The sequence below is a fragment of the Oncorhynchus gorbuscha genome, linkage group LG26, assembly GCF_021184085.1.
Source record: "Oncorhynchus gorbuscha isolate QuinsamMale2020 ecotype Even-year linkage group LG26, OgorEven_v1.0, whole genome shotgun sequence".
In the NCBI taxonomy this organism is placed as follows: Eukaryota; Metazoa; Chordata; class Actinopteri; order Salmoniformes; family Salmonidae; genus Oncorhynchus; species Oncorhynchus gorbuscha.
Window position 1 is genome coordinate 17971320 of NC_060198.1, and position 72089 is coordinate 18043408.

The 72089-nt window shown below is 43.3% G+C and overlaps 2 protein-coding genes, 1 long non-coding RNA gene and 1 other non-coding gene across 5 annotated transcripts in view; 1 reads left to right on the forward strand and 3 right to left on the reverse strand.

Annotated features, from left to right (window-relative positions):
• The first annotated feature begins 1572 nt into the window (after positions 1-1572).
• Positions 1573-11858, forward strand: LOC124015804 (zinc finger protein 239-like). 2 transcript variants are annotated; one of them, XM_046331286.1, is made up of 3 exons: positions 1573-2096; positions 9149-9704; positions 9789-11858. In XM_046331286.1, exons 1-3 carry the CDS (start codon positions 1793-1795, stop codon positions 10024-10026), a joined length of 1098 nt encoding a protein of 365 aa, XP_046187242.1. In that variant the 5' UTR covers positions 1573-1792; the 3' UTR covers positions 10027-11858. The 2 variants fall into 2 exon arrangements, with proteins under 2 accessions (XP_046187242.1, XP_046187241.1); XM_046331285.1 differs by having other exon boundaries at positions 9149-11858.
• On the reverse strand, positions 2602-2674 carry trnak-uuu. The gene has a single exon. It is a non-coding gene; the product is annotated as a tRNA-Lys (tRNA).
• Positions 11859-16733: 4875 nt separating the features above from the next.
• LOC124015846 lies at positions 16734-38066 on the reverse strand. The gene is made up of 3 exons (XR_006835236.1): positions 37551-38066; positions 17698-17789; positions 16734-17243 (listed from the first exon to the last, which is right to left on the reverse strand). It is a non-coding gene; the product is annotated as an uncharacterized LOC124015846 (long non-coding RNA).
• Positions 38067-70068: 32002 nt separating this feature from the next.
• Positions 70069-72089, reverse strand: part of LOC124015785 (zinc finger protein 2-like) — a 12914-nt gene continuing 10893 nt past the window's right edge. Inside the window, exon 2 of the mRNA XM_046331249.1 lies at positions 70069-72089. This exon is cut by the window's right edge and continues 563 nt beyond it. Within this exon, the coding sequence (XP_046187205.1) occupies positions 71430-72089 (660 nt within the window). The 3' untranslated portion in view covers positions 70069-71429.

Consider the following 72089-nt stretch of genomic DNA (forward strand, 5'->3'; position numbering starts at 1 on the left):
GCCGGCCGTCACAAGACGCGAGATTTCATCTGGAGAGAGAGGGGAGAAAGAGGTCAGAGCACAGGGTAGGGCAGTGTGAGTAGAACCAGCGGTGTTGTTTGACTTAGCAAACGAGGATCGGATGTCGTCGATCTTCTTTTCAAAATGGTTGACGAAGTCATCTGCAGAGAGGGAGGAGGGGGGGGGGGAGGAGGATTCAGGAGGGAGGAGAATGTGGCAAAGAGCTTCCTAGGGTTAGAGGCAGATGCTTGGAATTTAGAGTGGTAGAAAGTGGCTTTAGCAGCAGAGACAGAGGAGGAAAATGTAGAGAGGAGGGAGTGAAAGGATGCCAGGTCCGCAGGGAGGCGAGTTTTCCTCCATTTCCGCTCGGCCTTCCGGAGCCCTGTTCTGTGAGCTCGCATTGAGTCGTCAAGCCATGGTTACCTGTGGGACCATATTTCGACAGGTGTGTGCCTTTCCAAATCATCTCCAATCAATTGAATTTACCACAGGTGGACTCCAATCAAGTTGTAGAAACATCTCAAGGATGATCAATGGAATCTGGGTGCATCTGAGCTCAATTTCGAGTCTCATAGCAAAGGGTCTGAATACGTGCATAAATGTAAAAAAAATGGTTTTGCTTTTTCATGATGTGGTATTGTGATGTCATTATGAGGTATTGTGATGTCATTATGGGGTATTGTGTGTAGATTGATGAGGGAAAAAAATCTTCCATTTTAGAATAAGGCTGTAACGTAACAAAATGTGGAAAAAGTGAAGGGGTCTGAATACATTACGAATGCACTGTATACTCCTGGTAGACTTTTCTACCACTGGCAGAGGTTTCTACCATTGGCAGATTTGTACACAGTCATGTGACACGTGGTATAGAAAATCCAATCTTAGGAGAGTACATGGGAGGCACTATACTGTGTGTCTGTAGGTGTCTATCTGGTCAAAACCACTGATACAGGTGCCCCGCCACCCTCTGGGTGTGTATTGGGTATATGTTGTTAAATTGTTAGATATTACTGCACTGTCGGAGCTAGAAACACAAGTATTTCACAACACCCGCAATAACTTCTGCTAAACACGTGTATGTGACTAATAAAATGTGATTTTGATTTGAATTAAACATCCTATTTATCAAAGGTGCTTTTGCCTGGGGTGAAAATGACTCCAAAGGATTTTAATTTGTTAAAAGTCCATATTGATACAGAAACACTAACCCATATTTAGATTTATTAAGAACAAGTTGATTGACAAAGTCATGAAAAATTGGAAGATATGAATAAACCACATTTTGGCTATGATAAATGATATATATGCCTCTGAGGTCAAAATGATCCATGTCAGAATTATGGTTCAATGCAAATGTGTAGTGGATGTAAAGTTTGTTTTAAATTCTCACTCATTAAACACGAATAAATCAGCACATGCTTCTCTTTGAACGACGTAATATAATATTAAACTTTTATGAAATAAATGAAAAATTAAAGTTTGGTTCCTCAACTGCGTTGCCCACTCCAGTCAGCAGATGGCGATGTGCGTATAATCTCGTGGACGGGACGCTCCTTAAACAACAACAGCTAGTCAGACACCTAGGTAGCTTTTTAGCAAACATAGCTACAACATTCACACTCTTTACACTGTTTTTGGTGTATATTAGTCGCTGTGTATTAAACACACTTCTGTCGTATGCACTTTTTGGCCCATTTCATTATATATTTACGTTGTTTGTCAGCTAGCTGGTTTGCTAAATTAGCTTAGAACTAGGATAGTCGCTAATGATAGCTAGCTAACATCCCCGACCATGAGTTCACTAAGCTTCTGTCCTGATAAAGAAGAGGAGGTCTGCTGGACGGAGGAAGAAGCTCTCGTCAAAGAGGAGGAGGAAGAGGAGGCTGTTACAATACAAAAACAAGTAGAGGGTGAGGCTGTTACAGTGAAAGAAGAAGAGAAAGACGTTTCAGTGAAAGAAGAAGACTCGTTCAGAGTGAAAGAGGAGGAGGATGTTACAGTAAAAGAAGAGGATGCAGTTTTTGTAGTGAAAGAGGAGGGGAAGATGACTGTCACATTGAAGGAAGAAGAGGAAGTTGAAGATGAGTTTAACACCAGTAAGTACCGTCTCTGCAGTCGTTGAACCAATATGCAGTAAAGGGGTTCTACACTTTAATGTTGTTCTGTAGGAATGGCTGAAACTACACTGTAACGTGTAGAGTGGACCAACAACAAAACGTTAACAATTGATGAAATGCATCCAATGACAATGCCTGAAATACTGTAGTCCTCAATATCTCATATTAGATTAGCCCAAGATGTAGTCTTAGAGGGGCAATCAGCAGTTGTTACATCCATTTTGGGACTTATACATTAATGTGTGGCGTGCAGTAGCAGAGAAAACAGAAAACAGTCTATAACTTGGGTGACAGGAGTCTCTGACAATTTTGTCAAGGTGGGTTGATAGTGGAACGCCTGCGCCAGAAAGGTTAAACCTGGAGGTTCAGATTAAAAATCCTAAACTGTTTTGGCTCTGGGAGTGTGTAGTCTACAGGTGAACATGTCATTTAAAGTTAAAGTATAGAAAGACTGCCTTAAGAAGGAAGGTGAACAGAAAAGCAACACCCGAACAGGGACTTGAACCCTGGACCCTCAGATTAAAAGTCTGATGCTCTTCCAACTGAGCTATCCGGGCTCTGCATTTACTAATTTTCATACATCTAACCTGCCGGGCAGAGGCACAGACTGACGAGGGGGCATTGTCAGATGGTACATTTCCCCAGAGAACCAGGCCTCCGTTTCAAATGATACAGTCAACGAAATCTGAATTAGACATCCCCCTCCAAAGATGCAATTTGTCCAAGACCTCGTGGCGCCTTGGTTGCACTGCTGACTCCACATCAGAAGGTTGCGTGTTCAAATCACGTTGTGATCAGGGTTTTTATGTGTTTAATCTCTGCCTTCTTTACACAGCGAAGTCAATTAATCAGCACAAGTACAAATCTCGCACTCAAACAACCAAACCAATGCTGCTTTAGATGACAATTGTCTCTCACAAAAGCCTGGCTCACTGCAAATTCCTAAATCAGATGATGCTGTGTGATTTACGTCTGTCAATCAGTCTTCGAACAGGGAGTTTAAATTAGTTTTTTAAAACTTTAATTTAGCTAATTTATTTGGCACGCCTGCATTTGTGGAGTTTCTCCCATCCTTCTCTGCAGATCCTCTCTAGCTCTGTCAAGTTGGATGGGGAACATCACTGCACAGCTATTTTCAGGTCTCTCCAGAGATGTTAGATTGGGCTCAAGTCCGGGCTTTGGCTGGGCCACTCAAGGACATTCAGAGACTTGTCCCGAAGCCACTTCTGTGTTGTCTTGGTTGTGTGCTTAAGGTCGTTGTGCTGTTGGATGGTGAACTTTCACCCCCAGTCTGAGGTCCTGTGCACTCTGGAGTAGGTATTTCATCAAGGATCTCTCTGCACCTTGCTCTGTAAATATTTCCCTCGATCCTGACTAGTCTCTCAGTCCCTGCTGCTGAAAAACACCCCCACAGCATGATGCTACCATGACCATGCTCCACCGTAGGGATGGTCCCAGGTTTCCTCCAGACGTGAATCTTGGCATTCTGGCCAATCTTGTTTCTCATGGTCTGAGAGTACTTGAGGTCCCTTTTGGCAAACTCCGAGCAGGCTGTCATGTGCCTTTTACTGAGGAGTGGTTTCCATCTGGCCACTCTATCATCAAGATCTGATTGGTGGAGTGCTGCAGAGATGGTTGTCCTTCTGGAAGGTTCTCCTATCTCCATAGAGTAACTTTGGAGCTCTTAGTTGCTCTAAACTTCTTCCATTTAAGAATGATGGAGGCCATTGTGTTCCTGGGGACCTTCAATGCTGCAGACATTTTTTGGTACCCTTCCCCATATTTGTGCCTCGACACAATCCTGTCTTGGAGCTCTACGGACAATTAGTTTGACCTCAGCTTGGTTTTTGCTCCAACATGCACTGTCAACTGTGGCACCTTAGACAGGTGTGTGCCTTCCAAATAATGTCCAATCAATTGAATTTACCACAGGTGGACTCTGAACAAGTTGTAGATACATCTCAAGGATGATTAATGGAAACAGGATTCACCTGAAGTCTCATAGGGTTTGAATACTAAACAAGGTATTTGGTTTTAATTTTTAATAAATAAGCAAACATTTCTAAAAACCTGTTTCAATTTTTGGCTATTTTGTGTAGATTAATGAGGATTTATTTTAATTGTAATAATTATTAGAATACGACTACCAAAACAATGTGGAAAAGGGGAAGGGGTCTGAACTGGTTGATTCGAACCAGGGTGTCTGTAGTGATGCCACAAGCTCTGAGCTGCAGTGCCTTAAACCGCACCTAAAATATATCTTGGTCAACCAAGAGTCGTCTGTCCATTCTTCCAAACGATTGGTTGAAATGTTATAACGTGTATTTTTCCATATGTAGACACACACCATGTGTTTAATAAAATCAACTATCTAAATGGAAATTATACAAATCTAAAGGTCATTTTGTATTGTAAACATAAATAAAGCAAATAAAAACATTGCAGCCTGCAGTTAAATATCCCGTTAAAAATAAATGTCCTTTATAAATCACATTATTGGATGCACATGGCCTGTCTACAACCAACTTGAAACATTGTATCAACTGGGTCTCCAAAACTAGCAATAGCAAGCTTGCAACATTGTATAAAATATTCTGGGCCCTCAAGTTTCCCGCACCAGTGAGTTTTGTACAGACACAGCTGTCGGCTATTTGTGCAAAGAATAAAAAGTAATCAGGGATTTTATGACATTTCCACTGGATCAGAGCATTTCCTTTTCAATGCCGAGTGGTTATCGAGAGTTGGAAATATTTTTCAAATACTTTGAGCAACTATTGTCATTCGTAATTGATTCTAATAGGACTTCGTTTACTTGCTGTTTGAGGTGAAGAACAAATTACTTTGAGAAATCCTAAATAATTTCAGTTTGCTCAATGGTTTTAACCGAGAGTCACCTTAACTTTATAGACAATGCCCAAATGGATACTGTCATTAACGCGGTTCTTCAATAATTACACATCATTCTTAATACTGTAGCTGTTCAGTTAGTCACATGTTCAACTATCCTCAGCTGATCCAGGAAATCATTTTCTGAATGACAAACATCACGACATGCAACAACAACCGAAGTGTTTCTTAATTTATTACTCTGGTAAAGACAGTTATGCCGTGCTCCGCGTTGGATCCAACATCCCTAACAAATTGATGTTTATAATGTGTTATTGTCTGCTTGATTTACAGTAGGGTCTCGTTAGTCTGTTTGGACACATAAGATACTTATCTCATAATGTGTAGAGAACTGTTCCTTGATGGACAGGCTATTAGACAACACACAGCTATTTTCCTTAATTCATGATATTTAGAATGACAACACATTACAGAGTAGCCTAGTGGGATTATTCACAAAATTCTCTGGTGATCAAGTATTGAAATGTCATGACAAACATTTTAGTTTCCATATTTCACCAGAAATATTAACTGATTTATAGTCTGAGGTCTATGTTATTGTTAGGTGAAGTTATGGGTCCTACAGTAGGTCTATGTTGTTGTTAGGTGAAGTTATGGGTCCTACAGTAGGTCTATGTTGTTGTTAGGTGAAGTTATGGGCCAATTTGCGTACACTTAGTTTACAAACGCTCATTGACAGACTCGTAGCAAAGCTAGCCAACGAGCATTTTACTGGTGGAAGTGTTTTCTTGAGTATAAAGCAGTTGATTTGCGACAACATATTATATAAAGCAGGACATTCAAAGGAGCCTAACAATTATAATCCAAAGTAGTGTGAAATATAAGCAACCTGGAAATGAAGACTATTCTTGCTGTCAGCCTATGAGAAATCCCCTGAGTTTCCCCCACGGTGGTGAATTAGTGAATAGACACAGAGCTTAATGTGAGTTTCCTTGAGTAGCACTCCTGATCTTGCACTGTAATATTCAGAATACCTTGTGAAAAACCAAAATCTTTGCTCTCCATTTTTGCTCCAGGCAGATATACTACATTCATAACTAGTGGTTTCCTCATTACCAGATATACTACATCCATAACTAGTGGTTTCCTCATTACCAGATATACTACATCCATAACTAGTGGTTTCCTCATTACCAGATATACTACATCCATAACTAGTGGTTTCCTCACTAGCAGATATACTACATCCATAACTAGTGGTTTCCTCATTTGCAGATATACTACATCCATAACTAGTGGTTTCCTCATTACCAGATATACTACATCCATAACTAGTGGTTTCCTCATTACCAGATATACTACATCCATAACTAGTGGTTTCCTCTTTATCCGATATACAACATCCATAACTAGTGGTTTCCTCATTAGCAGATATACTACATTTATAACTAGTGGTTTCCTCATTACCAAATATACTACATCCATAACTAGTGGTTTCCTCATTTGCAGATATAATACATCCATAACTAGTGGTTTCCTCATTAGCAGATATACTACATCCATAACTAGTGGTTTCCTCATTACCAAATATACTACATCCATAACTAGTGGTTTCCTCATTTGCAGATATAATACATCCATAACTAGTGGTTTCCTCATTTGCAGATATACTACATCCATAACTAGTGGTTTCCTCATTTGCAGATATAATACATCCATAACTAGTGGTTTCCTCATTACCAAATATACTACATCCATAACTAGTGGTTTCCTCATTTGCAGATATAATACATCCATAACTAGTGGTTTCCTCATTAGCAGATATATTACATTTATAACTAGTGGTTTCCTCATTACCAAATATACTACATCCATAACTAGTGGTTTCCTCATTTGCAGATATAATACATCCATAACTAGTGGTTTCCTCATTACCAGATATACTACATCCATAACTAGTGGTTTCCTCATTAGCATGGAGGAGTTTATACAACCAGATACAATGCTTTGCGGAAGTATTCACTCCCTTGGCATTTTTCCTATTTTGTTGCATTATAAACTGTAATTTAAATAGATTTTTAGTTGGATTTCATTTAAAAAATGAAAAAGTGGTGCGTGCGTATGTATTCACCCCCTTTGCTATGAAGCCCCTAAATAATATCTGGTGCAACCAATTATTTTCAGAAGTCACATAATTAGTTAAATAAAGTTCACCTGTGTGCAATCTAAGTGTCACATAATCTCAGTATATATACACCTGTTCTGAAAGGGCCCAGTCTGCAACACCACTTTGCAAGGGGCACTACCAAACAAGTATCACCATGAAGACCAAGGAGCTCTCCAAACTGGTCAGGGACAAAGTTGTGGAGAAGTACAGATCAGGGTTGGGTTATAAAAAAATGTCAGAAACTTCCCACGGAGCACCATTCAATTCATTATTAAAAAATGGAAAGAATATGGCACCAAAACAAACTTGCCAAGAGAGGGCCACCCACCAAAACCCACGGACGGCAAGGAGGGCATTGATCAGAAAGGCAACAAAGAGACCAGAGATAACCCTGAAGGAGCTGCAAAGCTCCATAGCGGAGATTGGAGTATCTGTCCTTAGGACCACTTTAAGCCGTACACTCCACAGAGCTGGTCTTTACGGAAGAGTTGCCAAACAAAGCCCCTGCTCAAAGAAAAAAATAAGCAAACACGTTTGTTGTTCGCCAAAAGGCACGTGGGAGACTACCAAAACATATGGAAGAAGCTACTCTGGTCAGATGAGACTAAAATTTAGCTTTTTGGCCATAAAGGAAAATGCTATGTCTGGCGCAAACCCAACACTTCACCTCACCCCCAGAACACCATCCCCACAGTGAAGCATGGTGGTAGAAGCATCATGCTGTGGGGATGTTTTTCATCTGCAGGTACTGGGAAACTGGTCAGAATTGAATGAATGATGGGTGGCGCTAAATAAAGGGAAATTCTTGAGGGAAACCCGTTTCAGTCTTCCAGAGATTTGAGACTGGGATGAAGGTTCACCTTCCAGCAGGACAATGACCCTAAGCATACTGCTAAAGCAACACTTGTGTGGTTTAACGTCATTGGGATAGGGGGCAGTATTTTCACCTCCGGATGGAAAGCGTGTCCAAAGTAAACTGCCTGCAACTCAGGCCCAGAACCTACGAATAGCATATTATGCTTTCGCCGTAAAGCCTTTTTGAAATCTGACATGCTGGCTGGATTCACAACAAGTGTAGCTTTAATTTGGTGTATTTTATGTGTGATATCAATAAGTTTAATTTTTGTAGTAATTTATTTGAATTTGGCGCTCTGCATTTTCAATGGATGTTTGCCGTTTCCGCCCCACCTATCCCAGAGAGATTAAGGGGAAACATTTAAATGTCTTGGAATGGCCTAGTCAAAGCCCAGACCTCAATCTAAATGAGAATCTGTGGTATGACTTAAAGATTGCTGTACACCAGCTGATCCCATCTAACTTGAAGGAGCTGGAGCAGTTTTGCCTTGAGGAATGGGCAAAAATCCCAGTGGCTAGATGTGCCAAGCTTATAGAGACACATCCCAAGAGACTTGCAGATGTAATTGCTGCAAAAGGTGGCTTTACAAAGTATTGACTTTGGGGGGGTGAATAGTTATGTTTTTTTTCTTATTGTTTTTCAGAATAAAACATATTTTGCATCTTCAAAGTGGTAGGCATGTTGTGTAAATCAAATGATACAAATCCCCCAAAATGTAATTTTAATTCCAGGGTGTAAGGCAACAAAATTGGAAAAATGCCACGGGGGGTGAATACTTTTGCAAGCCACTGTATACTACATCCATAACTAGTGGTTTCCTCATTCTCATTTCTCATTTCCTCATTCTGCATCTAAATTGTGTGTGGCAATTTTAGCAAACACAGAAAGGGGCCTATATTGGTGACCAAAAGTTGCCTGGCACACTGCTTAGGGGTTCAGCAACTGTAATAACCTTTTTCTAGTCTAAAATCATCGATGTAACTACTAATGTGAAAAAAAATACAAAATATTGTTGCTCACTTGACTGCCGTAAGACAAATGTAACATTCATTACAGACGTCAATTGTTTACAACATCATGGCTACACTGTTGGCATCACCTTTTATAGTGGATTTCTGCTGTTGTAGGCCTTTAACCATCTGTCGGACTTTGTTCACACAGGAGAGAGAAGTGACTATCGAGGATCTTCTGGGGAGCCTCAACAACCTCATGATGCTGACGAGGCAAAGAAAAGTCTCTCCAGATCAAAACACCTCAAGAAACACCAGCAGAGACCCACAAGGAAGAAAACTCATCGCTGCTCTGACTGTGGGGAGAGTTTTGTTTCTTCAGGACATTTAAAATCACACCAGAGAACACACATGGGAGTAAAACCTTATAGCTGTGCTCAATGTGGGAAGAGATGCACTCAGTCAACAGACCTTAAAAAACATGAGAGAATACATACAGGAGAGAAACCTTATAGCTGCTCTGACTGTGGAAAGAGTTTTGTTTTTTCAGGGCAGTTAAAATCGCACCAGAGAACACACACTGGAGAGAAACCTTATAGCTGTGCTCAATGTGGGAAAAGATTCACTCAGTCAACAGACCTTAAAAAACATGAGAGAATACATACAGGAGAGAAATCTTATAGCTGCTCTGACTGTGGACAGAGTTTTGCTTATTCAGGACAGTTAAGATTACACCAGAGAGCACACACGGGAGAGAATCCTTATAGGTGCGCTCAATGTGGAAGGAGTTTTACTCAGTCAAGCAGCTTGATAGTACACCAGAGAACACACACCGGGGAGAAACCTCATAGCTGTGATCAATGTGGGAAGCGTTTTGTTACATCTAGCACTCTGACTACACACCAGAGAACACACACGGGAGAGAAACCTTATAGCTGTAATCAATGTGGGAAGAGTTTTTCTCAGCCAAACGGCCTGATAGTTCACCAACGAGTACACACAGGAGAGAAACCTCATAGCTGTGATCAATGTGACAAGAGATACTCTGATAAAAGATCTCTGATCAAACATGGGAAAATACATACATGAAGGAGTTGTTTCATGATATCAATGAATTAATGTCACATATGTAGAATGTAAATTTAAATGCATCACTCCCAGATGTAGCTGACTGTCTTCTGCAGGTTGTCCTCTAATCAGTGAGGTAGAATATATCTCTCATTTCCATGTTTTTTAAAAGTTGTGTTAGTTTCAATAGCACATACAACCGGATTTCCCCCCTAATTGATATCAGTGATTTATTGTGACTTATGCAGCCAACTGACAATTTTTTGGTACAATTATATTAACATTGTTGCCCTGACTTTAGAATATCAGGTTCATGTATCAGGTTCATTCTTAGACGTGCCAACCCAAATGTACAAGAGCATGACATTGGGGACTGGGCCCCGATCCAACAACATGTCTATCGAGTGAACCCTGAAAAGAGAGAGAAGCTCTGCAGTTAGGTGGAAAGTTACTGCGGATATTGCAGGAGTTTCCTCTTGAAATCATACATGTTCGTGGTAAGGACAACTCGATTGCTGATCGTCTCAAGGGTGGGCAGTCAAAAATATTTGTATTTTATGTTCCAAGGGGACAAGATTTCTGGAAGCTAGTGGTGAAAAAATTATAGTTTTTTCTTGTTTTTAATTGTTGGCAGCCAGTAGACACCATGTTTATATTGATGAAGCATTGTTGTTGATTTGTGAAATGGAAGTTGTTTTCTGTTGGTGGTGAGCAAACTTGTCCAACAGAAATATAGGATATATTTGTTCTCTTAAATTGTTCTCTTTTTCCATTTATGTTTTGAGGTTGGACGTCAGTACGTAGGAATGGGGGATACATAGTCTGTTGTACAACTGAAATGTGTCTTCGGTGCACTGATTGGTGTCACCTTGTTAGTCAGTATTACCTTGTTAGTCAGTGTTACACCTGTGCTGGCTTGTCCACCTCTTTAGTGGGAAGGTGTTTCACCTGAGCTGGTCCAGGTTCTATTTAAGAGTGTCTGGCCCAGTGCTCCAGTTGTCTTGATAGATGTGGAGAGTCAACACCTTTAGTTGCTCCACCTTTTTCTATTAAAGATGTTTTTAATTTCAGGTTGAAGCTTCTTTCTGAAGAGAGCTTATTTTTTTTAAATGAATCAATACAAGCAAACAAGATCGTTTCCGGGGATTGGTATGGCAAATACCTTACGATTTGCCTGGACTGAAAAGGAGATGGAGCCGTGGAGTAGAGACATTTGGAAGGACCATTTTGATGGGATGCCTCAGGATAGAGGTGAAGGAAGTGCTCTGCCTTCAAGGGAACCCGAATGAGAAGGCTTTCGATGTGACGTTTCACAAAGAAGAAAAACATGACGAAGTAATGAAGATGGCAAAGGAAGCGGAGAAAACGGGACCCCTGTGCCATTATGCGGTGACCAGCCTGGCGAAGAACAACGTCAGGGTGGTCACCGTAACCATGTACAATCCGCATGTGAAAGATGAAGAGGTGAGGGCCTTTCTGGGGAGGTACATGGACAATGTCTCCTCAGCGAGGTACCTCAGGGACTCTCTGGGTTTCTGGAACGGAAAGAGAGGTTTCCAGGCGTTACTCAGGGAGTCCCCGAAGAGTGTGGATGGCTACCTCCATCCTCCGGCGATGTTCTCCCTGGGGGCTGACAGGGGAACACTATACTATGCACGTCAGCCCCCGTTCTGCAGGCGTTGTATGGCCTATGGCCATATCCTGGACTCGTGCAGCGCCAAGAGGTGTCGATTTTGTGGGTCGGAAGAGCACGAGGCCAAAGAATGTGACGAGCCCAAGGCTTGCCACGGGTGTGGCTCAAGAGCACACCTGTGGCGTGAATTCCCGGCTCGTCACAGGTCATATGCGTCTGCAGCTGGGGGGGGAGCGGGGGATGGGGGGAGGAAAGAGAGGACGCATGTGGATTGTACGGATGGCACAGGGGAAAGGACGGAGAAGGACGAAGAAGGGAAGAAGAGGCGAAAAGAAAGAGAGAAGATGGAAAGAAGGAAAAAGAAGGAGAGATTAAAAAGAAGGTGGAAGAACGTGGAGGAGCAGAGAAGAGGGAGAAGGGGACAGTGGTACGAGAAGGAGTGGAAGAGGGAACGGGGACAGTGACGAGGGAGGAGTGGAGGTGGGAGGGAGGGGAGGGGGTGGGAGGGGGAGATGGGGGGAAGGAGTGGGGGACAGCCTGCCAGGCTTCCTCGAGGTCAAAATGAGGGATTTGGTGGAGGAGTTAGCGGGGATGGGACGTTGTGTCTCCCCGCTACCTCCTTCACCAAAGAAGAAAGGGATGAAGAGGGGGAGCTTGGCAGGAAGTGAGAGGGAGGGGGGGAGGACCCAACACACTGCCTGGGTCATGGGTTGGGATGGAGGACGGGGGGGCGTCAGGAGAGGAGAGGACGTCCCCACCGGTGGAGATGGACCAGGGGAGCATCGGGTGAGTCTCCTGTTTTTTCTTTGGTTTTGGGGGTTTTATTTGTTGTAAATAATTAAATGAATAGTTCTGTTTCTTTTTTAGTCTAAATGTTAGGGGGTTAAGGGATAATGTTAAAAGGAGGGCGGTTTTTTGTTATTTAGAGGGTGTGGGGTTTGATTTCTGTTTTTTACAGGAGGTTCACCTGAGGGATGGTGGGGATGTGTGTAGATTTAGGAGGGAGTGGGATAAGGGGGAATCTTTTTGGGGCATAGGAGGGGTGCACTCAACAGGAGTAGGGATTCTGTGTGGGAATAGAGAGGTTAAGGTAGAGAGCACTTTGTTAAAATGCAGGGTAGAGTATTGGGGATAGATGTCAAGTATAGAGAAGCTAGATATAGGTTAATTGGGGTGTAGACAGGAGGGAGATGGTGGACTGTCTGGCGCCCCTGTGTGTTACAAACAGGCACTTGGTGATAGGAGGGGATTTTAATATAGATTTAGGGGTAGGTGGTGATAGCAGTGCAGGTGCCATCTCTGGGCTAATGGCTTGCCATGGTCTGGTTGATGGTGGCCTGCACACTACTCCGGCAATGGTCAGTCCTACATGGCGCAACTCCAGAGGGGTTGTGCGGAGGCTCGACTACATTTTTGTACCCAGGTCTTTGGGTCAGTTGTTTGGGCGGCTGGTGCCTGTTTTCTTCACGGATCACGACGGGGTGTTCCTGCAGGTAGGGTCGCCAGTCTGCCTCTTCGGTAGGGGGAACTGGAAGTTAGATCGGGATATACTGGAGGAGCAGGCTTTCGTTGACGCATTTTTTTGTTTCTTTCGGAGGCTTGGCGGCCTCCGGTCCATGTGCGAGGGGGTGTTAGAGTGGTGGGATTTAGTTAAGGTGAGGATTAGGGTTTTTATAATAGGATATTGTAGAAAGAAAAAAAGGGAGGAAAGGAAGGAGGTGGATCGTATCCAAAGGTTAATTGAACTCGAGTACGAGGCAGGCAACCTCGGCGGGTCGATTGACTGGGAGAGATCCGCAACCCTAAAGGCGCAGCTCAGGGAGCTGCAGGAGCAGAAGGCTCGAGCTTTCCTGGAGCGTGCGCATAGTGGCTTTCTAGAACATAATGAGACTTGTTCCGCTGTGTTCTTTAAGTCGGTTAGGGCCAGGCAGAGTAGGAAGGTAATGCATGGAGTTAGGGAAGAAAATGGTAGTATAGTAAGTAAACCAGAGGAAATTGTCAGGGTGACAACTGATCATTTCCAAGGTTTATTTAAGGAAAGGGAAATAGATGTAGAGCAGGGAAACATGTTTTTAGAACACTTGTCCCGGCGGTTGCCAGAGGACATTAGAGATGTGATGGAGGCCCAGATCTCACTAGAAGAGGTTGAGAGCGCTCTTAGGAGGATGGGAAAAGGGAAGGTGCCTGGGATGGATGGGCTGCCGGCTGAGTTTTACCTCAGGTTTTGGGGTATACTTGGACCAGTGGTTCTCGAAGTCTTGAAGGCCATCCTTGAGACGGAGGTCCCGGGGGGATCAATGGCTGTTGGTGTGCTGTCACTTCTTTATAAGAAGGGGGAAGCAACTGACCTTGGCAACATGCGGCCATTGACCATGCTGTGCGTAGATTACAAGATTCTTGCAAAGGTTTTAGCAGACCGGTTGTGCACAGCCCTTCCCTACGTCGTCCACGAGGATCAGACGTGCGGGGTAGAGGGCCGCTCTATAAGATGGAATCTACAGTTGATCAGGGATTCCATCGCTTGGGTTGAAGATAGAGGGCTGCCTTTAATGGTAGCAGCGCTAGATCAGGCGAAAGCTTTTGATCGCGTGAATAGATATTTTCTATTCAGGGTGTTAGGTAGATTAGGATTTGGGGAGAAGTTTATAGGATGGATTCGTACATTATATGTCGGAGCGGGGTGTCGAGTTAGTGTAAATAGTCACTTAGGTGACGTTTTTGACCTCTCGTCTGGGGTCAGGCAGGGATGCCCACTCTCGGCTCTCCTCTTTGTTCTGTACATGGAGCCTCTGGGGGCTGCCATTAGGGCAGACACAGGGGTGGAAGGCTTGTTGATCCCTGGAAGTGGTGGGCTGCGTGTTAAGATGACGCAGTACGCCGACGACACTTCCTTGCTGTTGTGCAAGGACTCGTGCCTGACAAAGTCCCTTGCCATCTTTGGGGATTTCACCCGAGCGTCGGGAGCAGTTCTGAACCATGCAAAGTTTTTCGGAAGATGGCGCGGTAGAACGGATGTGCCTGGGGGGGGGTTATCTCTCTGTGAAGGGGCCCTGAGGATTCTCGGGGTTCATTTTGAGACCTCCGGCTCAGCGACGCTAAACTGGAACATGCGTATCGCAGTGGTACAGAGGAAGCTAGCAATGTGGAAGGCTAGGTATTTGTCTTTTATGGGCAAAGTCCTGGTCCTAAAGGTGAACGTGTTGCCCTCTCTTTTGTATTTGGCGTACATCTACCCATTGCCGGCTTGTCTGAGGAGGCCTCTAGTGAGGCTTGTGTTTCAGTTTATGTGGAGTGGCAGGTGCGAGTGGGTCGCCAGGGCACGCATGATCTGTCCCATCGGGGAGGGAGGTAGGGGGGGTACCACATTTCCCCCTCAAGCTGGACTTTTGTTTCTTTCTTGTTAGCGGAGCTTGCTCAGCTAGTGATACACCCGTCCGGTTACCTCCTGTGGGTGTTTTTCTCGTATCAGGCGAGAAGCATAATGGTGTGGTCTAACATGGGTCTTCGGGCGGAACAGCTGCCGTGGCACTTTGGTCATGCGGCCAAGTGGCTGCGTGCGCACCCTGAGGTTGAAGTTGCCCGAGTAGGTTTAGATCACAGGCACCTGTACGAGGAGGTCAGAAAGGCAGGGAGTCCTGCGCCCGTAGCGGGCATCTCGTCAGTGGTCTGGGAGGGAGTGCAGGCGCGGGGCCTGAATTGGTTGAGCCTCCACAAGTGCTTGCCGGTACGTTCCATCTTGTACCGGTATAGTTTGGTGCAGTCCCCCACCTGTCCAAGATCCTCTTGTGGCAGGGAGGAGACTGTGCGCCATGTCTTTTGGGACTGTGCCTTTGCCGGAGTAGTATGGGCTAGGGCACGGGTGTTGTTAGGTTTGGTAAAGGGGGATTTTGTATTGACGTGGGCCAGGTTAGAGAGGGGTGTAGGGAGAGCGAGAGGGACGGACAGGGACAGGTTTCTGCTCTGGCTTCTCATGAGTCTCTTTAAAAGGGGACTGTGGGAAGCCAGGCAGAATTTAGTCAAGACAGGAAGAGATTGGGGGGTGGAAGGGATAGTGAGGAGGGTGGAAGGTGATTTGAGGGGGAGGATGAAGAGGGAGGAGAGGAAGTGGGGGCAGCATGCGGCACGGGAGAGGTGGAAGGGGGGATTAGGGCTGGGAGTGTTAGAGTGAGATTTGTAAAGGGATAGATTAGGGAAGGGGAGATAGGGAAAGGGTTAGGTATGACGGGGAGGGACGATGCTCCCCTGAGGTTTTTTTTGTTTGATGTTTTTGTAAATAGAATTAAGAATGAATGAGAATTATGATTTTGTAAAGTATTAATGGTATAGATGGTAATACATTTATTTTAACCACCTGTTTGGTTTTCTTCCTGTCTTTTAGCTTTGGTGTGGGTTTTTTTTTGGCTCTTCTTGGGCAGATGTAGTGGGTCTCATGGTGGGTGTCTTTTAGGTCCCAGTTGTTGTTACAAGTCAACTTCCAGTGGACACCCCATAGTGCCTTTCAAAACCCCACCTGTTTAGTTTTGGTTGTTGTCAATTACTCTTTGTTCCCTCTTCTATGTAAGGGACATTTGGTTTTCCTGTTGGGGAAGGTAACAACAAACAATGGAGTAGAACAAGCTTCTATTTTGGGTTGGATGTATCCAATTCTTAATATTTTAATCATTGTCTTTTCCTTAGAATGTTCATTAGTCTTTCAGTTGTTTCTCATGCTTTTTTTATCCTTGTTTGTTTTGTATTAAATATTTGTTAATTTTGGTTTGCTTTTTCCTGTGAAGCCATTGTGTTGCATCCATGTCTGAAATGTGCTGTATAAATAAAGTTTGCTTTGATTTGAACATATTGTTGTTTCGGTTTTCTTCCGTCGAAGGAAGGTCGGACCAAAATGCAGCGTGGTTAGTTCGATACATCTTTAATGAAGAAAAAACACGAACAATACAAAAACAACAAATGGAATGTGAAAACCTATACGGTGACAACTAACACAGAGACAGGAACAATCACCCACGAAATACTCAAAGAATATGGCTGCCTAAATATGGTTCCCAATCAGAGACAACGAATAATCACCTGACTCTGATTGAGAACCGCCTCAGACAGCCATAGACTATGCTAGACACCCCACAAAACCCCATGACAAACACGCACCACAATAACCCATGTCACACCCTGGCCTGACCAAATAAATGAAGACAAACATACTATACTTCGACCAGGGCATGACAATTGTAAAACAAATGAACACATTTACTGACTCCTCGAACCAATATGTGCAAAAGCAACCCATGATCCATCTTAGTATGAAAAACGGTATCTTCCACTATGTCAGAATAGTGCATGTTATGTATGTTTAGTATCACCTTTCAACCAACCCAGTGCATTAGTTCATAATGAAACATTTTTAAATCAACAATATGTCAAAGGATTCAACTCCAGAGAAGTGAAACAAACAAATGGATCAAACAGATCAATCCCACTTTCCCAGCCTGCTGAAGGCGTGGCGGAGTGGTAAACACCACCCCCGGCTCTACCAGGGGCTTGAGGTGGTCTCCCACAGCTCTGCTTATGTCATGTTCTGTGGCCTTGCTGTTCCATTTCTTGACTGCCCCTGCAACACAGAAACACATTTAGTCATATTCTATAAAATACTCAAAGTAATGGGTATGGAGCATTATGGCCTCAGTTACACCTGGCACCTAAATGTGACTTGTGTCACCTGATCACTCCAAGCTGCATTAGGTTCAGATCTACAAGGATGGGCCTTTGACAGTCTGGATGCAGTCAGGCCACTGAATATAAATTTTCAATATAAAGAGATGGGTGAATGAGTGGGGGAAAGTACATTTGACACAAATTACCTTCATAATATCAAAGAACAAATGTGTGTCTGAGGGGAAAGTAACTTTCATAGAGCCAAAAGGGGTGAGAAATTACACCAATATCAGTGGACAATTTGCACTAATGTAAATAAACATAGATGATGGAACATATTCTCGTTTGCTTACATGATGAACCACTAATGGGACATAAATATTTACCATCTAAACCACATGTGACCTCACCTCTCTGGCTGTAGAAGTGTTCTTCCTAACCAGTGCCTCAAATGTTCTCTGACTGAGCTCCACCCTCACTGGGTCTTCAGAGGAGAGGAAGGCTGAGGAGGGATGGAAGGATGAATGGATCAGGCAGTCAAAGTGTAGAGCTGCTGTCTATGCTGGCTGACAAAATCACTATCTTAGTAGTTCATTAAAGGAAATAAGGCTTTATGACTGCTGAATACCAACTATCAATCACTTATATCTATCTGAAATTACATGATCTATCATTGGGATGTCTCTAGTAGGTTGAAATTGACATTTCAAATGGTTAAGGTAGGGGTTAAGGTTAGGGTTTTGGGTAGAGATGTCCCAAGGATCCCAGATAGCATTGACCATCATGCATTCTTCTGTCTCTTTCACATAGCAGGTGTAAAATAAACAGACAAGACAAGTCGGCACAAAATGGATTATGGTCATTGTAGTTCATTATGTTTTATACGCTAAACTAAGAAGAACATTGACCTGTTGGAAACTACAACTCCCTACTCCATCACACAGTTTAGTCTGGATCTGATTTATCTCTAGAGAAACTACAACTCTACTCCATCACAGTTCAGGCTGGGTTTGATTTATCTCTAGACTCGCTCTAGACACACCCATTAGGCAGACAGGCCAAAGGAGCTTGCTTACCCCAATTCGGGGAACCGTTGATCTACTTCAGAGGAACTGTGTCTACAGTGATTTCCTGTTGTTTTGACACCTCACTAGAAGACTAGAATAACTAGCTGTTGCTACAGAACGAGACGACCAATTCACATTTAGTCATTTAGTCTGTGTCTCGTTCTCCACACACGGACACATACCAAGATCACGTGTTTTCTATATGCACAAGATGGTTTGACTATATAAGGCTTCAGAACTCCTTGTGTCATCGAGCTCTCGGCCTTCCACCTCAGAGTGTAGGGCTGACTAGCTACATTATTGCAATTCTTATCAAATAAAGGTTGATTGTTTGAAGAAATTACAAAATCTCTCCTAATTGGTTAGAATTTCCACCACAATGTGCAGTAAGGCTTTTTCAATACCAACAATGTTAGACCAGACTCATAGTACAGAATGAATGACTGACTGCCCGGTTCAACGTCCGTTCACCGTCTCACCTCATTCTGCCCAGTTCAACGTCAGTTCACCGTCTCACCTCATACTGTATTGGAGCAGCAGCAGCTGACTGCCCGGTTCAACATCAGTTCACCGTCTCACCTCATACTGTATTGGAGCAGCAGCAGCTGACTGCCCGGTTCAACGTCAGTTCACTGTCTCTCCTCATACTGTATTGGAGCAGCAGCAGCTGACTGCCCGGTTCAACATCAGTTCACCGTCTCACCTCATACTGTATTGGAGCAGCAGCAGCTGACTGCCCGGTTCAACATCAGTTCACCGTCTCACCTCATACTGTATTGACTGCCCAGTTCAACATCAGTTCACCGTCTCACCTCACACTATATTAGAGCAGCAGCAGCTGACTGCCCGGTTCAACGTCAGTTCACCGTCTCACCTCATACTGTATTGGAGCAGCAGCAGCTGACTGCCCGGTTCAACATCAGTTCACCGTCTCACCTCATACTGTATTGGAACAGCAGCAGCTGACTTGATCGTTGATGCTGATCAGCATGTTTTGAATCAGAGAGTAAATAGAGCCGACTACACTCTCAAAATGAAGGGTTCAACTGGAGTTGTTCTCAAATCCCCTAAGAACCGTAGGGTTCTTGGTCAATGAAACTTATTCGCAATTTACAACTGAAAATGATGGTGACAAGTTTGGATGTGACAACAGTTAAAAAGGTTAAGTTGGGTTGATGTTTGGCTCTGAATATGTCTCGAAATAATTCATTATTATAATATAACATACTAATAATGAATAACGAAGACAATGGTGGTTTTCTGTGAATATCTTCCATAACGTTACTATAGTCAATTACCTTAAATATTAGAAAGCCGGGTTTGACCGTCGGCGTTGTATGAGCTACAGTACAGTACCGTTATCTAGCTAGATACGGTTATGTTCTAACTAGAAACAACTAGGTTTGGATTATTTCCCTCAAATATATTCTTTCCCATATATTGTATATCGTTTCCATAAAGCCAACATGGCTTTATACTCATTAATGTAAGTTTCCAGTCTTGAGCAGTTCTCACTTTTGTGATAATGAACTAGCTAACGTTAACTAACTAACTAACTAACTAACTAACTAACTAACTAACTAACTAAGGACGGTGACTTGTCCAGACGAGATGTTACAACGAACTGAATCGTCAATGAAGGTCTCCCTCTTTATATAGCCTGCAACAGCATGCAATACTATTAACTCACAAGGGGGCATAACGTTACATGGACAATACTATCCCATTTGGAAACGTTACATGTACAATACTATCCCATTTTGGAAACATTACATGTACAATACTGTCCCATTTTGGAAACGTAACATGGACAATACTATCCCATTTTGGAAACGTTACATGTACAATACTGAAAGATTAGTGGAATCTGTGTGGGTTGCTGGACATGTAGGATGACTGACAGTGAAGGTGAACAGGTGGTCACGTGTCAGGTGACAGAGGAATGTATGAGACTGAGGCAGGAATTCCTTTAACCATAAAGTGGTATATTTACTGGTAGTCTGTGCTGCATCACAAAGGAAACAAATAACATGTATACAATCAAATTCATAATCAAAGATCAAATCATAGCAGTCATTATTAACAATTCACATTACACAATATGTTTGAAGCGTGCGCTCCAAGCCGCGCTCCGCGGTGATAACTATAAACAATAACTGAATGGCCCACTCTCCCGATCACCACAGATCATTCTGATGAAAGGTAAGAGTCGGTGGACTTACGTGGATTCATGGATGCACAGAACTTCTGGATCAGATGGATTTAGGGAAGAGAAAGCAGCGAGATCAGGCGATGGCAATTTCCTCATTTTATAGAGTTGAGATCTGTAGGACATTTTTCCACCTGACCTAATTAAAGCGCCCCTGGCCCAGCTGAGTAAATGGCAATTAATTAAAGGAGTATTCCACCAACTCCATGGGCCTTTTCTACAGCCACCCCGGAAATTTGTTAATTTCCACATTCCTCAAAAAGGCTCATTGCTCCCCATCCTCTGTCATCTCAGGGAGAGGAATCAGTCGGGCAACTGGCCGGATATATGTCCGGTTCTTCACCTGGATTTCCACTGATCTAACACGACCATCGGTCCCAGGCATGGTCTTAGTTATACGGCCCACCGGCCAGGAGGCTCGAGGCAGCTGAGGGTCCACCATCATTACTACTTGGCCAGTTTCCAGGCTGGCCATTTATCTCCGCCATTTCCCTCTGTGCTGTAGACTTGGTAGGTAATCCCGAATGAATCGGGCCCAAAAATGGTCAGCTAAGATTTGGCTGTGTCGCCACCGGCGTCTGCCTACGAGGTTGGTAATCAGCATACATGGCTTGAGGAAGTGACGCATCTCGGCGTCCCATCAAGAGCATATTCGGTGTAACCGGATCGGGGTCAGCGATGTCTGCAGAGATATCCCAAGGGTTTGGAGTTCAGAATCCCTTCCACCTCTATCAGGACAGTCCTCAAGACCGTTTCAGTGACAGTTTGGTCCCCTAGTACGACTCGTAAGGCCGTCTTTACAGATTTGATCTCTCGCTCCCATGTTCCTCCAAAATGAGGAGCGCCTGGAGGGTTAAATTTGAATGAGATTTGTTGGTCCATCAGCTGATCCTGGAGGCTGGGTTCCACGGCTTGGAAGGCTTCCTCCAACCTGGCTTCTCCTGCCTTGAAGTTCGTACCTCTGTCAGCCAGGATCTCGTAGGGTTTCCCCCGTCGGGAGATAAACCGCCGTAGGGCCATGAGGAAGGCTTCCGTATCCAAACTCTCCAGTAGGTCCAGGTGGACACATCTGGTTGTCATACACTTGAATAGAATGCCCCAGCGCTTTTCCACACGACGACCTAACTTGATCATCAAGGGGCCGAAGCAATCTACTCCTGTTGACCAGAAGGGTGGTTTAAGGAGGTGCAAGCGAGCAGGGGGTAAATCTGCCATTTTGGGCACCGTAGCTCCGGCCCGCCATCTCTGACATTCTACGCAGGCGTATTGGTGCTTACGAATGGCTCCTCGTCCTCCAATTATCCAGTACTTCCGCCTCATCTCCCCATAGACCCTCTCTGGCCCTGGGTGGAGAAGCCGCTCATCATAACTCTTGATGAGGAGCCTGGTAAGAGGGTGTCTGGAGTCGAGGATAATTGGGTGGATAGCATCTGGGTCCAAAACCTCCGCTTGGCGCAGCCTCCTCCGACTCTGATCACTCCAAGGATTGGATCATATTCTGGGGCAAGAGAGAGAAGACGGCTGCCCTTAGCCACTTCCCTACCGGCTTTCAGAGCTTTTAACTCCTCAGGGAAGCTAACTGCTTGTGCTTGCTGGAGGAGTAGTGTCTCTGCCGCGAGGGAGGTAGGTATAGAAGCCACCCCATCTGAGGTCTGGTTTGTGGCTGTGATCAGATCCGGCAGTGTTTGGGATTGTGTTAGGTCAGGGAGAGCCGTTGTTGTTTCCGTAGAAATGCTGTAGCATTGGGCAGACTTCCTTAACTCATGAGCTTCAGTCGGTCGCGGAGGGGCCGCACGCCTGGGGGCTGTCGGCCACTCGTTCTCTGGTTGGGACAAGAATGGTGGTCCCAAGCTCCAGCGATGGGGTTTAGCCAATTTCCTTAAGGGTTTTACCTCTAGTAATGTCATCAGCAGGATTGTTTATGCTATCAACATACCTCCAGTCCTGGACTTCTGTTAGGTCTTGGATTTCCGCAATGCAAGTCCCGACAAACACCTTATACCTGCAGGACTCCGACTTGAGCCATGTCAATACAGTGGTCGAATCACTCCAGTAGATGATCCTTTGGATTGGCAAGGTTAGCTCGGCTCGCAAGGTAGAGGCCAACTGGGCTCCGGAAAGGGCAGCACTGAGTTCCAGCCTAGGCATTGACAACTGCTTCTTGGGTGCGACCCTGGACCTGGCCATGACAAAGGAGACATGGGTGTGGCCTGCCTGATCCTCCACTCTAAGATAGGAAACCGCCCCATAAGCTCGCTCCGAAGCGTCACAGAACACATGCAGTTCCAGGCATGATCCCAGTTGGTCAACACAGGATGGTACATAACATCTTGGCATTTGGACATCAGAGAGCTCCGTTAACTCAGTTTCCCAACAGATCCATCGTTCCACTAGGTCAGCTGGGTGGATTGGTTCATCCCAGTCCCTCTTGGTCTGCCACAGGTCCTGGACTAAGACTTTGGCCCGTGTTGTGTATGGCAGGATATACCCAAGGGGATCGTATTGACTGGCCAGGGTCCGATAGATGGTGCGCAGAGTGGGGGTTTCGGTACTCGGGGATGAGCGGTGCTTATACCCCAGGGTATCCGGTAGGCAGCTCCACCTCAGTCCTAGAGTGGGCTCTTCTGGGTTAGCACCAGACTGCGTTAGCCATAGTTCACTGCTACTGGACCTAGCTTGTGGCGGGAGGTGCTGGATAACCTCCGCTCTGTTACTAGCCCACTGTCGGACCTCAAATCCCCCTTTGGACAGGAGATTCCACACTTTATCAAGGAGTGATTTCGCTTCAGCCGTGGATGGGATGCTTTGTAAGCAGTTATCCACATAGAAGGCATTTTCCACTGAATCCAATACTTCTGGGTCACTGTCTGGATGCTCCCGTGCGTGTCTCTGCAGTGCGTATATGGCACAGCAAGGACTGCAGGTGGTGCCGAATGGGAGTACCTGCCATTCATAGATTGTGGGCTCTGCATCTCGTTCCATATTTCGCCATATGAACCGGAGCAGTGTGGTGTCGGAAGGCAGTAAACGAATCTGATGAAACATGGCTTTGATGTCTCCACTGATGGCTGTGGAGTGCTGCCGGAACCGGAGAAGGACACCGAGCAAGGAAGGACCTAAGGTTGGTCCGGGGAGTAGACAGTCATTCAGGCTTTGACCAGCTGCTTGGAATGAACAGTTGAAGACAAGTCTATACTTCCCACCATGTTGCTGGATAACATGGTGAGGGAGATACCAGGATTCACGGAGTGCGTTTCCCTCTTCATGAGCTGTCACTTCAGTGACGTAGCCTGCCTTCACAAGGTTATGAATCTCTCGGTTATGAACTTCTGCAAGCTCAGGATTCTTCAACAGGCGTCGCTCTGTTCCACGCAGTAGTGGGAGTACAGCCCGTGTCGTGGTTGCCAGAGGAGGATGGTTGGGCACCCGTAGCAGTGGGGTTGCATACCTGCGAACGCCATCCATTTCAGTGGTGGTGGTGCTCTTCTCCAGGAGGTCTAATGCATAGGAGTCATTTTTCGAGCGAGTGACCTCCTGTAGCTTCCGGTTGGAGAAGGTGTCCATCTTCCATAGCATCTCAACATTCCGAAGGAGGTCAGTGGCTGCATCTGGATTGCTTCTGGTGAAGAGGACTTGCTGTGACTGTACAGCTTGGGTGGAGAGAAGTAGATGGGATGGACCTTGCACAGCCCAACCCAAGGATGTCTGGACAGCAATGGGTCCTCCTTCTGGTCCAGCTCGTATAGGCTCAGTCGGGGTGACGAGATGTGGGTGGTCTGACCCAATCAGGATAAGTGGTGCTACTCTGGCCAGGTTAGGAAGAGGCAATCCTCGTAGATGAGGATATTGTTTCTGTAGAACACTTACCGGGCAGGAGTGCTCTGCGAGATTCAAGCCATCTGCCGTGAAGGCATTGGTGATGTTATAGGCCACGTCCCTGTTTCCTGAAGGTGAAATGCTAAAGGTTACAGCAGAGCCTTTCATTTGGATAACATCATGTCGCACCGTTCTGAGATTAAGGGTCTCGGGGGTCCCTTCCAGGTTAAGCTGACGGGTGGCCGCTGTGAGAATGATTGTTCTTTCTGACCCATCATCTAGAACGGCGAATGTATCAATGCTTCTCCCTTCACTTTGCAAAGTGACCTTGACCACCTTCAACATTACCCTTGGAGACCGGTTCTGCTGGTCGAGATACAGCTCCTTTGCAGCTCCTACCATGAGCATACTCTGCTCCTTCTTTGCTTGGGGAAATAGATCATGCAACACGGTGAGATGGATTTCTTCACAGCGGTTGCAGGGTTTCCTCAATGTGCAGGTCTCCACCTTATGGCTACGGGCACACTTGTAGCATCGCTCGCCTGAAGTGATCCAGGCCTTCAATTGAGTTTGAGTGAGCTTTTTTACTCTGGGGCATGAGCCAAGGAAGTGCCCCTTACTATTGCAATATGGGCAGTAAGGCTGGAATTTGATGTTCTTGCTCTTGAGAGGGGTCTTCTTCCCGGGTTCCTCCCGGCCTCACTATTTAAGTACATGGTAGTGGGATTTGGTCTTTTCTGTCCCTGCTGGCGTTCAAACTCCTTCCTTCCCCCTGTGGCTATGGCGGAGATTGTGGCCTGGTGAGCGATGCTCTTCGCCTTTGCCTTCACCTCCAACCATGTGGCCAGGTCTCTGAGAGCATAGGTGCTTCTCGAGCCCTCTTTCAGGATGCCCTTATTCAAACAATGTTCAATGAAACTGTCTCTGAGGTACACTGGAAGTTTGCTGAGAAGCCTGTCCACGTGGGAGCCACATTTAAGCTCGTTCCCGTCTTCTCCTTCAACGGATTGGAGCATCGAGGTCAGGGATTGGACAGCCAGGGAGAATTCTTGGAAGGCAGCATGGTCTCCCATTTTAATTGGAGATGTTTTCAGGATGTTGTTTAGTTCATTCTGGACTAGCTGACGTGGCTCACCATATCTCGCCTTCAGGGCCTGGAGAGCTGTCGTGTATGGTGTTGCGGAGTGCATAAAGGATTGGGCCAGCCTGTATGCACTTGGAAACCGCAAATGATCCATTAGTACTTGGTATTTGTAGCGTTCTGACAGATGACCGTGAATACTCAGTAGACTCTCCAATGCCATTTCCAAAAGGACAAATTCACTCTCCTTTCCGTTTTCAAAGTATGGCAGTTTGGGTCTGGGAATTCCATAGGCTGAGGCTACTAGAAGTTTCATAATGTTGGCTCCCTCTTCTGGTTGCGTGAAGGATAAACCCGGGACTTCTGATGAGCCCACTGTGGCCTCATTGGGCCGGTCACCTACTGTCCCAGACCCACCATTTGTGGCAGCCGGAATTGGGCGTGAGCCCTCCGACCTGTTGTTTGAGGACTGGCCTGGCCCTGGATGAAAGGAACGATATGCCTTGGTTGGTAATTGGCGGAAAGGCAAAGGAGTGATGCTTTGTCCAGATGGAGGAATGCTAACTTGTGTCACTGGCATAGAGGGCGTTGGCGGAGCGGCCCGTCTCCCGTGCTCCGTGTTGGCTGTTGACCCCGGAGCCTCCGAGGACTGTGTGCCATGCTGTACCAGAGGGGCAGATTGGGAAAGAAAGGCAGACAGTTCAGGTCCATGTGGAGGGGTGGTCAGGTCAACTCCCTGTTCGTTCCTTTCCAGGAAGGATGAGACCATCCGTGCCTCTTCTAATTCCCTTCTGGCTTGACGGTGCCGTCGCTGCTGTGCCAGGTCCTTGGCAATGGATTCCCTTTCCTGTAGAGCTCTACGGGCCTGCACATCCAATTGGTGACATCGTTCGTCAGCCTGTCGTTCCTCCTCAATCTGACGCTCAATTTCCTCCAAAGCTAATAGTTTCATCCTCTCTTGTAGGACAGCGGTCTGTGAATTGCTGAGGGCTAGTGAATGGCGGCTGTCATGGCCACTTCCAAAGGGGTATCCACTGGTCGAACTCCCACTCCGTCTAGAGTGCTTCGACGATTTCCCATTAGTCAAGGGGTGAGCGGAGCCTGCCTCTGGAAGCTGGTCGACCTGTGCAGTGGGAGTTACCTCTTCCATAGGTTCCTCACGTAGACCACTTTCCTGCTCCAAAGCAGTTTCCGGTCCTTGGCTCAGAGGGGATGGTTGATGGCTGAAACATATAGTTGATCCATCAACTCTTTGAGCTCTGGTGGGCTTGCCCTTTGATGTCGGAACCTCGACCACATAGTCCTTAAGATAACCAGGTGCTTGCCTGGTTCTTCTGGTGCTCCTGGTAGTGGAGGATGAAGCCTTTGTTGCTTTAGGCTTAGCTCCTGGATATTTCCTTTGTTCCAAGACCTTTCCCTCAGCTGCTCTCTCCTCCTCTCTTCTTCCTTCCAGTGGAGACAATTCTTCCCTCTCCGCCTCCATTTCCTTTTCACCTGTCTTTGGTTCAGTCATCATCCAGCTCAAAGGACCATTGAAAGATTAGTGGAATCTGTGTGGGTTGCTGGACAGGTAGGATGACTGACAGTGAAGGTGAACAGGTGGTCACGTGTCAGGTGACAGAGGAATGTATGAGACTGAGGCAGGAATTCCTTTAACCATAAAGTGGTATATTTACTGGTAGTCTGTGCTGCATCACAAAGGAAACAAATAACATGTATACAATCAAATTCATAATCAAAGATCAAATCATAGCAGTCATTATCAACAATTCACATTACACAATATGTTTGAAGCGTGCGCTCCAAGCCGTGCTCCGCGGTGATAACTATAAACAATAACTGAATGGCCCACTCTCCCGATCACCACAGATCATTCTGATGAAAGGTAAGAGTCGGTGGACTTACGTGGATTCATGGACGCACAGAACTTCTGGATCAGATGGATTTAGGGAAGAGAAAGTAGCGAGATCAGGCGATGGCAATTTCCTCCTTTTATAGAGTTGAGATCTGTAGGACATTTTTCCACCTGACCTAATTAAAGCGCCCCTGGCCCAGCTGAGTAAATGGCAATTAATTAAAGGAGTATTCCACCAACTCCATGGGCCTTTTCTACGAATACTGTCCCATTTTGGACACGTTACATGTACAATACTGTCCCATTTTGGAAATGTTACATTTGCAATACTGTCCCATTTCGGAAACGTTACATGTCCACCCCCTTCTGGAGGGAAATTAATATCTTAGATGTAAGCTGTAGTTGGGATTCAAATGCATAATGGTATTAATACAGTGTCTAGACTACCTCTTTTGTATAAATGCCCTTCAGAATCCAAACACAGTATTGCCACCCAGCAAAATGTTGCATATAATCTTTCAAGTCAGCCTGATTGATCAAATTTGGAACCATTTGTGTACAAAGATATCTTGAAATGTGATATTAGGCCTGTATGGCAGTACTGTTACTGTATGGCAGTACTGTATTGGATAGTGCTTTCTCCAATATGTTCTTCTATTTTACATTCAATTGTATGTCGATGCCATTTATCTTTCAATATTTAATTGATATATATACAGTGCCTTGCGAAAGTATTCGGCCCCCTTGAACTATGCAACCTTTTGCCACATTTCAGGCTTCAAACATAAAGATATAAAACTGTATTTTTTGGTGAAGAATCAACAATCATGAAGTGGAATGACATTTATTGGATATTTCAAACTTTTTAAACAAATTAAAACTGAAAAATTGGGCGTGCAAAATTATTCAGCCCCCTTAAGTTAATACTTTGTAGTGCCACCTTTTGCTGCGATTACATCTGTAAGTCGCTTGGGGTATGTCTCTATCAGTTTTGCACATCGTGAGATTGACATTTTTTCCCATTCCTCCTTGCAAAACAGCTCGAGCTCAGTGAGGTTGGATGGAGAGCATTTGTGAACAGCAGTTTTCAGTTCTTTCCACAGATTCTCGATTGGATTCAGGTCTGGACTTTGACTTGGCCATTCTAACACCTGGATGTTTATTTTTGAACCATTCCATTGTAGATTTTACTTTATGTTTTGGATCATTGTCTTGTTGGAAGACAAATTTCCATCCCAGTCTCAGGTCTTTTGCAGACTCCATCAGGTTTTCTTCCAGAATGGTCCTGTATTTGGCTCCATCCATTTTCCCATCAATTTTAACCATTTTCCCTGTCCCTGCTGAAGAAAAGCAGGCCCGAACCATGATGCTGCCACCACCATGTTTGACAGTGGGGATGGTGTGTTCAGGGTGATGCGCTGTGTTGCTTTTACACCAAACATAACGTTTTGCATTGTTGCCAAAAAGTTCAATTTTGGTTTCATCTGACCAGAGCACCTTCTTCCACATGTTTGGTGTGTCTCCCAGGTGGCTTGTGGCAAACTTTAAACACTTTTTATGGATATCTTTAAGAAATGGCTTTCTTCTTGCCACTCTTCCATAAAGGCCAGATTTGTGCAATATACGACTGATTGTTGTCCTATGGACAGTCTCCCACCTCAGCTGTAGATCTCTGCAGTTCATCCAGAGTGATCAGAGATACAGCCTCTTGGCTGTATCTCTGATCAGTCTTCTCCTTGTATGAGCTGAAAGTTTAAAGGGACAGCCAGGTCTTGGTAGATTTGCAGTGGTCTGATACTCCTTCCATTTCAATATTATCACTTGCACAGTGCTCCTTGGGATGTTTAAAGCTTGGGAAATCTTTTGTATCCAAATCCGGCTTTAAACGTCCTTACAGCAGTATCTCGGACCTGCCTGGTGTGTTCCTTGTTCTTCATGATGCTCTCTGCACTTTTAACGGACCTCTGAGACTATCACAGTGCAGGTGTAATTATACGGAGACTTGATTACACACAGGTGGATTGTATTTATCATCAATAGTCATTTAGGTCAACATTGGATCATTCAGAGATCCTCACTGAACTTCTGGAGAGAGTTTGCTGCACTGAAAGTAAAGGGGCTGAATAATTTTGCACGCCCAATTTTTCAGTTTTTGATTTGTTCCAATAAATGTCGTTCCACTTCATGATTGTGTCCCACTTGTTGTTGATTCTTCACAAAAAAATACAGTTTTATATCTTTATGTTTGAAGCCTGAAATGTGGCAAAAGGTCGCAAAGTTCAAGGGGGCCGAATACTTTCGCAAGGCACTGTTTTAATGCTTGTAAGATTATTCTTTGACACATTTTCTCTTCCTTTTAAATTATTTTAGGACAGAACATGGACACAATGCAATTGGGATCAAGAAGAAGGTACAGATATGTTGTAGGACAGCTGCATTTGAAGTGTACATTTAACCTACATAGCAGTCAATACAAACTGAAATCTATTAGCATACAAATGTGTTCAAATGATCTTTTCAGATCTTCTCAGAAATGAATCAAGCCCATTGAATGGATAAAGACAAAAAGATCATTCAAGGACTATCAGAGGTAGAGAGGCAGGGGTGAGGACATCATTCTGCTATTTTGACCGTCCCTGAAGGACAATACAGAAGAGGTATTTGCTCTTATTCCTTCTCTTTCTCAAATGTATTTTGTAGAAAAATTAGCAAGATCATTGCTTTACATTACTAGGACTGGAGACCACAGCAGTGATTCTGCTCTTGCCCTACCTCTATACCTTGGGGCGGCAGGGTAGCCTTGTGGTTAGAGCGTTGGACTAGTAACTGAAAGGTTGCAAGTTCAAATCTGCCCCTGAATCTGCCCCTGAATAGGCAGTTAATCCACTGTTCCTAGGCCATCATTGAAAATAAGTTTTTGTTCTTAACTGACTTGTCTAGTTAAAAAAAACACTAAAAATGTTTGTTTTTTACACGAGGACCCACGTGGACTTTATGTCCATGACAAGGTATGCCTATGCACAAATCATCTTTTTCTTATTTATATAAAACGACATCTGAATTTTCTAAATGTTAATGGAATTAATCTTTTCCTACTTTTGTTGACACAGATTTCACCGCTCTTCACTCCTTTGCTGCATATCGGCGGAAATCCATTTCACCATTAGAGTGAAATCCCGCTGGCCTTTGCTGGGGAGAACATCCACGCCCTCGAGGACGTCCCCATGGGACTTGGGGCTCTGCTAGGGCTGGATTTTTTATTTTCCCTTAAATTTCCCCCAAAAATGTCAGAAAAACTCTTATGTTGTTAAGTTACTGTGTTCTGGGGATAAGAGAAGTTGGGGTGAAGTTACCAGGGCCGGTCATAAAGATGGCAAACTTCCTAACATAACTAAGTGATTACAATATACACACTAAAGCTGAAAAATCTGTATTTAGCATCAAGTCTGCAATATTGTTAGTTTATCTATGATTCATTTTTAATGTATGTTGTTTTTATTGTACATCATTATTTTATTTTTAAATGTCATGAAAAGCACTATATAAAGGTGACATGTCTGCAGAAGTCTTGCAATTTTGTAATGTGTTTTACTTGTTTTTTCCGGAAATATTAATTCACATTTGTGGTGCCACTAAATAAACAATGAATTATTTAAATCAATATTGTCAATATTGTTATTATTATTAAAATAGGGAGTTTAAAAAATGAACCCCAAAAGGGTAAATCTGCAATTGCTACATCCATATTTTGACTCTTAAATTATTTATTTACAACCATTGATTCTTGAAGAATATAACACATGCCTCATGAGCTTAGTTCAACTGTTGTACCCCATCAGATACCCAAATAAGCTTTTTTACCCTAATGTTTAGAAACAATGTAAATCAACACTGTATCGCCTCAACATGTTTTTATTTATTTATTTGACCTTTTATTTATACAGTTTTTGTCTCATTGAGATAACATCTATTTTCCAAGAGAGACCTGGTCCAATAGCAATGTTGACAAAAACAAACACTGTGTCCTGTATCCTAAAAACAGGGTAAAACTATGTAAACCAACACTGTATAGCCTCAACATGCTTAAAACTATAATGCTGATATCATGGATGGTCAGTCCTTGCATCCATAGGTCTGCATTTGAGACCAGTATGAATTTGAGACCAGTTACATTTCTCCTGCCCCATCCATCATCTTATTACCAAAACAGTGGTGGAATTACAGCTTTATTATTGTTTCAATTGCAGATTGATTGCTTGTTGTGTGGCTTTTTTAAAGGGACAACCTAGGATTTAAACAGAAATAAAATGGCTGCCCAGAGACTTGGTTTGGTAAACAGCTGAGGGATGAGGGCTGGATAAATGTAACCACTATCACATTCATAGAGAAAGCGATTGTATCAACCTTAACACAAAACCTAGGGACCTCGTCAAGAAGTTCAGACATCTTGGCATAATAGTTATAAGGTGTTGGCTTGACAGTCAGTCGACCCAGGTTTGAGTTCAGCTCAGCGCTCCCCCTGAATTTACTACACTATGAATACAAGGACTGGCCATCCATGATGTCATAATGATAGTTTATCCAGGTTTCTAGGATATATAGTATATTCTAGTATGACCAGTGTAGATTTCCTGTGTGGGTCAAGTTATTAGAGCTGTTGACAAGTCATTGTATAATATTCAGCCAATTTATTTTCATGACATCACATCAATATGGCCCATCCAGAAGAGAAGTAACTCACCCTGAACCACCTCCTCCTGCTGGCCTTCATAAATTCGGACGTTGCTGGTAATAGGCTACACAAGCAGTCGGCAAGCTACATTTGGAGTGCAAATATATCTGACCATTCCTACCAATCTGCTTGCCAGTTATTATTTTCATATTCACATTTTACTGGAACCGTTTAATTTAATTTATAATAGTATCTCAAAATCATTGTCTGTGATTAAGCTACATTCTATTAAATATAAATGAAAATCATACAATTCAAGTACTTTAAGGGAACTATTCTCATTTGCAATTGATTTTGATTAGACTTTGTTTACTTGCTGTTAGAGGTGAAGAGAAATTTGCTTTGAGAAGCTCCACAACTCATTAGTGGTGGTGCGTTAAGACAATCAGAAATACTATCAGACATCCCCAAATGGGCATATTTATAGGCCTACATTTGTGTGCAGGCCAGATAGATTAATCCTACTTAGATATGCGTAATCAGGTGTGCTTCCTTACTCAACATTGACAGGAGTGTTTCAAATGAAAGACAATTAATAAATTGACAAAACTGACTTGTGTCTCCTTATATTATGCTGGGAAAACAAACTATGGTGAAGTGGGGTCCACGTCCCGCGCCAGAGCCGCCACCGCGGACAGACGCCCACCCAGACCCTCCCTTTAGGTTCAGGTTTTGCGGCCGGAGTCCGCACATTTGGGGGGAGGGGGTACTGTCACGTTCTGACCTTAGTTCCTTTGATTTGTCTGTGTGTAAGTATGGTCAGGGCGTGAGTTGGGGTGGGCAGTCTGTTTGTTTTTCTATGTTGATTTTTGAGTTCGGCCTAGTATGGTTCTCAATCAGAGGCAGCTGCCAATTGTTTTCCCTGATTGAGAATCTTACTAAGGTAGCCTGGGTTTCACTTTTGGTTGGTGGGTGTTTTTTTCCGTGTGAGTGTTTGGGCCACAGGGTACTATTTCGGTTTTGTATATTTCACGTTTATTATTTTGTTCCAGTGTTCAGTTGTGTTTTTTGAATAAATCAATATGGACACTTACCACACTGCGTTTTGGTCCGATCCTTACTCCTCCTCAGACAAAGAGGACGATATCCGTTACAAGGCTGAACAGAGCTCTATAATATATAATGTTTATAGGCTGATGCCTGAAGTGTTCCAGGACCAGTGGAAGTAGATCAGAGCTCTATAATATATAATGCTTATAGGCTGAACAGAGCTTTGTAATATATAATGTTTATAGGCTGATCAGAGCTCTATTATATGTAATGTTTATAGGCTGATCAGAGCTCTATAATATATAATGTTTATAGGCTGATCAGAGCTCTATAATATATCATGTTTATAGGCGGAGGCCTGAAGTGTTCCAGGACCAGTGGAAGTTGAACAGAGCTCTATAATATATGTTTATAGGCTGATCAGAACTCTATAATATATAATGTTTATAGGCTGATCAGAGCCCTATAATATATAATGTTTATAGGCTGAGGCCTGAAGTGTTCCAGGACCAGTTGAAGTTGAACAGAGCTCTATAATATATCATGTTTATAGGCTGATCAGAGCTCTATAATATATAATGTTTATAGGCTGAACAGAGCTCTATAATATATATCATGTTTATAGGCTGAACAGAGCTCTATAATATATAATGTTTATAGGCTGAACAGAGCTCTATAATATATGTTTATAGGCTGAGGTCTGAAGTGTTCCAGGACCAGTTGAAGCCCAAAGATCCAGCACCATATTTGACAGTAGGTACGGGGTTCTGTTCTGCATTCTAATTTAGACTCTAAACCCACTGGTGTTACCAAGGAGCTCTATGTTCATGTCATCCAACATGTAAATGACTGGAGACAATAAAAGGCTGAACAACATTGGTAATTGGATTGAAAGCAGTAGTCAGATTACTGGGAAATAGAGGTGTTTAGCCACGCCCACCAGTGGTGGGTTTGGTGTCAGAATGAGAACGTAGGGCCATCTCAGGCCCCACACTTTAACCCCATTTGGAAACCTGTGGTTTGTATTGAAGAGGGCAGTCCATAAGGACCTGGAAGGACTCTGTATGGAGAATGGTACAAGATCACTATGGGTTCTAGAACTCATCAAACATCTGGTAGGATTCTGTATGGAGGAATGGTCTAAGATCCCTCCCACGGTGTTCTCCAATCTCATAAAACATTTAGGAAAAAGTTCAGTGCTGTCATCATCGCAAGGTGAGGTATTGAGAGGTAGAAATCAAATCAAATATTATTGGTCACATACACATGGTTAGCAGATGTTACTGTAGCGAAATGCTTGTGCTTCTAGTTCCGACAGTGCAGCAATATCTAACAAGTAATCTAACAATTCCACAACAACTACCTAATACACACAAATCTAAAGGGATGGAAGAAGAATATGTACATATAAATATATGGATGAGCGGCATAGACAAGGTGCAATAGATGGTAAAAGATAGTGTATACATATGATCAAATCATATTTTATTTGTCACATACACATGGTTAGCAGATGTTAGTGCGAGTGTAGCGAAATGCTTGTGCTTCTAGTTCCGACAATGCAGTAATAACCAACAAGTAATCTAGCTAACAATTCCAAAACTACTACCTTATAGACACAAGTGTAAGGGGATAAAGAATATGTACATAAAGATATATGAATGAGTGATGGTACAGAGCGGCATAGGCAAGATACAGTAGATGGTATTGAGTGCAGTATATACATATGAGATGAGTATGTAAACAAAGTGGCATAATTAAAGTGGCTAGTGATACATGTATTACATAAAGATGCAGTAGATGATATAGAGTACAGTATATACGTATACATATGAGATGAATAATGTAGGGTATGTAAACATTATATTAGGTAGCATTGTTTAAAGTGGCTAGCGATATATTTTACATCATTTCCCATCAATTCCCATTATTAAAGTGGCTGGAGTTGAGTCAGTGTGTTGGCAGCAGCCACTCAATGTTAGTGGTGGCTGTTTAACAGTCTGATGGCCTTGAGATAGAAGCTGTTTTTCAGTCTCTCAGTCCCAGCTTTGATGCACCTGTACTGACCTCGCCTTCTGGATGATAGCGGGGTGAACAGGCAGTGGCTCGGGTGGTTGCTGTCCTTGATGATTTTTATGGCCTTCCTGTGACATCGGGTGGTGTAGGTGTCCTGGAGGGCAGGTAGTTTGCCCCCAGTGATGCGTTGTGCAGACCTCACTACCCTCTGGAGAGCCTTACGGTTGTGGGCGGAGCAGTTGCCGTACCAGGCGGTGATACAGCCCGACAGGATGCTCTCGATTGTGCATCTGTAGAAGTTTGTGAGTGCTTTTGGTGACAAGCCTAATTTCTTCAGCCTCCTGAGGTTGAAGAGGCGCTGCTGCGCCTTCTTCACGATGCTGTTTGTGTGGGTGGACCAATTCAGTTTGTCTGTGATGTGTACGCCGGGGAACTTAAAACTTACTACCCTCCACTACTGTTCCATCGTTGTGGATAGGGGGGGTGTTCCCTCTGCTGTTTCCTGAAGTCCACAATCATCTCCATAGTTTTGTTGACGTTGAGTGTGAGGTTATTTTCCTGACACCACACTCCGAGGGCCCTCACCTCCTCCCTGTAGGCCGTCTCGTCGTTGTTGGTAATCAAGCCTACCACTGTTGTGTCGTCCGCAAACTTGATGATTGTGTTGGAGGCGTGCGTGGCCACGCAGTCGTGGGTGAACAGGGAGTACAGGAGAGGGCTCAGAACGCACCCTTGTGGGGCCCCAGTGTTGAGGATCAGCGGGGTGGAGATGTTGTTGCCTACCCTCACCACCTGGGGGCGGCCCGTCAGGAAGTCCAGTACCCAGTTGCACAGGGCGGGGTCGAGACCCAGGGTCTCGAGCTTGATGACGAGCTTGGAGGGCACTATGGTGTTAAATGCCGAGCTGTAGTCGATGAACAGCATTCTCACATAAGTATTCCTCTTGTTCAGATGAGTAATGTAAGATATGTAAACATTATTATTAAGGTGGCATTGTTTAAAGTGACTAGTGAGTCTCTATGTAGGCAGAAGCCTCTCTGAGTTAGTGATGGCTGTTTACCAGTCTGACGGCCTTCAGATAGAAGCTGTTTTTCAGTCTCTGGGTCCCTGCTTTGATGCACCTGCACTGACCTTGCCTTCTGGATATTTAAAGGCTATATAGTGTTTACATTTATCAAGGGTGCCAATAATACTGGACCTGATATCTTAAATGACCACGTTTTCACTAATTTGATGACTAATCACCAAGTAATTCAAAAAGGTCAGGGGACCCTGGCTGGAAGTATGATGTAATGCCACTCTCACACGGTATGGCTGAGCAGACCCCTATCAGGCCTCTCTGTTCCATTACAATACACAGAAGGCGTCTTCGGTACGGCGGGGGGGGGGCTGCAACTGTGACGAATCACTGAAACATACTGTCGGCTGCAACTGTATTAAAACACTGAAAAATACTGTCAGTTGCAACTGTATTAAAACACTGAAACATACTGTCAGCTGCAACTGTTATGAAACACAGAAACATACTGTCAGCTGCAACTGTATTAAAACACTGAAACATACTGTCAGCTGCAACTGCATTAAAACACTGAAAAATACTATCGGCTCCAACTGTGATGAAACACTGAAACATACTGTCAGCTTTAACTGTGATGAATCTGGTTAAAACAGTGTGCAGTGAGTGTAAAATTATCTTGATGTGATATGAAAATATTATTTGAAATTATTTTAGATGTGATATAAAAGTATTATGTGAAATTATTTTGATGTGATATGAAAGTATTATGTGAAATTATTTTGATGTGATATGAAAGTACAGCGATTTATGTTTCTAGAAACTTATCGCAATTGAGAACCGATTCACATTTAGATGGAATATTTGACTATTATGGCTGCCAGAGCCAGTCTACCTCTGAAAATAACATACAGTCCTTGGATCTTGAGGAGTAACAGGGGCAGCAATCAGCAGTAGAAAAAATAACAAAGCGAACTCCCTGCCCGTTTTGGGAAAAAGCTGAGGGATGGTGCTGGAGAAATGTAACCCTCCATGATATCAACATTATAGTTTTAACCATGTTTTGAGGATATACAGTGTTTGTTTATATTTACTGACAAACATTGGAGTTTAAAAAAAAAACTTGTATTTTGGGTTCTGATGGGGTACGACAGTTGAACTAAGCTCATGAGGCATTTATAAGTGAATTCTTCAAGAAACAGGTGGGTACATATCATTAATGTATAAGTCCCTAAATGGATGTAACAACTGCTGATTGCCCCTTTAAGACTACATATTGGGCTAATCTAATAGGAGATATTGAGGACTACAGTATTTCAGGCATTGTCATTGGATGCATTTGATCAATTTTAAGGTTGTTGATGGTCCACTCTTGCTGTTCTACACGTTACAGTGAAGCTTCAGCCATTCCTACAGAAAAACAATAAAGTGTATAACTCCTTTACTGCATATTGGTTCAACGACTGCAGAGACGGTACTTACTGGTGTTAAACAGATCTCCAACCTCCACTTGTTCCTCATTCTCCTCTTTCAATGTGACAGTCATCTTCCCCCTCCTCCTCTTTCACTCCAAGAACTGCATCCTCCTCTTTCTCTTCCTCCTCCTCCTCTTTCACTCTGAACGGTCTTTCTCTTCTCCTTTCACTGTAACAGCCTCAACCTCTACTTGCTTTTGTATTGTAACATCCTCCTCTTCTTTAATGAGAGCTTCTTTCTCCGTCCAGCAGACCTCCTCTTCTTTATCAGTAGGAGAGTAACTTAGTGAACTCATGGTCGGAGATGTTAGCTAGCTAGCATTAGTGACTAGCCTAGTTCTAAGCTAATTTAGCAAACCAGCTAGCTGACAAACAACATAAATATATAATTAAATGGGCCAACAAGTACATACGGAAGAAGTGTTTAATACACAGCGACTAACATACACCAAAACAGTGTAAAGAGTGTGAATTTTGTACCTATCTTTGCTAGAAAGCTACCGAGGTGTCTGACTAGCTGTTGTTGAAGGAGGGTCCCGTCCACTAGATTATACGTCACACTGGCAGCGTCGCCGGAACCTAAAAGACTCACATCGCAATCTGCTGACTGGAGTGGGCAAGTTTTACTTTTCATTTATTTAATAAAAGTGTAATATTATATTAAGTTGCTCAAAGAGAAGCATGTGTTGATTGATTCGTGTTTAATGAGTGAGTATTTAAAACAAACTTTACATCCACTACACATTTGCATTGAACCATAATTCTGACATGGATCATTTTGACCCCGAGGCATATCTTTTATCATAGCCAAAATGTGGGTTATTAAATTATTTCAATTTTCATGACTTTGTCAATCAACTTGTTATTAATAAATCTAAATCATTTTTTAGTATTTCGGTATCAAAATGGACTTTTAACAAATTCAAATCCTTTGGAGTAATTTTGACCCAAGCCAAAAGCACCTTTGATAAATAGGACATTTATTTCAAATCAAAATCACATTATATTGGTCACATACATGTTTTGCAGATATTATTGCGGGTGTAGCGAAATGCTTGCGTTTCTAGCTCCGACAGTGCAGTACTTTCTAACAAGTAATATCTAACAATTTCACAACATTTACCCAATACACACAAATCTAAGTATTTGAATCTAGGTTTCTCTGTAGACATGATCCATCCCACCAGAGGGTGGAGGGGCTCCTGTATCAGTGGTTTTTACCAGATACACAGTATAGTGCCTCCCTTGTATACCACATATCACATGACTGTGTACAAAACTGCCAGCGGTAGAAAAATCTGCCAGCGATATACAGTGCATTCGTAAAGTATTCAGACCCCTTCACTTTTTCAACATTTTGTTACATTACAGCCTTATTCTGAAAAACAATTCCCCTCATCAATCTACACATAACACCCCATAATGACAAACCATTTGCAAATGTATTTACTTAAAGTGTTCTGACCCTTTGCTAAGAGACTTGAGATTGCTTTCAGGTGCATCCTTTTTCCATTGATCATCCTTGAGATGTTTCTACAAATTGATTGGAGTCCACCTGTGGTAAATTCAATTGATTGGACATGATTTGGAAATGCACACACCTGTCTATATAAGGTCCCACAGTTGTCAGAGTGAAAACCAAGCCCTGAGGTCAAAGGAATTGTCGGAAGAGCTCTGAGACAGGATTGTGTTGAGGCACATATCTGGGGAAGGATACCAAAACATTTCTGCATCATTGAAGGTCCCCAAGAACACAGTGGCCACCATCATTCTTAAAAGGAAAAAGTTTGGAACCACCAAGACTCTTCCTAGGGCTGGCCACCCGGCCAAACTGAGCAATCTTGGTATTTTATTAGGATCCCCATTAGCTGTTGCAAAAGCAGCAGCTACTCTTCCTGGGGTCCACACAAAACATGACACAAATCAACAGACAAGACCAGCTCAAGTACAGAACTACATACATTTGGGAGAAAGGCCTTGGTCAGGGAGGTGACCAAGAACCCGATGGTCACTCTGACAAAGCTCCAGAGTTCCTCTGTGTCGATGGGAGAACCTTCCAGAAGGACAACCATCTCTGCAGCACTCCACCAATCAGATCTTTACGGTAGAGTGGCCAGACGGAAATTACTCCTCAGTAAAAGGCACATGACAGCCTGCTTGGAGTTTGCCAAAAAACACAGAAAGGACTCTGACCATGAGAAACAAGATTCTCTGGTCTGATGAAACCAAGATTAAACTCTTTGGCCTGAATGCCAAGATTCACATCTGGAAGAAACCTGGCACCATCCCTACTGTGAAGCATGGGGGTGGCAGCATCATGCAGCGGGGAAGTTTTGCAGTGGCAGGGAGTAGCAGACTAGTCAGGATCGAGGGAAAGATGAACACAGCAAAGTACAAAAAAAATTCCACTGATGAGGCTCATAGAACAGGGGAGAAATAATTACGGTTCTACATTGTGACATCATTAAAATACTCCTACTACAATATTAAAACATTCTACATTGTGACATCTAAAATACTCCTACTACAATGTGAAAACATTCTACATTGTGACATTATTTCATTGATATCAGGAAACAACTCCTTCATGTATGTATTTTCTGATGTTTGATCAGAGATCTTTTATCAGAGTATCTCTTGTCACATTGATCACAGCTATGAAGTTTCTCTCCTGTGTGTGTTCTCTGGTGTGATACCAGGCTGCTTGACTGAGTAAAACTCTTCCCACATTGATTACAGTTATAAGGTTTCTCTCCCGTGTGTGTTCTCTGGTGTGATACTAGGCTGCTTGACTGAGTAAAACTCTTCCCACATTGATTACAGCTATACGGTTTCTCTCCTGTGTGTGTTCTCTGGTGTGATATCAGGCTGCTTGACTGAATAAAACTCTTCCCACACTGACTACAGCTATAAGATTTCTCTCCTGTGTGTGTTCTCTGGTGTAGAGTCAGATGGCTAGATGTAACAAAACTCTTCCCACATTGATTACAGCTATAAGGTTTCACTCCTGTGTGTGCTCTCAGATGTACTATCAGCCAGCTTGAGTGATTAAAACTCTTCCCACATTGAGTACAGTTATAAGGTTTGTCTACTGTGTGTATTTTCAGGTGGGATTTTAAATCTGTTGAACTAACAAAACTCTTTCCGCAGTCAGAGCAGTGGTAAGGTTTCTCTCCTGTGTGTGCTCTCAGATGTACTATAAGACAGCTTGAGTGAGTAAAACTCTTCCCACATTGATCACAGCTATAAGGTTTCTCTCCAGTGTGAATTCTCTGGTGAGTTTTCAGGCAGCTTGACTGAGTAAAACTCTTCCCACATTGATCACAGCTATACGGTTTCTCTCCAGTGTGAATTCTCTGGTGAGTTTTCAGGCAGCTTGACTGAGTAAAACTCTTCCCACATTGATCACAGCTATAAGGTTTCTCTCCAGTGTGAATTCTCAGGTGTACTTTTAGTGATTCTGATCTTAAGTAACTCTTCCCACAATCAAAACAGTGGTGAGATTTCTCTCCTGTGTGTACTTGCTGGTGTATTTTAAGTTCTGATGAAGATTTGCAACGTTTCCCACAGTCAGAGCAGCAGTGAGATTTCCTATCTGTGGGTCTCTGCTGGCGTTTCTTGAGGTGTTCTGAAGTGAAGAGACCCTTCTCTGCCTCGTTAGCATCATGATGTTGAGGCTCCCCAGAGGATCCACGATAGTCACGTCTCTCTCCTGTGTGAACAACAAGTCAGACATGATTAAAGGGCCACAACAGCAGAAATCCACTGTTAAAGGTGATGCCAAAAGCGTAGCCATGATGTTGTACAACAATTGACGTCTGTAATGAATGTTAAAATGACTTTAGAATTGTCTTAAGACAGTCAAGTGAGCAACAATAGTCCTATTTAGTCCTATTTTCACAATAGTAGTAACATCGATGATTGTAGGCTAGAAATAAGTAAAAGTTGTTGAAATCCTAAGCAGTGTGCCAGGCTACTTTTGGTCTCCAATATAGGCCCCTTTCTGTGTTTGCTAAAATTGCAACAAGGGTGATGCACATGCAATTTGGGTGCAGAAACACCTCCCTGGATTATAAATCATTTAATATTTCAGGTGAAACATGGAAACTAAAATGTCTCATGACATTTCATAAACTGATCACCAGATAATTTTGTGAATAATCCCACTAGGTGTTGTCATTCTAAATGTCCTGAATAAAGAAAAATAGCTCTGTGTGTTGTACAATAGCATATACATCACGGAACAGTTCTCTACACATTATGAGCTAAGTATCTCTGTGTCCAGACAGACTAACGAAACCCTACTATAAATCAAGCAGACAATGACATTATAAACATCAATTTGTTAGGGATGTTGGAGCCAACGTGGAGCACGGCATAACCGTCTTTACCAGAGTAATGAATGAAGAAGCATTTTGATTGTTGTTGCATGTCGTGATGTTTGTCATTTGACTGGCATTCAGAAAATTATTTCATGGATCAGCTGATGATAGTTGAACATGTGACTGTAACTAAAAAGCTACTGTATTAAGTATTATGTGTAATTATTGAAGAACAGCATTAATGAGTGTCGATTTGGGTGTTGTGAATCAACTTAAGGTGACTTTCAGATTTAGCAAACTAACATAATTTAGGATTTCTGTGCCCATGAAAACTGTTCTTCCAGCGTAACATAAGGAAAAACTAAATGTTACGTAGTTAGAGAGCAATTCGAAGACCTGAAAACAAAAAAACTGTCCGAAAGCAAGATCCAGTATTTAAGTTTAACATATGACAAGCTTAACATTATGACTATAACTACTGTTCCCTGAAGGAGGGAAACTAATAACAACATACTATTAAATTCACAGGAGGGAAACTAGCTCCTATTACAAACTAGGTACTATACAACTAATGTAGCACGCAGATCAGTAGAAATTGTAAGATAAATTGGATAAATTCCAAATGGAAAAAGTTTGCAGATTTTACCGGAAACTTCCGGAGCATAACGTCACAATTTATGAAGGCCAGCAACAGGTCAGTTGGTTATATTCTTCTGGTTATATTGATCTCTGGCTTCCTCAAGTCATTTGTGTTAATGATTTAATCAAACGCTTGAAGCATCAGTTCAGTTCAAGTTCTGCACATACAGTTGATTTGATTAAACACATACAGTTGATTTTACTAAACACATGCGGTGTGTCTATATGGAAAAATATATGTCATAACATTTCAACCTGCCAATTGGTAGAAAGAAAAATCTTTTTTTTTTTTATCTGGGACAGCCCTAGAACATACAACATACATGCATTCAGACCCCTTCCTTTTTACACATTTTGTTACGTTACAGCCTTTTTCTAAAATGGATGACATTTTTAAAAGTGCTCAATCTGACATCACAATACCCCATAAAAGTGAGAAAAAAGATTAGAAATGCTTGCATACCAGTGGTTGTATCTCTGTAGGACATGCCAGTAGGCTATAGTAGGTTGTAACTCTAGGTCATGCCAGTAGGTTACAGTAGGTTGTAACTCTAGGTTATGCCAGTAGGTTACAGTAGGTTGTAACTCTAGGTTATGCCAGTAGGTTACAGTAGGTTGTAACTCTCTAGGTTATGCCAGTAGGTTACAGTAGGTTGTATCCAAGAGGAAACAATGATCAAAGAGTCGAATTTGGTCAACAATAAAATTAACGGCTTATTTGCTATGTGAGGTTTACTTGATCCAACAGAAGTTTTGTGGTGCTTAAGTTATGTGGACACGTGACATACCAACAACTTAGATTTTTTATTTTATTTTATTTTTTTATTTCACCTTTATTTAACCAGGTAGGCTAGTTGAGAACAGGTTCTCATTTGCAACTGCGACCTGGCCAAGATAAAGCATAGCAGTGTGAACAGACAACACAGAGTTACACATGGAGTAAACAATTAACAAGTCAATAACACAGAGAAAAAAGGGGAGTCTATATACAATGTGTGCAAAAGGCATGAGGAGGTAGGCGAATAATTACAATATTGCAGATTAACACTGGAGTGATAAATGATCAGATGATCATGTACAGGTAGAGATATTGGTGTGCAAAAGAGCAGAAAAGTAAATAAATAAAAACTGTGGGGATGAGGTAGGTGAAAATGGGTGTGCTATTTACCAATAGATTATGTACAGCTGCAGCGATTGGTTAGCTGCTCAGCTAGAACCGTCCACTAGTGATAAAAACACTATAGGAGTTGTCTCCAGATCGCTATGGATATTCATGCTAGTAGCTCTCTCTAGCCACCTCTACTGCGTAGACTGTATAGAACGGTGTGTTCATCTCTGTCAGATATGAACCTCTACCAGGTGGACTGTATAGAACGGTGTGTTCTAATAAAACACCATAGGAGTTGTCTTCAGATTGCTATGCATATTCATGCTAGTAACTTAGCATCTCTCTCCATTGAATACAGGCAGTTGACGTCAACAACCCTCATAGAATATATATTTTTTAAATAGATTACAATAAGAAGAAGTATACACCAATCCAAAGAAAGGGTAGGCGGGAGCTAGAGAACCTTCAGTGCCGCTTTGTGGACAACGACTCCCCTTGTTTGGGCAAAGAGACATCTTGTCAGTATATTCATAATATTTTGGTGTAGCCAACCCAACTCTCACATGGCACTATTGGGGGGCACGGTGTGTAGTAAATCATCACTACATTAAAATCACTACATGCCGTGACCCCCAGTCTGCGGTCAGCAGATAGACCCTTCTCAAATATATATGTTTAGTCACTTTTTGGAAAAGGAACGGTGAAAACAAGGGGTAGCTTGTTGTCTACGTCTTCTGATTCTAGACATATCAGTTATAATCCTATGGCCCTCCGTTGAAGAGGTATTGACGAGCCAACTCCGAATATCCAAAGTTAAAAACACATTTAAGGCGGTACATACTGGTGTCAATCAGATCTCCTATCTCCACCTCTTCGTCTTTCAATGTGACAGTAATCTCCCCTTCCTTCTTCACTCCAAAAACTGCATCCTCCTCTTCTTCCACTCTGAACGAGTCTTCCTCTTCTTTAACTGAAACGTCTTTCTCTTCTTTTTTTACTGTGACATCCTCTTCTTCCTTCTCCTCTTTCACGACAATGTTCAGCCCCAGAGCTTCTTTCTCCGTCCAGCAGACCCCCTCTTCTTTAACAGAAGGGGAGAAGTTTAGGGAGCTCATGGTCGGGGATGTTAGCTAGCTATCATTAGCAACTAGGCTAGTGCTAACTTAACCAGCCAGCTACTATAGCTGACTAATAAAAAATAACGTAATATTACATAGGTTAACAAGTAGATACGACAGAAGTGTGTCTAAAACACAGTAGCTAATAGTAGCTAAAGCGTATAAATAGCTTAAATCTTTCGGCTATGTTGGCTAGAAAGCTACCGCGATGGTTGACGAGCTGTTTCTGAAGAACCGTCCACTAGATTATACGTCACGTTGGCAGCGTCGCCTGAAAGACGCACATCGCTGTCTGCTGACTGGAGGGGAAACGCAGTTGAGGATCATATTTTATTTTCAGACAAAGATTATATTTAAATGGATGCAATTAAATAATACTATTATATTGAGACATACAAAGACCCGACTGTGTTGATTGATTAGTGCGAACAAAACAATGTTTAGTACAGCACATTTAAGGCAGTTTCATTAAGTCAAACAACATCTTAATAAGTAGCCAGCTACTGAAGGTCTATACTGCTCCTACATGGTGTAACAATACATCATGTAGATGTATATAATGAACAGACTAGGTCTATACTGCTCCTACATGGTGTAACAATACATCATGTAGATGTATATAATGAACAGACTAGGTCTATACTGCTCCTACATGGTGTAACAATACGTCCATTCAAAAGTTTGGGGTCACTTAGAAATGTCTTTGTTTTTGAAAGAAAAGCACATGTTTTATAAACAGTGTGCAGGCCTTCTTGTTCTTTAACAAAGATTTTGTAAACAGTGTTTATGCATGCAGCAACTCAACCAGTCTCTGAACAGTTGATGTTTAGATGTGTCTGTTACTTGAACTCTGTGAAGCATTTATTTGGGCTGCCATCGGAGGTGCAGTTAACTCTAATGAACTTATCTTCTGCAGCAGAGGTTACTCTGGGTCTTCCTTTACTGTTGCGGTCCTCATGAGAGCCACCCATACCTTGTCACAACACAACTGATTGGCTCAAACACATTAACAAGGAATGAAATTCCACAAATTAACATTTTACTAGGCACACCTGTTAATTGAAATGAATTCCAGGTGACTACCTCATGAAGCTGGTTGAGATTATGCCAAGAGTGTGCAAAGCTGTCATCAAGGCAAAGGGTGACTTTCCAGCCAATTGTGTCAAAAATTTAGAACAGCCAAATTATTATAGATGGTGTTCCACACCCCGTAGAGCGTGCTCAGCGTAGCCTTTATGTCATTATTATAGATGATGTTCCACACCCCGTAGAGCGTGCTCAGCGTAGCCTTTATGTCATTATTACAGATGATATTCCACACAACGTAGAGCGTGCTCAGCGTAGCCTTTGTCATTATTATAGATGATATTCCACACAACGTAGAGCGTGCTCAACGTAGCCTTTATGTCATTTACTAAACCACTGGCCGTGTTCGAGAGCATCAAATCCATGCTGCATCGTGGGTAAATGGTGACTGGCTGACTGATTTATAAATAATAATGAGTAGTTACTTATGATGCAAGGATCAGATCAGTCAGTCGGCAGTCACCTGCACTGTCGCCTGCAATGTCGAACAAACCCAATAACAAACCAATCAAATCAAATAAAAAAAATTTGTCACATTCACTGATAACAACAGGTCAAGTCAATGTGCAGGCGTACAGGTTAGTAATGAGGCTATATACAGGGGGTACCGGTACTGAGTCAATGTGCGGGGGTACAGGTTAGTAATGAGGCTATACAGTGGGGCAAAAAAGTATTTAGTCAGCCACCAATTGTGCAAGTTCTCCCACTTAAAAAGATGAGAGAGGCCTGTCATTTTCATCATAGGTACACTTCAACTATGACAGACAAAATGAGAAAAAAAATCCAGAAAAATCACATTGTAGGATTTTTAATTAATTTATTTGCAAATTATGGTGGAAAATAAGTATTTGGTCACCTACAAACAAGTAAGATTTCTGGCTCTCAAAGACCTGTAACTTCTTTTTAAGAGGCTCCTCTGTCCTCCACTCGTTACCTGTATTAATGGCACCTGTTTGAACTTTTTATCAGTATAAAAGACACCTGTCCACAACCTCAAACAGTCACACATCAAAGGACACCAGAAACAAAATTATAGACCTGCACCAGGCTGTGAAGACTGAATCTGCAATAGGTAAGCAGCTTGGTTTGAAGAAATCAACTGTGGGAGCAAATATTAGGAAATGGAAGACATACAAGACCACTGATAATCTCCCTCGATCTGGGGCAAGATTTCACCCCGTCGGGTCAAAATGATCACAAGAACGGTGAGCAAAAATCCCAGAACCACACGGGGGGACCTAGGGAATGACCTGCAGAGAGCTGGGACCAAAGTAACAAAGCCTACTATTAGTAACACACTACGCCGCCAGGGACTCAAATCCTGCAGTGCCAGACGTGTCCCCCTGCTTAAGCCAGTACATGTCCAGGCCCGTCTGAAATTTGCTAGAGAGCATTTGGATGATCCAGAAGAAGATTAGGAGAATGTCATATAGTCAGATGAAACCAAAATATAACTTTTTGGTAAAAACTCAACTCATCGTGTTTGGAGGACAAAGAATGCTGAGTTGCATCCAAAGAATACCATACCTACTGTGGAGCATGGGGGTGGAAACATCATGCTTTGGGGCTGTTTTTCTGCAAAGGGACCAGGACGACTGATCCGTGCAAAGGAAAGAATGAATGGGCCCATGTATCGTGAGATTTTGAGTGAAATCCTCCTTCCATCAGCAAGGGCATTGAAGATGAAACGTGGCTGGGTCTTTCAGCATGACAATGATCCCAAACACACCGCCCGGGCAACAAAGGAGTGGCTTCGTAAGAAGCATTTCAAGGTCCTGGAGTGGCCTAGTCAGTCTCCAGATCTCAACCCCATAGAAAATCTTTGGAGGGAGTTGAAAGTCCGTGTTGCCCTACAACAGCCCCAAAACATCACTGCTCTAGAGGAGATCTGCATGGAGGAATGGGCCAAAATACCAGCAACAGTGTGTGAAAACCTTGTGATGACTAACAGAAAATGTTTGACCTCTGTCATTGCCAACAAAGGGTATATAAAAACGTATTGAGATAAACTTTTGTTATTGACCAAATACGTATTATTATTAATTGAGATAATATGTGCATGTAGGTAGGAGTAAAGTGACTCTGCATTGATAAAACAGTGAGTAGCAGAAGCGTAAAAAAAGGGGGTGGGGGGGTCAATCTAAATAGTCCAGATGGCCATTTGACTACTTGTTCAGCAGTCTTATAGCTTGGGGAGAGAAGCTGTGAAGGAGTCTTTTTGACCTAGACTTGGGGCTCTGGTACCGCTTGCAGAGAGAAGAGTCTGTGACTTGGGTGACTGGAGTCTTTGACAATTTTTGGGGCCTTCCTCTGACACGGCCTATTCTTGGATGGCAGGAAGCTTGGCCCCAGTGTTGTATTCTGCTGTACGCACTACCTGGTGCAGCTGTAGAACTTGTTGAGGATCTGGGGACCCATGCAAAATATTTTCACTCTCCTGGGGGGGGGTTTGGACTATGATTGTTTGTTGATGTGGACACCAAGGAACTTGAAACTCTCGACCAGCTCCACAGCAGCCCCGTCAATGTTAATGGGGGCCTGTTCGGCCCTCCTTTTCCTGTAGTCCACGATCCCCTCCTCTGTCTTGCTTACATTGAGGGAGAGGTAGTTGTCCTGGCACCACACTGCCAGGTCTCTGACCTCCTCTGTCAGGGAGAGGTTGAAAATGTCAGTGAAGACAATTGCCAGTTGGTCCGTGCATGCTCTGGGTACATGTCCTGGTAATCCGTCTGGCCCCGCAACGTTGTGAATGTTGACCTGTTTAAAGGTCTTACTCACATCGGCCACGGCGAGTGTGATCACACAGTCATCCGGAACAGCTGGTGCTCTCAATAATGCTTCAGAGTTGCTTGCCTCAAAGCGAGCATAAAAGGCATTTATCTCGTCTGGCAGCTCATCTCCACATTTTCTTCAGGTGAATGACAGGGACTTGGGCCTGGTCTCCTGAAAGCAGTATGTACTTCGCATCAGACTCGTTAAAGAAAAAATAATTGTCAAGTTCGAGGTGACAGATCGCTGTTCTGAAGTCCAGAAGCTCTACTGTGCTAATGGGTTCCAACTAGAGAACACAATCACACAGTGCATGAAAGCATGAGGTGTGGCTAACGTTAGCAAGCTTGAGGTGGATACCAAGTTAGAATACAAACTCGGCAGCACAGAGTAGATACTCCACATGACGTTGAGATATTGTGCATTGTGGGTAGTTTAGAAGATATCCAGAAATAAGTCACAAAATATGTAATAAAGCAAAAACATAACTGTTTGTACTTATAGGTAACTAGATCGTGACTACAACTCAGTTACTAAGGCTTTAACCACACTGTATTGTTACTCTGGTGAGTAAAAACTCATGCTTCCTACACTTTAACGTGTCTGAAATAAAAATGTACATTTTACTCAACTGCGTTACCCACTCCAGGTAGCAGGTAGCGGTGTGGGAATTTAAGGCAATGCTACTGGTGTGACGTATAATCTAGTGGACGGAACGCTTCGCTTCTTTCAACAGCAGCAACAGCTCGTCAGCCACCTCGGTAGCTTGCTAGACAAAATAGCCTAACCAATAAAGCTCTTTAGACGCTTTCGTATTTATTAGCCCCTGTGTTGTAAACCCACTTCTGTCGTCTAGTTAGTTATCCGATTTAATTTCATATTTACTGTGTTGTTATTAGACAGCTAGCGGGCTGGTTAAGTTAGCATCAGCCTAGCTAGCTAACATCCCCGACCATGAGGTCATTAAGCTACTCTCCTCCTGCTAAAGAAGAGTAGATCTGCTGGACTGAGAAAGATGGTCTGTGCCTGAACGTTGTTGTGAAAGAGGAAGGGGAGGCTGTCACAATATAAAAACAAGTAGAGGGTGAGGCTGTTACAGTGAAAGAAGTAGGGAAAGGCGTTACAGTTAAAGAAGAGGAAGACGTGTTCAGAGTGAAAGAAGAGGAGGCTGCATGTTTTGGAGTGAAAGAGGAGGAGGAGATGACTGGATATCTGGGCTCAGTTTCCCAAACGCATCTTAAGACATCCAATGGTTCTAACTGTGACTGGGCCCTGATTAACACTAGTAAGTAATGTCTTAAACAGAGGCATGAACTCTGCAGTTGTTGAACTGATGTGTGGTGTTAAAGGGGAAATATGCAATAGCTACATCCATATGTTGACTAAATGTGTTAAATGTGTTTATTTATAGCCATTGATTCTTGAAGAATATAACACATGCCTCATGAGCTTAGTTCAACTGTTGTACCCCATCAGAACCCAAAATAAGCTTATTTTTTTACTCCAATATTAAGAAACAATGTAAACCAACATTGTATAGCCTCAAAATGGTTAACTATAATGCTGATATCATGGATGGTCAGTCCTTCCATCCATAGGTCTGTCATTGATTTTGAAAGTAGTTACATTTCTCCAGCCCCATCATCATCTTATTACCAAAACACAGGTGGAATGACAGCTTTGTTATGGTTTCAATTGCAGATTGGTTGGTTGATTGTGTGGCTTTTTTAAAGGGGCTATCTAGGATTTAATCAGCAACAAAATGTCAGCCCTGAGACTTGGTTTTGTAAACAGCTTGGGGGCTGGAGAAATGTAACCACTCTCGGATTCATAGAGAAAGCTATTGTAGCCACCGTAACCCTACACCTAGCTACCCCATCAAGAAATTCAGACTTCTTGGCATAACAGTTATAAGGTGTTGACTTGACAGTTCCTGGACCCAGGTTTGAGTCCAGCTCTGGGCTACCCCCTGGATTGACTACAGTATAAATACAAGGACTGGCTGTCCATAAGATCAACATGATAGTTTTAACCAGATTCCGAGGTTATGCAGTGCTTGTTTACAAACAGTGGCGTTATAAGAGCTTATGTTTTGGTTTCTGGTGGGGTAATACAGTTGAAACATTTGAGGCACTTTAACTATGCCACTTTGTTTACATACCCTACATTACTCATCTCATATATATATACTGTACTCTAAACCATCTACTCCATCTTGCCTATGCCGTTCTGTACCATCCCTCATTCATATATCTTTATGTACATATTCTTTATCCCTTTACACTTGTGTGTGTATAAGGTAGTAGTTTTGGAATTGTTAGGTTAGATTACTCGTTGATTATTACTGCATTGTCGGAACTAGAAGCACAAGCATTTCGCTACACTCGCATTAACATATGCTAACCATGTGTATTTGACAAATACATTTGATTTGAAGTTATATTCTTCAAGAATCAATGGTTATATAGTAAATGGGTCTTTCTAAAACTGCCAGTGTAGATTTCCTGTGGGTGTCAAATTGTTAAAGCTGTAAAGGTGTTAAGTCATTAGCTGTGTTAGAATACCCATACTAACTGTACTATTTGTGAAGTACATTGAGTATACAGTATGCTTATTGGCCATAGTATGATTTTTTTTTTCCACCTTTATTTAACCAGGTAGGCAAGTTGAGAACAAGTTCTCAGTTCTCATAACCGCGACCTGGCCAAGATAAAGCAAAGCAGTTCAACACATACAACAACACAGAGTTACACGTGGAGTAAACAAACATACTGTCAATAATACAGTAGAAAAGTCTATATACAATGTGAGCAAATGAGGTGAGATAAGGGAGGTAAGGCAATAAATAGGCCATTGTGGCGAAGAAAATACAATATAGCAAGCAATTAAAACACCGGAATGGTAGATTTGCAGTAGATGAGTGAGCAAAGTAGAAATACTGGGGTGCAAAGGAGCAAGATCAATAAATACAGTAGGGGATGAGGTAGTTGTTTTGGCTATTTATAGATCGGCTATGTACAGGTGTAGTGATCTGTGAGCTGCTCTGACAGCTGGTGCATAAAGCTAGTGAGGGAGATAAGTGTCTCCAGTTTCAGAGATGTTTGTAGTTCGTTCCAGGCATTGGCAGCAGAGAACTGGAAGGAGAAGTGGCCAAAGGAGGATTTGGCTTTGGGGGTGACCAATGAGATATACCTGCTGGAGCGAGTGCTACGGGTGGGTGCTGCAATGGTGACCAGCGAGCTGAGGTAAGGCGGGACTTTACCTAGCAGGGTCTTGTAGATGACCTGGAGCCAGTGGATTTGGCGACGAGTATGAAGTGAGGGCCAGCCAACGAGAGCATACAGGTCGCAGTGGTAGGTAGTATATGGGGCTTTGGTGACAAAACGGATGGCACAGTGATAGACTGCATCCAATTTGTTGAGTAGGGTGCTGGAGGCTATTTTGTAAATGACATCGGTAGGATGGTCAGTTTTAGGGTATGTTTGGCAGCATGAGTGAAGGATGCTTTGTTGCGAAATAGGAAGCCAATTCTAGATTTAACTTTAGATTGGAGATGTTTGATGCGAGTCTGGAAGGAGAGTTTACAGTCTAACCAGACTAGAGGTCGACGATTATGATTTTTCAACGCCGATGCCGATTATTGGAGGACCAAAAAAGACGATACCGATTAATCGTCCGATTAAAAAATAATAATAATAATAATTTGTATTTGTAATAATGACAATTACAACAATACTGAATTAACACTTATTTTAACTTAATATAATACATCAATAAAAATCCATTTAGCCTCAAATAAATAATGAAACATGTTGGTTTAAATAATGCAAAGTGTTAAAGAAGTGAAAGTGCAATATGTGCCATGAGAACATTTGAAAGTTGGTGGTTCCTTTTAACATGAGACTTCAATATTCCAAGATAAGAGGTTTTTGGTTGTAGTTATACCTTTGAGTATTGGATGTTCTTATAGGCACTATAGTATTGCTAGTGTAACAGTATAGCTTCCGTCCCTCTCCTCGCCCCTACCTGGGCTCGAACCAGGAACACATCGACAACAGCCACACTCGAAGCAGCGTTACCCATCGCTCCACAAAAGCTGCAGCCCTTGCAGAGCAAGGGGAATAACTACTCCAATCTCAGAGCGAGTGACATTTGAAACGCTATTAGCGTACACTCCGCTAACTAGCTAGCCATTTCACATCGGTTACACCAGACATTGGGCTGACAGGCTTGAAGTCATAAACAGCGCTGTGCTTGCGAAGAGCTGCTGGAAAAACGCACAAAAGTGCTGTTTGAATAAATGCTTACGAGCCTGCTGTTGCCTACCATCGCTCAGTCAGACTCCTCTATCAAATCATAGACTAAATTATAACATAACACACAGAAATACAAGCCTTTGGTCATTAATATGGTCGAATCCGGAAACTATCATTTCGAAAACAAAACGCTTATTATTTCAGTGAAATACGGAACCGTTCGGTATTTTATCTAACGGGTGGCATCCCTAAGTCTAAATATTCTTGTTATATTGCACAACCTTCAATGTTATGTCATAATTACGTACAATTCTGGCAAATTAGTTCGCAATGAGCCAGGCTGCCCAAACTGTTGCATATACCCTGACTCTGCGTGCAATGAACGCAAGAGAAGTGGCACAATTTCACCCGGTTAATATTGCCTGCTAACCTGGATTTATTTGAGCTAAATATGCAGGTTTAAAAAATATATACTTCTGTGTATTGATTTTAAAAAAGGCATTGGTGTTTATGGTTAGGTACAGTCGTCCAACGACTGTGCTTTTTTAGCAAATGATGTTTTTGTTAAATCATCCGCCAGCGTTGCATCGATTATATGCAACGCAGGACACGCTAGATAAACTAGTAATATCATCAACCATGTGTAGTTATAACTAGTGATTATGATTGATTGATTTTTATCAAATATGTTTAATGCTAGCTAGCAACATACCTTGGCTTCTACTGCATTCGCGTAACAGGAAGTCTCCTCGTGGTGTGCAATGTAATCAGGTGGTTTGAGCATTGGACTAGTTAACTGTAATGTTGCAAGATTGGATACTCCGAGCTAACAAGTTGAAAATCTGTCATTCTGCCCCTGAACAAGGCATTTAACCCACAGTTCCTAGGCCGTCACTGAAAATAAGAATGTGTTCTTAACCTCTTCAACCGATGGGGGCGATATGTCATTATTGGATAAAAAGATGTGCCCGTTTTAAGCACAATATGGAATCGAAAAGATGCTCGACTATGCATGTAATTGACAGCCTTGGAAAGACAAAACTCTGACGTTTCCAAAACTGCAAAGATATTATCTGTGAGTGCCCCAGAACTAATGCTACAGGCGAAACCAAGATGAAGTTTCATACAGGAAATGCCCCAGATTCTGAAGGCGCTGTGTTCCAATGTCTCCTTATATGGCTGTGAATGCGCCAGGAATGAGCCTGCCCTTTCTGTCGTTTCCCCAAGGTGTCTGCAGCATTGTGACGTGTTTACATTTACATTACATTTAAGTCATTTAGCAGACGCTCTTATCCAGAGCGACTTACAAATTGGTGCATTCACCTTATGACATCCAGTGGAACAGCCACTTTACAATAGTGCATCTAAATCTTTTAAGGAGGGGGGGGTAGAAGGAATACTTTATCCTATCCTAGGTATTCCTTAAAGAGGTGGGGTTTCAGGTGTCTCCGGAAGGTGGTGATTGACTCCTCTGTCCTGGCGTCGTGAGGGAGTTTGTTCCACCATTAGGGGGCCAGAGCAGCGAACAGTTTTGACTGGGCTGAGCGGGAACTGTACTTCCTCAGTGGTAGGGAGGCGAGCAGGCCAGAGGTGGATGAACGCAGTGCCCTTGTTTGGGTGTAGGGCCTGATCAGAGCCTGGAGGTACTGAGGTGCTGTTCCCCTCACAGCTCCGTAGGCAAGCACCATGGTCTTGTAGCGGATGCGAGCTTCAACTGGAAGCCAGTGGAGAGAGCGGAGGAGCGGGGTGACGTGAGAGAACTTGGGAAGGTTGAACACCAGACGGGCTGCGGCGTTCTGGATGAGTTGTAGGGGTTTAATGGCAGAGGCAGGGAGCCCAGCCAACAGCGAGTTGCAGTAATCCAGACGGGAGATGACAAGTGCCTGGATTAGGACCTGCGCCGCTTCCTGTGTGAGGCAGGGTCGTACTCTGCGGATGTTGTAGAGCATGAACCTACAGGAACGGGCCACCGCCTTGATGTTAGTTGAGAACGACAGGGTGTTGTCCAGGATCACGCCAAGGTTCTTAGCGCTCTGGGAGGAGGACACAATGGAGTTGTCAACCGTGATGGCAAGATCATGGAATGGGCAGTCCTTCCCCGGGAGGAGGAGCAGCTCCGTCTTGCCGAGGTTCAGCTTGAGGTGGTGATCCGTCATCCACACTGATATGTCTGCCAGACATGCAGAGATGCGATTCGCCACCTGGACATCAGAAGGGGGAAAGGAGAAGATTCATTGTGTGTCGTCTGCATAGCAATGATAGGAGAGACCATGTGAGGTTATGACAGAGGCAAGTGACTTGGTGTATAGCGAGAATAGGAGAGGGCCTAGAACAGAGCCCTGGGGGACACCAGTGGTGAGAGCGCGTGGTGAGGAGACAGATTCTCGCCACGCCACCTGGTAGGAGCGACCTGTCAGGTAGGACGCAATCCAAGCGTGGGCCGCGCCGGAGATGCCCAACTCGGAGAGGGTGGAGAGGAGGATCTGATGGTTCACAGTATCGAAGGCAGCCGATAGGTCTAGAAGGATGAGAGCAGAGGAGAGAGAGTTAGCTTTAGCAGTGCGGAGCGCCTCCGTGATACAGAGAAGAGCAGTCTCAGTTGAATGACTACTCTTGAAACCTGACTGATTTGGATCAAGAAGGTCATTCTGAGAGAGATAGCGGGAGAGCTGGCCAAGGACTGCACGTTCAAGAGTTTTGGAGAGAAAAGAGAGAAGGGATACTGGTCTGTAGTTGTTGACATCGGAGGGATCGAGTGTATGTTTTTTCAGAAGGGGTGCAACTCTCGCTCTCTTGAAGACGGAAGGGACATAGCCAGCGGTCAAGGATGAGTTGATGAGTGAGGTGAGGTAAGGGAGAAGGTCTCCGGAAATGGTCTGGAGAAGAGAGGAGGGGATAGGGTCAAGCGGGCATAAATATATAATTCCCCCTCTGTCTCTGCTGCTAAAGCCACTTTCTACCACTCTAAATTCCAAGCATCTGCCTCTAACCCTAGGAAGCTCTTTGCCACCTTCTCCTCCCTCCTGAATCCTCCTCCCCCTCCCCCCCTCCTCCCTCTCTGCAGATGACTTCGTCAACCATTTTGAAAAGAAGGTCGACGACATCCGATCCTCGTTTATTATTATTATTATTATTATTATTATTATTATTATTATTATTATTATTATTATTATTATTATAAGCGGGCAGGTTGTTGGGCGGCCGGCCGTCACAAGACGTGAGATTTCATCTGGAGAGAGAGGGGAGAAAGAGGTCAGAGCACAGGGTAGGGCAGTGTGAGCAGAACCAGCGGTGTCGTTTGACTTAGCAAACGAGGATCGGATGTCGTCGACCTTCTTTTCAAAATGGTTGACGAAGTCATCTGCAGAGAGGGAGGAGGGGGAAGGGGGAGGAGGATTCAGGAGGGAGGAGAAGGTGGCAAAGAGCTTCCTAGGGTTAGAGGCAGATGCTTGGAATTTAGAGTGGTAGAAAGTGGCTTTAGCAGCAGAGACAGAGGGGGAAAATGTAGAGAGGAGGGAGTGAAAGGATGCCAGGTCCGCAGGGAGGCGAGTTTTCCTCCATTTCCGCTCGGCTACCCGGAGCCCTGTTGTAGGCATATCATTGGAAGATTGACCATAAGAGACTACATTTACCTGGTGTCCCGCCCGGTGTCCTGTGTCGAAATAATTGCGTAATCTGTAGGTCCATGCACGTTCCATTTCTTCAGAAGAGAAAGTCAACTGCCACGAAGGATTTTATCGTCGATAGATATGTGAAAAACACCTTGAGGATTGATTCTAAACATTGGTTTGCCATGTTTCTGTCGATATTATGGAGTTAATTTGGAAAAAAGTTAGCGTTTTAATGACTTAATATTATTTTTATTTTTTTCCTTACCCAAACGTGATGAACAAAACGGAGCGATTAGTCGACACAAATAATATTTTTTGTTAAAACAGAACATTTGCTATCTAACTGAGAGTCTCCTCATTGAAAACATCTGAAGTTCTTCAAAGGTAAATTATTTTATTTGAATGCTTTTCTGTTTTTTGTGAAAATGTTGCCTGCTGAATGCTAACGCTAAATACTACGCTAAATGCTACGTTAGCTATCAATACTGTTACACAAATGCTTGTTTTGCAATGGTTGAGAAGCATATTTTGAAAATCTGAGATGACAGTGTTGTTAACAAAAGGCTAAGCTTAAGAGCAAATAGATTAATTTCATTTCATTTGCGATTTTCATGAATAGTTAATGTTGCGTTATGGTAATGAGCTTGAGGCTGTAGTCACGATACCGGATCCGGGATGGCTCGACGCAAGAAGTTAACTGACTTGCCTAGTTATATAAAGGTAAAAAACATTAAAAAATATATACATTAAAAAATTGGCACAATCGGCTCTGAATTGAAAAGTGTACTATTTATGTGGTCTAACAAAAAAAGAGTTGTGTTGCACTTAGTGTTGGCGACCCACTTGAATCAATATGTAGCTAGCTATTTTCTACAAGTTGTCTTCTAACCAGTGATGTTTACATTATTCCCAGATTCCGTGTGGTTTTTGAGATGTTAGTTTTAATGAACAAAGGGGTGTACATTTGGTGTTGATATTTTATATTTACAATTCATGTAATATTTAGCAATACCATGGATCACAATTTATTTTGACTGCATGTTTTTCCGTATTGGAGATTAGTTTTGTTTGAGTTCTAGAGTTCTGGCTCTTTATTGTTTAGCATGTAGGAAAGGGGATACCTAGTCAGTTGTACAACTGAATGCATTCAATTGAAATGTGTCTTCGGTGCACTGATTGGTGTCACCTCGTTAGTCAGTATGTGTTACACCTGTGCTGGCTTGTCCATCTTGTTAGTGGGAAGGTGTTTCACCTGAGCTGGTCCAGGTTCTATTTAAGAGTGTCTGGCCCAGTGCTCCAGTTGTCTTGATAGATGTGGAGAGTCAACACCTTTTAGGTTCTCCACCTTCGTCCTATTAAAGATGTTTTCATTTCAGGTTGAAGGTAGGATAGGAGGGAGAGTTTTTCCATTTAAAAAATCTGATTTTTATCAGATTTTTCATTTTTTTGTTTCTATTGGCTTCTGTGTAAAAGAGAGCTTTTTTTGTGAAGATGGCACAGAAAAATCCCCACAGGAGTACCTGGGATTGGTCTGGTTAATACCGTGAGGTTCTCTTGGTCAGATAAGGAGAAGGAGCCCTGGGGGAGAGAGACATTCGGGAGAAATGTTCTGATGGGATGCCTACAGCTGGAAGTAAAAGATGTACTATGCCTTCAAGGGAATCCCATCGAGAAAGGATATGATGTGACGTTACAAGTGGAAGAAAAACACGACGAAGTTATGAAGAAGGTGAGAGAAGGAAAAGGAGCGAAACCCCTGTGCCATTACACGGTGACCAGCCTGGCAAGGAACAACTTCAGGGTGGTCACCGTAACCATGTACAATCCGCATGTGAAGGATGAAGAGGTGAGGGCCTTTCTGGGGAGATATATGGACAATGTCTCCTCAGCAAGGTACCTCAGGGACTCCCTGGGTTTCTGGAACGGAAAGAGAGGTTTCCAAGTGTTACTCAGGGAGTCCCCGAAGAGTGTGGATAGCTACCTCCATCCTCCGGCGATGTTCTCAATGGGGCTGACAGGGGGACGTTGTATTATGCACGTCAGCCCCCGTTCTGCAGGCGTTGTATGGCCTACGGCCATACCCTGGCCTCGTGCAGTAACAAGAAATGCCGGTTTTGTGGGTCGGAAGAGCACGAGGCCAGGGAGTGTGACGAGCCCAAGGCTTGCCACAGGTGTGGCTCCAGAGAACACCTGTGGCGTGATTGCCTGGCTCGTCACAGGTCATACGCGTCTGCAGCTGGGGGGGCGGGGGATGGGGGAGGAAAGAAAGGACGCGTGCGGATTGTACGGATGGCACAGGGGAAAAGACGGCAAGAGAAGAGGATGGGAAGGAAGAGGCGAGAAGAAAGAGGAGTGAAGATGGAAAGAAGGAAAAAGAAGGAGAGAAGAAAAAGAAGGCGGAAGAACGGGAAGGAGCGGAGAAGAGAGAGAGTGGGACAGTGGTGTGAGAAGGAGTGGAAGAGGGAGCGGTGACAGTGACGGGGACGGAAGGAGGTGTGGAGATGGGAGGGGAGGGGGTGGGAGGGGGAGATGGGGGAAAGGAGTGGGGGACAGCCTGCCAGGCTTCCTCGAGGTCGAAATGAGGGATTTGGTGGAGGATTTAGCGGGGATGGGACGTTGTGTCTCCCCGCTACCTCCTTCACCAAAGAAGAAAGGGATGAAGAGGGGGAGCTTGGCAGGAAGTGAGAGGGAGGGGGTGTGGAGGGGGCTAAGAGAGTGGCGGGGGGGAGGGGAGGGTCATTTGTCCTCCCGGTTTGCCTCAGCCCCTTGCATTTTAGAGGATGACTCCAGTGAGGGGTCGGTGGGCTGTTTGCTAGAGGGATCCCAACTCCTGTTTGAGGAGATGGGGTCCCCTACATGCAGCCCGAGGCAAACAGGGAGGGGGGGATGGTGGGTGGGGAGGGAGGACCCAACACACTGCCTGGGTCATGGGTTGGGATGGAGGACGGGTGGGCGTCAGGAGAGGAGAGGACGTCCCCGCCGGTGGAGATGGACCAGTGGAGCATCGGGTGAGTCTCCTGTTTTTTCTTTGTTTTTTTTATTTTTATTTGTTGTTAATAATTAAATGAATAGTTTTGTTTCTTTTTTTAGTCTAAATGTTAGGGGGTTAAGGAATAATGTTCAAAGGAGGGCGGTTTTTTGTTATTTAGAGGGTGTGGGGTTTGATTTCTGTTTTTTACAGGAGGTTCACCTGAGGGATGGTGGGGATGTGTGTAGATTTAAGAGGGATTGGGATAAGGGGGAATCTTTTTGGGGCATAGGAGGTGTGCACTCAACAGGAGTAGGGATTTTGTGTGGGCAAAGAGAGGTTAAAATAGAGAACACTTTTGTAATAATGCAGGGTAGAGTTTTGGGGATAGATGTTAAGTTTAGAGAAGCTAGATATAGGTTAATTGGGGTATATGGGCCACAGGTGGCGGCAGACAGGAGGGAGATGGTGGACTGTCTGGCGCCCCTGTGTGTTACAAACAGGCACTTGGTGATAGGAGGAGACTTTAATATAGATTTAGGGGTAGGTGGTGATAGCAGTGCAGGTGCCATCTCTGGGCTAATGGTCTGGTTGATGGTGGCCTGCACACTACTCCGGCAATGGTCTGTGTCTTACTGTAATACAGTAACATGCCCTTATTGTAATACCGTAACATGCCTGTGCCTTATTGTAATACAGTAACATGCCCATGTCTTATTGTAATACAGTAACATGCCCATGTCTTATTGTAATACAGTAACATGCCCATGTCTTATTGTAATACAGTAACATGCCCATGTCTTATTGTAATACCGTAACATGCCTGTGCCTTACTGTAATACCGTAACATGCCTGTGCCTTATTGTAATACAGTAACATGCCCACGTCTTACTGTAATACAGTAACATGCCCTTATTGTAATACCGTAACATGTCTTACTGTAATACAGTAACATGCCCATGTCTTATTGTAATACAGTAACCTGCCTGTGCCTTATTGTAATACAGTAACATGCCCTTATTGTAATACCTTAACATGCCCTTATTGTAATACAGTAACATGTCTTATTGTAATACCTTAACATGCCCTTATTGTAATACAGTAACATGTCTTATTGTAATACAGTAACATGTCTTATTGTAATACAGTAACATGCCCTTATTGTAATACAGTAACATGTCTTATTGTAATACAGTAACATGTCTTATTGTAATACAGTAACATGCCCTTATTGTAATACAGTAACATGCCCTTATTGTAAAACCGTAACATGCCCTTATTGTAAAACTGTAACATGCCCATGTTGGTTAGAGGGGGCTGGAGCTAGCAGTGTAAGGGTTTGAAGGGTAAGGAAATGTTTTTGTCTGGTATTGAAGATCCACCCATACGTAGAATGTATGCACACATGACTGTAAGTCGCTTTGGATAAAAGCGTCTGCTAAATGGCATATATTATTATTATTATATTAATGGTCGGTCCTACATGGCGCAACTCCAGGGGGGTTGCGCGGAGGCTCGACTACATTTTTGTATCCAGGTCTTTGGGTCAGTTGTCTGGGCGGCTGTTGCCTGTTTTCTTCACGGATCACGACGGGGTGTTCCTGCAGGTGGGGTCGTCTGTCTGCCTCTTTGGTAGGGGGTACTGGAAGTTAGATCGGGATATACTGGAGGAGCAGGCTTTCGTTGACGCATTTTTTTGTTTCTTTCGGAGGCTTGACGGCCTCCGGTCCATGTGCGAGGGGGTGTTAGAGTGGTGGGATTTAGTTAAGGGGAGGATAAAGGAGGGAGGTGGATCGTATCCAAAGGTTAATTGAACTTGAGTACGAGGCAGGCAACCTCGGCGGGTCGATTGACTTGGAGATATTCGCAGCCCTAAAGGCGCAGCTCAGGGAGCTGCAGGAGCAGAAGGCTCGAGCTTTCCTGGAGCGTGCGCATAGTGGCTTTCTAGAACATAATGAGACTTGTTCCGCTATGTTCTTTAAGTCGGTTAGGGCCAGGCAGAGTAGGAAGGTAATGCATGGAGTTAGGGAAGAAAATGGTAGTATAGTAAGTAAACCAGAGGAAATGGTCAGGGTGACAACTGATCATTTCCAAGGTTTATTTAAGGAAAGGGAAATAGATGTAGGGCAGGGAAACATGTTTTTAGAACACTTTTCCCGGTGGTTGCCAGAGGTCATTAGAGACGTGATGGAGGCCCAGATCTCACTAGAAGAGGTTGAGAGCGCTCTTAGGAGGATGGGAAAAGGGAAGGTGCCTGGGATGGATGGGCTGCCGGCTGAGTTTTACCTCAGGTTTTGGGGTATACTTGGACCAGTGGTTCTCGAAGTCTTGAAGGCCATTCTTGAGACGGGGGTCCCGGGGGCATCAATGGCTGTTGGTGTGCTGTCACTTCTTTATAAGAAGGGGGAAGCAACTGACCTTGGCAACTGGCGGCCATTGACCATGCTGTGTGTAGATTACAAGATTCTTGCAAAGGTTTTAGCAGACCGGTTGCGCACAGCCCTTCCCTACGTCGTCCACGAGGATCAGACGTGCGGGGTAGAGGGCCGCTCTATAAGATGGAACCTACAGTTGATCAGGGATTCCATCGCTTGGGTTGAAGATAGAGGGCTGCCTTTAATGGTAGCAGCGCTAGATCAGGCGAAAGCTTTTGATCGTGTGAATAGATCTTTTCTATTCAGGGTGTTAGGTAGATTAGTTGTTTGGTGTTTTGTAAATATAAGTAATTAAGAATGAATGAGAGATATGATTTTGTTAAGTGTGAATGGTATTGATTGTAAATAAATTATTTTAACCTTTGAGTTTGGTGTGGGTTTTTCTTGTCTCTTCTTGGGGAGATTTAGCGGGTCTCATGGTGGGTGTCTTTTAGGTCCCGGTTGTTGTTACTAGTCAACATTTAGTGGACACACCCATAGTGTCTTTCAGAGCCCCTCCTAAAAAACACGCTTGTATTTTGGGTTGGATATTGCATTCAATTAATATTTTAATCAATGGCATTTCCTTAGTCTTTCAGTTATTGATTTTTATTTCTGTTTTTTCCTGTGAAGCCATTGTCTGAAATGTACTATATAAATAAAGCTTGATTTGATTTCAACAAATGAACCCAAATGACCAATCAATTGTTTCAGTAGCTACTATCTTGTCTCATCGCTGCAACTCCCGTATGGGCTAGGGAGAGACGAAGGTTGAAAGTCACGCGTCCTCCGATACACAACCCAACCAAGCCGCACGGCGCTCATCCAACCCGGAAGCCAGCCGCACCAATGTGTCGGAGGAATCACCATGCAACCTTGGTTAGCGCCCACTGCGCCTGGCCCGCCACAGGAGTCGCTGGTGCGCGATGAGACAAGGACATCCCTACCTGTCAAGCCCTCCCTAACCCGGGCGACGCTATGCCAATTGTGCGTCGCCCCACAGACCTCCCGGTTACGACAGAGCCTGGGCGCGAACCCAGAGTCTCTGATGGCACAGCTGGCGCTGCAGTACAGCACCCTTAACCACTGCGCCACCCGGGAGACAGCATCAGCTGATATCTCAAAGTGCTGTACAGACACCCAGCCCAAAACCCCAAACAGCAAGCAATGCAGGCGTAGAAGCATGGTGGCTAGGAAAAACTCCCTAGAAAGGACAAAACCTAGGAAGAAACCAGGCTATGAGGGTTGGCCAGTCCTCTTCTGGCTGTGCCGGTTGCCCATTAGTCTTTCAGTTGTTAGTATTCTGTTTGTTGTGTAATAAATATTTTTAACATTTAATTTTTGTAATGATTTTTTTCCTTTGAAGCCATTGTGTTGCATCCATGTCTGAAATGTGCTGTATAAATGAAGCTTGATTTGATTTCAACAAATTAACCCAATGACTGACCAATCAACAGATCAACGGACCATCTTAGTATGAAATGCAGTATCAATCCCGGTTTTCAAGCCTGCTGAAGGCTTGGTGGAATGGTAAACACCACCCCCGGCTCTACCAGGGGCTTGAGGTGGTCTCCCACAGCTCTGCTTATGTCATGTTCTGTGGCCTTGCTGTCCCATTTCTTGACTGCCCCTGTAACACAGAAACACATTTAGTCATATTATATAAAACACTTAAAGTTATGGATGTGGAGCATCTATGGCCTCAGTTACACCTGGCACCTAAATGTGATTTCTGTCATCTGATCACTCCAAGCTGCATTAGGTTCAGATCTAACAGGATGGGCCTTTGACATCGTCTGGACGCAGTCAGGCCACCAAATATGCATAAGCAATGTAAAGAGATCTGGGGAAAAGTAAATTCTACACAAATTACCTTCATAATATCAAAGACCAAATGTGTGTGCCTGAGGGGAAATTACCTTTCATACAGCCAAAGGGGGTGAGAAATTACACCAATATCAGTGGATAATTTGCACTAATGTAAATAAACATGGATGATGGAACATATTACTTTTTGCTTACGTGATAAACCGCTAAGGGGACATAAATATTTACCATCTAAACCATGTGTGACCTCTCACCTCTCTGGCTGTAGAAGTGTTCTTCCTAACCAGTCCTTCAACAACTCTCTGACTGAGCTCCACCCTCACTGGGTCTTCAGCGGAGAAGAAATCTGAGGAGGGATGGAAGGATGAATGGATCAGTCAGTCAATAACATGTAGAGCTGCTGTCTGCTGTCTGACAAAATCACTATTTTAGTAGTTCATTAAAGTAATTAAGGCTTAATGACTGCTGAATACCAACTATCAATTACTTAGATCATGTTTTTTCAGGTAGAGATATATCCTTGGGACGTCCCTAGCCCATTGAAGTTAACATTTAAAATGGTTACGGTCGGGGTTAGGGTTTAGGGTAGGGATGTCCCAAGGATTCCAGATAGCATTGACCATCGTGCATTATTCTGTCTCTTATTCTGTACTTTTAAATATGAAATATCCTTATTATGTGAAATTGAATGAAACAATAATGTATTTTGATGCTAATGTGATGTATAATATTCCATGATGTTTCTATATGATAACAATAGCGTAATATATTTAATATGCCATATAGTATTTTTTAACAGTTTCACTAATGAATTTTAATTAACTTAATCATTATGACACACCCCTCACTATTGTCATTGGTTGCACTAATTTCACTGTTTGTCTACATAACCTGATTCAAGTATTCATGACATCACCCTGAGGAAGGCACAGTGATGCTGAAACGTTGGTAAAAACCCATTAAATTGCTGAGAGTTTATACATGGAGTGTGTGACTTTCTTTATTTTGATAGTTTATTCACCGTTAGTCAGCACCGCCACACAAACTATTTTCTGGGTGTGCGCCAGCTCATGTTTTATAAGGATAGGTAACAACATGCTGATCCCCACGCTGATCCTCAACGAAGGGGCCCCTCAGGAGTGTGTGCTCAGCCCCTCCTGTACTCCCTGTTCACTCATGACTGCACGGCCAGGCACGACTACAACACCATTATTAAGTTTGCCGAAGCCACAACAGTGGTAGGCCTGATCACAAACAACGACGAGACAGCCCACCATAATTTGCAAATAAATTCATTAAAAATCCTACAATGTGATTTTCTGGATTTTGTTTCTCATTTTGTCTGTCATAGTTTAAGTGTATCTATGATGAAAATTACAGGCCTCTCATCTTTTTAAGTGGGTGAACATGCACAATTGGTTGCTGACTAAATACTTTTTTGTATATATATATATTTTTCTTTTTAAATATATATTTTAATGCTTGTAAGACTATTCATTGACACTTTCTCTTCCTTTCCTAAATTCTTATAGCACAGAACATGGACACAATGCAATTGGGACCAAGAGAGCGAGAGTTGCACCCCTTCTGAAAAACACTTTCTCTTCCTTTCCTAAATTCTTATAGCACAGAACATGGACACAATGCAATTGGGACCAAGAGAGTGAGAGTTGCGCCCCTTCTGAAAAACCTACACTCGATCCCTCCGATGTCAACAATTACAGACCAGTATCCCTTCTTTCTTTTCTCTCCAAAACTCTTGAACGTGCCGTCCTTGGCCAGCTCTCCCGCTATCTCTCTCTGAATGACCTTCTTGATCCAAATCAGTCAGGTTTCAAGACTAGTCATTCAACTGAGACTGCTCTCCTCTGTATCACGGAGGCGCTCCGCACTGCTAAAGCTAACTCTCTCTCCTCTGCTCTCATCCTTCTAGATCTATCGGCTGCCTTCGATACTGTGAACCATCAGATCCTCCTCTCCACCCTCTCCGAGTTGGGCATCTCCGGCGCGGCCCACGCTTGGATTGCGTCCTACCTGACAGGTCGCTCCTACCAGGTGGCGTGGCGAGAATCTGTCTCCTCACCACGCGCTCTCACCACTGGTGTCCCCCAGGGCTCTGTTCTAGGCCCTCTCCTATTCTCGCTATACACCAAGTCACTTGGCTCTGTCATAACCTCACATGGTCTCTCCTATCATTGCTATGCAGACGACACACAACTAATCTTCTCCTTTCCCCCTTCTGATGACCAGGTGGCGAATCGCATCTCTACATGTCTGGCAGACATATCAGTGTGGATGACGGATCACCACCTCAAGCTGAACCTCGGCAAGACGGAGCTGCTCTTCCTCCCGGGGAAGGACTGCCCGTTCCATGATCTCGCCATCACGGTTGACAACTCCATTGTGTCCTCCTCCCAGAGCGCTAAGAACCTTGGTGTGATCCTGGACAACACCCTGTCGTTCTCAACCAACATCAAGGCGGTGGCCCGTTCCTGTAGGTTCATGCTCTACAACATCCGCAGAGTACGACCCTGCCTCACACAGGAAGCGGCGCAGGTCCTAATCCAGGCACTTGTCATCTCCCGTCTGGATTACTGCAACTCGCTGTTGGCTGGGCTCCCTGCCTGTGCCATTAAACCCCTTCAACTCATCCAGAACGCCGCAGCCCGTCTGGTGTTCAACCTTCCCAAGTTCTCTCACGTCACCCCGCTCCTCCGTTCTCTCCACTGGCTTCCAGTTGAAGCTTGCATCCGCTACAAGACCATGGTGCTTGCCTACGGAGCTGTGAGGGGAACGGCACCTCAGTACCTCCAGGCTCTGATCAGGCCCTACACCCAAACAAGGGCACTGCGTTCATCCACCTCTGGCCTGCTCGCCACCCTACCACTGAGGAAGTACAGCTCCCGCTCAGCCCAGTCAAAACTGTTCGCTGCTCTGGCCCCCCAATGGTGGAACAAACTCCCTCACGCCGCCAGGACAGCGGAGTCAATCATCACCTTCCGGAGACACCTGAAACCCCACCTCTTTAAGGAATACCTAGGATAGGATAAGTATCCCCCCCCCCTTTAAGATTTAGATGCACTATTGTAAAGTGACTGTTCCACTGGATGTCATAAGGTGAATGCACCAATTTGTAAGTCGCTCTGGATAAGAGCGTCTGCTAAATGACTTAAATGTTAAATGTAAATGTAAGAAGACGGTACAGATATGTTGTAGGACAGCTGCATTTGAAGTGTACATTTAACCTACATAACAGTCAAAACAAACTGAAATCTATTAGCATACAAATGTGTGCTTCTCAGAAATGAATCAAGTCCATGGAATGGATATAGACAAAAATATAATTCAAGGACAATCAGAGGTAGAGAGGTGAGGCAGGGGTGAGGACATCATACTGCTATTTTGACAGTCCCTGAAGGACAATACAGAAGAGGGATTTGCTCGTAGTGGGTTCGATCCCCGGGACCACCCATACGTAGAATGTATGCACACATGACTGTAAGTCGCTTTGGATAAAAACATCTGCTAAATGGCATATATTATTATTATATATTATTATTCCTTCCCTTTCTCGAATGTATTTTGTTATAAAATAAGCAAGTGTAGTAAGATCATTGCTTTACTTTACTAGGACTGGAGACCACAGCAGCGATTCTGCTCTTGCCCAACATCTTCAATGAGGACCCGAGTGGCATTTATGTCTGTGACAAGGTATGCCTATACACCAATCATATGTTTCTTCATAAACATAAGTGTGCATGCTTATATAAAACTACAGCTGAACATTTGTTATGTTAATTGTATGTGTATTCATCTTTTCTTACTTTTGTTGACACAGATTTCACCGCTCTTCACTCATTTGCTGCTCATCGGCGGAAATTCATTTCACCATGAGAGTGAAATCCCGCTGGCCTTTGATGGGGAGAACATCCACGCCCTCGAAGACATCCCCATGGAACTTGGGGCTCTGCTATGGCTGGATTTTTTAAATTTTCCCTTAAATTTCCCAAAAAATGTCAGAAAAACACTTATGTTTTTAAGTTACTTTGTTCTGGGGAGAAGAGAAGTTTGGGTGAAGTTACCAGGGCCGGCCATAAAGATGGCAAACTTCCTAACATAACTAAGTGGATAAGCTAAATCTGTACTTTAGCATCAAGTCTACAATATTGTTAGTTGACCTATGATTCATTTTTAATGTATGTTGTTTTTATTGTACACCATTATTTATATACATGTCATGAAAAGCACTATACAAAGTAAATGTATTATTTATTATGGTCTGACATGTCTGCAAAAATGTTGCAATTTTGTAATGTCTTTTGCTTGGTAAATTGTTTTGTAAATATTAATTCACATTTGTGGTGCCACTAAATTTTTTATTTGATTTAAATCAATATTGTAGATATTGTTATTAAAATATATTTTTTTAGAATGGAGGGAGGGTGGACAGGGAGTTTTAAAAAATGAACCCCAAAAGGTTATTTGAGAAACCATTATAAAGGGTTCTTCAAAGAACGTATAGGGGTTCCCACAAAAGGTTCTTCAACTAACTTTTAGGATACTCCAGGAACCTTTACTCTTTAGTGTATATTGATGAACGTCACCTTGTTCGAGAGACATTTACATAGTTATGCACAGCCAAATTTGGGATGACTTTTTTGAGGCGAAATAGCAGCCACAGACAGACAGACAACGCATGATATCGCCCATAATTTGACCTCCTTGGACGTTACGTGCTGAGTGGGTATGACCAAAGTTATTCTGTTTAGCTACACTTTCTAGTACATTTTTTAAATGTTTCTGATGCCACATCGCCTGTTTTCAAAGGGAGTTGTTGGTTTTTACCTTTTTGTCTGCAAGTATTTTCAACTGCGATACCAACTCCAGTCAGCAGATGGCGATGTGCGTCTTTCAGGTGATTCTGCCACTGTGACGGGATGCTTCTTCAACAGCAAGTCAGCCACCTTGGTTCACTCGAACTTAATGGAAAAAGGTTTAATCAATAAATCTAGCAATTCCTTTCATACTGGGAAGAAAAAAATGGGGTACAGGTTTAAAACAATTACAGGTGCACCTTACTATCTTATACTATATCATAAATAGTCTTAACTAGTAAACACAGATTCTAGTTTTCATCCAGTTCACACAGATAGCTGACTCAGCCTCCTGGCTGGTACCGGTTTACACCTGTGTGAGGTGCCCCCCTCACACAGGAATACACACTCAGAGCCTACGAGGCTTTTCTAAGAACTCCACATATATACACACATATATATATATATTTTTTTAAAACTATGTTTGAGATGTGGTATCCACTCGGCTCGCTGCTTCTCAGATCAAAGGTGGGTCCATCTGCTCCGTTCCCGAAGTGTGATCTCCCCGAGATTCCATGTTTGAGGGATCCCTCGTGCACAATTTACCCAGGTCGTCAGGAGTGGTCACCAAGTGAAGAATAACATCCCCATATGTGGTTAATTTCTTTAATATCAATTGAGGAGAGACAAACTTATCACACAAGTCAGAGTTATTCTGAAACTAAATCTTTATTCACTTATTAATAGGGAGCAGGTCAATACAACACACACATATAAAGTGAATCAATTGAGTCTACAATAATGATGGCTGGTCGACAAATCACCCCCAGATGATTCGTTGAGAGCCACAATACAAAAGTACAAATGTCTTCCACAGCCAAGATCACCTCTTAATTTAAAAAAATAATACTTCCGAGATGTGGTATCCACTCGGCTCACTGCCTCTCAGATCAAAGGTGGGTCCATCTGCTCCGTTCCCGAAGTGTGGTCTCCTGAGATTCCAAGTTTGAGGGATCCCTCGTGTACCATTTATCCAGGTTGTCGGGAGCAGTCAGCAAGTGAATAATAATATCCCCATTGCCAAATGTGGTGGTTAACTTCTTTAATATCAAATGAGAGAAACTTAACACACAAGTCAGAGTTATGCTTAAACTAAATCTTTATTCACTTAATAAGGGAGTAGGTCAATACAACGTGCACATAAAGTGAATCAATTGAGTGCTCTACAATAATGATTGCGGGTCGACCCACAGGACAAAAATACAAAGGTCTTTTACAGCCAAGATGCACCTCTTTCAACCTACATGACCAACAACATATGTATAGAATGGGTCACAAGGTTAAGATTTGTATGAAAGACACTTATAATTCTCAGCAGACAGTATCTGCTGTAAAAATAGTACACTTTGTGTAGAGACCAGGGTCTGGCCCTGGGGTCATCTCTCCCTGGTACCATAAAATACAGAAACATTAACTCATGCTCTGGAATGCGGTCTCTTTAGGTTTTATCACCCAAAAGGCATTGTAAATCTCCTGTCAGTGTTATCTCCCAGAGGCCCATCCCAGTAGAACACACAGACACAATAGTTCTAAGAACCCTCTATTCTGTTGCATAAAACAACCATTTGATGCAATAAAAGTATTATAACATAATCTTGCAATTTTGCTCTCAGTGTCCACTGAAAGTTGACTAGTAAATAACAACTGGGACCTAAAAGACAAGCACCATGAGACCCACTAAATCTGTCAAAGAAGAGGAAAACAAAAGAAAAACCAACCCCAAACTTAAAGACAGGAAGTAAACCAAAACGATAGCGCAACTAAAGTTGTTGACTTTCCACATCTATCAGGAGCACTGGGTCAGACACTCTTAAATAGCACCTGGGGAGCACAGGTAAAACAACTTCCTAGCAACAAGATGGACAAGCCAGCACAGATGTAACACATACTGACTAACAAGGTGACACCAATCAGTGCGCGCCCTACGTGCTAACGAGCTATACATGCTAAAATCCAAACCTCAAAATATAAATGGAAAAACCAAAGACAAACACCTTAAGAGATTAAGAGAATGCTTACCACCAACAGAAAACAACTTTTATTTCACATTATAATCAACTACAATGCTTCACCAAAATAACATGGTGACTACTGGCTGTCAACAATTAAAAACAAGAAATAAACAAAAGAAATCCCCACTAGCTTCTAGAACTCTCGTCCTCATCTCCAAAATGGAAAAACGTGCAGCCAAAATAAGATCCATCTCAACTCACTGGCTAAACACAAAACTTTTTGACTGCCCAACCTTCAGAACATCAGAAACTAAGTCGTCCTCACCATGGACACAAGCACCAAAAACGCTGTTGTTTTGACAAGTAGAAATAAATCACTGATATCGATTGGAGGGGAAAATCAGATTGTATGTGCTGTTGAACACAACTAAAAAAAGACATGGAAATGGGAGACATATTTTACCTCACTGGTCAGGGGACAACCTGCAGAAGACAATCAGCTACATTTGGGAGTGATGCACTTAAATGTAGGGGTCACTAAACAAAGGAACGCAACACTTATTTGTCATCACTCATCGATATAATGCTAAAGTCATTCGTGCGAGAGGGAGATGAGGTTGCACGTCCTGTTAAAACTAACAGCTCAAAAACCACACGGAATCTGGGAATAATGTGTATATCCCTGGTTAGAGGACAATTTGTAGAAAACAGCTAGCTACATTTTGAAGTGTTGCATTTTGATTCAAGTGGTTCACCAACATGGTAAGTGTAACACAACTCCTTTTTTGTTAAATCACATAAATAGCATTTAAATTAAGAGCCTGGATTTTTCCCAAGGCTAATATCTAGATCATGCTGAAATCAATTGAACAGGGGACAAACGTTTAGGGTTAAAAACATTCTACATTGTGACATCATTTCATTGATATCACGAAATAACTATCATGATACAACTCCTTCATGTATTTTCTGATGTTTGATCAGAGATCTTTTATCAGAGTATCTCTTGTCACACTGATCACAGCTATAAGCTTTCTCTCCTGTGTGTGTTCTCTGGTGCACTGTCAGCTCTCCAGAGTGATCAAATCTCTTCCCGCATTGATCACAGCTGTAAGTTCTCTCTCCTGTGTGTGTTCTCTGGTGTGATACCAGATGGCCAGATCTGCCAAAAGTCTTCCCACATTGATCACAGCTATAAGGTTTCTCTCCTGTGTGTATTCTCTGGTGCACTGTCAGCTCTCCAGATCCAAAAAAACTCTTCCCACATTGACCACAGCTATAAGGTTTCTCTCCTGTATGTGTTCTCTGGTGTAGAGTCAGATTGCCAGATGTTGTAAAACTCTTCCCACATTGATCACAGCTATAAGGTTTGTCTCCAGTGTGTGTTCTCTGGTGTAGAGTCAGAGAGCCAGATGTAGTACATCTCTTTCCACATTGATCACAGCTAAAAGGTTTCTCTCCTGTGTGAGTTCTCTGGTGCACTGTCAGCTCTCCAGGTCGACCAAAACTCTTCCCACATTGATCACAGCTATAAGATTTTTTACCTGTGTGTATTCTCTGGTGTTGCATCAGATGGCAAGATTGACCAAAACTCTTCCCACA

What these genes read in the sequence shown, in the direction of transcription:
- LOC124015804 (XM_046331285.1), top strand. Translation starts at nt 1,793, where the DNA reads ATGAGTTCACTAAGCTTCTGTCCTGATAAAGAAGAGGAGGTCTGCTGG. An exon ending in TGAAGATGAGTTTAACACCA is followed by an intron (nt 2,097 to 9,148) that starts GTAAGTACCGTC and finishes TTGTTCACACAG; the next exon opens with GAGAGAGAAGTGACTATCGA.